Source organism: Cibotium barometz, chromosome 52, assembly GCF_041138505.1.
Source record: "Cibotium barometz isolate CiBa-2024 chromosome 52, ASM4113850v1, whole genome shotgun sequence".
NCBI lineage: Eukaryota > Viridiplantae > Streptophyta > Polypodiopsida > Cyatheales > Cibotiaceae > Cibotium > Cibotium barometz.
This window is the reverse complement of record NC_141097.1, coordinates 30076610-30148698: the sequence shown is the minus strand read 5'-3', so window position 1 is coordinate 30148698 and position 72089 is coordinate 30076610. Positions and strand designations below refer to the sequence as shown.

Below are 72089 nucleotides of genomic sequence, written 5' to 3'. Positions count from 1 at the left end.
AGGCTGAATTGGTTTTGTCAAGTCTGGTGTATGCTTGCAGGAAATTCAGGTCATATCTCCTGATGAAACCATTTGTGGTGCTGACAAATTATACTTTACTCCCTCAGCTGGTGAATGGAACTTCACTCTCAAAAGGTATGATGCGATGGTTAGTAGAGCTTCAAGAGTATGATTTCTCATTTTTGATTGAAGATACTTGCAAGGCAACTCTGGCAGATCTTCTAACATACAAAGATGGCCCGATACTGGTGAAGGAAGTGGATTCAAAGATAGAAAAAGCGGAACAGATTATCATTCCTGGAGCTCATGTTTTGTTCTTTGATGGTTCGTATAAAAGGAGTATACATCAGGCCACCGGAGGATATATAATTCAGGATTCAGAAGGTGTGCTGATTCTAAAGAATGGAATACATCTGGAAGCTGAAAGTAACAATGAGGCTGAATATACAGCATTGTTTCAAGGGTTGCAGGCTGCTCTAAAGCAGAAAATTCAAAAGTTAATCATAAAGGGAGATTCTCTATTAGTGGTAAAGCAGGTCTTGGGTAGCTAGCGAGCAAAGAATCCGAGATTAAAAGAATGTCTGGCTAATGTTAGAAGGCTGCTACATCAATTTACAGCATGGAGTATTCAACATGTGCGGCGGGAGGAAAATCATATGGCACATGAGTTGGCTCAGGAGGCAATTAATCAGGATCCAGTAATTGCAAAAATCGAAGAGCCATTATACAGAGGGAGGGAATACCTGTCCAGAGTGGTGGATTATTTACTTTCAGGTCGCTTGCCTGAGGAGCTCAAAAAAGGCCAAAAGTATCATTTTATCAGGAAAAGTAAGCATTATGTCATGATTGGGGATGAATTATACATGCAGGGAGCTGATCAGGTATTGAGGAGAATTCCCTGGAGAGAAGAGATTTATTATATTCTATCTTCAAATCATGAGGGAGCATGTGGGGGTCATTATGCATTTAAGATCACCTTGCAGAAGATATTACTGGAGGGTTATGTATGGCCTTCCATCCAGAAGGATATTCAACACTGGTGCAGGTCTTGCCATGAGTGCCAGAGAATGGGGAAGAGGATCTTAAAAATGGAGCCGAGAAATATCATGCTGGTATATGACATTTTTGAAAGATGGGGAGGGGATGCAGTTGGACCATTTCCCAGGACAGCTAGAGGAAAGTGTTATGTGCTTACTGCAGTGGATTACCTATCAAAATGGGCAGAAGTGAAGGCAGTGAAGAAAGTGGATAGTAAAGAGGTGGCTGATTTTGTGTATGAACATATATGCTGCAGGTTTGGAATTCCTCTGGAGATACTATCAGATAATGGACCTGAATTTAGAGGAGAGATAGTTGACCATTTATGCAGAAGATTGAATATCAACCACAAGTACTCCACTCCTTATCACCCTCAATGCAATGGCTTGAATGAAAGATTCAATGGTAAATTTAAGCTGATGATAACCAAAATGACAGAAGGCCATATCAAGAATTGGGATATAGAGATGAATCGTGTATTATGGGCATACAGGGTTGCTGTAAAATCTGGTACACAATTCTCACCCTTTCATTTAGTTTATGGGAAAGAAGCACTCATGCCTATTGATGTGGAAATTCCAGCTTTGAAGTTTTTGATTGAAGAAGGGCATGAGCCTATTAATTGTTACAGAGAAAGATTACTGGCTTTGCAAATAGTTCAGCTGGACAGAGAGCTAGCATTTGATCATTATGCGGTTATGCAATTGAAAAGACAAGAGAGAGAGAATGAGAAGGTGGAGCAAAAAGAAATTGAAGAGGGTGATCTGGTTCTCAGGTATAATAGCAAGCTGGATAGCACTTTTCATACTGCATTCCAGACAAAGTGGGAGGGTCCGTATAAAGTTGAGAAAAAATTTGATAATGGGAGTTATCAGCTTACTGATTTGGATGGAAAGAAGCATAAAAGGAGAGTGAATGGTTTACGACTGAAGAAATATTTTGCTCGATTGATGTTAGCCGTGAAAGAAGAAGATCAGGAAGCTTGTGATGCATGTCAGGAGGATGTGGAAGGTACAAAGGAAGATCTGAATATTTCATGCCTCTTTGTACAGCTGCTGGACATGAATGTCTCAGCAGAAGTGTGGGGTTGCTAAATATGTGTGGAAAAAAATAAGAGTTGAAATGTGTACATACATGTACATGGTGTGTGTGAAGTTTTGCTTTTGAGAGCGTTGCCAGGTGTACAGAGTAGATGGTATTGATGTGAGCATGTACAGGCTTGTCCGGTGAGAGGTCCACTGAGGATGATATCAGCTGCTCGATGGCTTTGATTGTGGGCACGTCAAAGAAATGAACGGGCATTCGAAGCTGCATTAAAGTGTGTATGGAAGGGAGGGCAATTAATAGGTGAAGGGGTCTTTGTTGCCTTTAAATTGGTGGGTGTGAAAGGAAATATGATGGCCATCCTTGAAAATTTAAATAAATAAAAAATGTATTCACCACGTGGCTAGCCTACTGAAGTCCACGTGGAGAAGCGTCTTGCAGCCATCTCTCTTGCCAGCATCACATCGAGAAAGCTGGCGAAGAGAGAAAGAGGAAGGGAATTACCGCAAGAGGGGGGATGCTTCTGGAGAGTAGGATGAAGGAAAGAGTAGGGGTCTCTTGGGTGTGTGGGGAGGGAAGCGACAAGGGAAAGGAGGTGAAGAAGGTTTTGAAACTACTGGCGAGGGCAATCGAGGAGAGCAAAGAAAACTGGCAATAGAGAAGCGTGGAGCACCAGCTGTGAAAACTGACGATTTCTGGTGTTAGGTGTTGGAGAGAGGCGCCTGAGGTGTGTAGCCGTCGTGCAGTGAAGCTGGCAAGAGCTAACTGGCACAACGTGGAGCACAACTGTGTGAGGTGCACGTAGCGTAGCTGCTCTGCGGGTACTGAAGACAGGTGAAGACGGCAGCGGCGGCTGGGCTTTGAAGCACGAGCTGGTGACTAACGCAAGTGACTGGAGCAGAGCAGGCAAATCGCCATGAAAAGGGTGGTATGGCCGTCGTGTAGAAGCTGGACGACGTGTAGGCTGCAGGCGAAGTGTAAAGGGGCGCAGGTGTGGTGGGCCTTTGGTGTAGTGTGGTAAAGGCAGCCGAGAGATACAGTGGACAGAGCGAAGACTTGAAGGAAGGGTGCCGCCTGTGGAAAAAACGGGAGTTGGCGAACGCTAAAGCAGTTAGAGATGCTGGCGCAGACAAAAGGTGACTTGGATTAATAACCCTCCCTCTAGTGCTGTTGAGGTGATGTAGGCTGCAGGTACAAGAGGAGAAGGCCCTTAGGTCCTGAGGTAGTGCAGTGTGGTGAGAGATCTGTGGGGAGGCTGCTTTTGGTGGCTGCATCATCTGAAGCTAGCAGACGCGTGGGAGAGTAAAGGCAGCCTTTGAGGTGTTGGCAGCATAGAAGGTGCAGCTGGATGCACAGAAGTTACAGTGCTTGGGCTAAGTGAAGCCAAAAGTGGAGGCCTATACAGAGGTAATGTGTCTGCAAAGGTGAAGCCGGAAGTTGAAGCAGAACGTGCCGAGTGAAGAGGAGAGAAGAACAGTGTGGCTGGTGCTAAGCTGGTGGGACTGGTAGCACTGCAGACAAGTGGCAGAGGAAGTGGTTTTGGACTGGCTGACAGAGAATCAGCACAGAGAGCCAGAGAGAGAGAGGGTGTGTGTGTGTTTTTTGTGGATTTCTACCTCCTCTGGAGACTCAAGCCAGAGTTGTAAATTCTCTTGATCAGCTGTGGCTGATGTTTGGTGATGCCAAAGAATTCTTTGTTTCTTTGTTCATTTGGGTACGAGTTGTAACAGCCAGATCTGAAATATAAGTCTTGTTCATGTTTTTGGGTCTGGTGTTCTGGTGTGTTTGCATGCATGTGTGGAAGTGTGGCATGCTATAAGGGCGTAGACAGCTCTACCGCTTCCGTGCCATCAACGTCGGCTTCACCTACGCCAGCCTCTACTTGTTCTTTGACGCCTTCTGCTCTACTCACCTCAAAGCCTTCCCTTCGACTCTCTCTGTCCGCAGCTTTGCTGCATAGCCCCACTACATTGTAATGCCAGCCCACACGTCAGCGTTGCCAAGGCCCGTCAGCTACACATCGCTACACCAACAGCCGCCATCTCTCTTTTACATTTGCAGCTACACACACCTCTTCGCTACTCTTCACAAGGGAGGCTCCCCAGTCTCTACACGACGGCTCGGCGGTTCCGTCCACTGTCTTCTCTGCCGAATGACCAGGGCTATCCTCAACAAGGCGGCCACACTCTTTTCTAACTCGCCTGCTCGTCACCGCCTTGTCTTCTCGCGTCTTCCCTAGCTGTTACGCTGGCAGCCATGCTAAACAACCATGAGGCCCTTTTATAGGTTGGCCACGTTTATTATATATATATATTTTTTTAATTTCTTCCTAAGGCCAAAAAGATGGCCACCCTTCCTTTCCACACCATGTCCAAGGCACATTGGCCACACCAATATTAATTGCTCCCCATGCCTTCATACCTCTTCAAACGCAGCCCACGATGCCCGCTCATTTTCTTTGACGCACACACATTCAGAGCTGCCAAACAGCTGACATCATCCCCAGCCGACCATATTCCGGACAAGCCTGTACATGCTTACAGCCAAACCATTCTCTCTGTACATTTGCCTGGGCATTCAAGGCAAAGTTTATTCACACACCACGCACACCATATGTACACAGGCACAGGGACTTCTGCTAGCCCTCGGAATGCATAAAGGCATATATACATCATGTACACTGTGGCACTTAATCCCATGCATCTGGATTTGCATTTAATGGCCTCACATGCATGGTTTCACACCATAGACGTGCCACGGCACGACAACGTACCCCTTGACTTTTGATATGCTAATTAATTATTGCAGTATGTGTATTTGAGTAGGTTATCTATCTGCCAATGGTGCATGACATTAAATGGTGGTACGTCATCCCTATATGTTGAACGCACGTGATATTTACATTTTTTTGTGAGTGACCCCCCCGAGTGTTAAATCAAGCCATCAACTTGAAGGAAATGAAGGTAAGTTGTGCAAGCTCCCGATGGTATGGTATGTTTCTTGTTGTTTGACGACTCCTAAAATTTTTATAGGTAATAATCCGTTGTGCCCTCACCTACTCATACGTTTGAATTCATTTAACAATAGAATTTGAGTTCAAGATGAAAAATTTACTAATCTTGTCGCGAGTGTTGTCCATCGCCCTTATAAGCCCATTTTCTTGTGGCACTTCCCTAACTACTCTCTCATCTTCTTCATGGCTTCAAAATCGAGGCATCTTTGGGTCAAATGAACTAAGAAACTTTGTTATATAAACAAGAGATTCTTGTACAAGCCATCCTTTAACCATACTACCCCGTGGATGAGCTCATTAACAAACAAATCCCTTTAGAGTTTTCATGAACCTATCTAGAAAAAACATCCAATGACTATGGATAGTCCCTACATCTGTAACCTCGTCGATGACATGAACTAAGAGGTGCATCTAAATGGTCAATTTTCTTGTTAGTAGAAACTTTTTGACCATGCACATGGCCTCCAACAAAGAAGTTTAGATGAGATGATCTCTCCTTATTTCCTTTGTGGAGATCCAATGCATGAAGGTGCTAACCTTGTAAATGGTGGCTCTGATGTCTTCAATAAGGTATCCCTTTATTACAATTGGAAGAACGAATTGTAGAAATTTGTGCCAAACATGGGACTTTAAGCCATTGATCTCATCATTATTTGTAAATGCACCTTTTAGGCAATGCATACATCCAGTGGGGTGTGAAACTCTAAAATGGTCCTCTTTGCTTATTTTTCCTCCGATTTACTTTAGACCCATGATGTTTAAGGTAACACCATCTTCCCATTAGGTCATCTTTGTCGCCATAAATCTTCCATATGTCCAATGATATTTAGATAATCCCTTTGGCCCTTGCTTTCTTTAGTCTCACTTATGGTTTCCAAAGCACATTAGCTAGATTCATGAATATGTGCATTGGGCCTAGTAAATGATTGATAAGAAGATCACTCTAATTAGCAAATTTGTAGAAAATGGAGAGCATCTTCATCCCTAGGGGGAAAATTTTACATTATCCATGCTTTCTTCCATCACATGTCTTTAAGCTAGGAGGTGGTCAGCCTAGATTTCCCTTTTACAATTCGTGATTTAACAGGGAGATAATGCACATGACCCTCGAAGAATATCTTTTGGAGTGATGTAGAGTAAGAAGCATCCAATTGAGGTCCACATACTGGGCATGCATTGTATCCATGTGATTCTCCCACTCAATAATCACAATAAAATTCAAGAAAAATAGAATTTTGCACAATCTTATTTGAGGTAGTAAGAGAACAATTCTTTATATATCAAGAAATCTTACAATAATATAATATGACGCACTCTTGAAGGAAAGAGTTTGAACTACCTGACCACCACTCTCATGAAAATCTCGCACTCACACTCACACTCTCACTATCAATTTGTTCTTCGATTTTCTGTGTATTCCTCTTGTTCATGACCCCAAAAGCTAAAAGTAGCCCTTTTGGAGCTTTCTCAATCCATGTGCCATATTTTTGGCGATGCCCTTTTTTGGAAAAAGTCTGTTCGGGAAGCTTTCCTCATATGCGATCATCATTCCCATGAGATTACCTCTTTTTTTTACACTGGGAAAACATCCCTTTTCTGTGGTGCGTCATTCGTGCCTCGATGATCCCATGAGGATGCTCAATAGCTCATCTTGAATATTCCATCCTCCTCTTCGAATTTGGATATCTTCGTTTGAGGTTAAATCTTTATTCTTGACCTCCATTTAGGACCTCCAATGTCTTGACACGAAAATCTAGGCACATTTTTAGCACAAAACCACTTAAAACCTGCTTTGGAGTCACCAAATGGATATGAAATAATGTGAGTCACAAAGGATTCACTTAAAAAAAATTCTGTGTACAAAATAGAAAAACTCTCTCATACAAAACTTCACCTAATTCCACATTTAACCTAGTCAAAAATCACTCACAAAAATGACCCTAGAAATGACGAAAACCGAAAAAATTCTTGCAACACAAAATTTTGTTAAAACATGTTAGGTGTCCTAACAAAACATTCTACACACTTTCTACAACAAAAATTTATGAAAAATATTTATACGAAATTATGAAGTGTCACAATCCAGATATAGTGAATCCTAAAAAACATTTTAAATCAACACAAAAGGAGATTAGAGAAATTAAACTTTCTAGCTTTCAAGTTTAATTAATTATCTTTACCAAGGAACTTGTTGAAGTATGTACTAAAGCTTACCAGAGCATTCTCCGTAGCTCTGCCAATCATGTAAAGTCTACATAAGTATTCCTTGTATAATTGTAACTCTTTGCTTATAGCACTTGGACATATAGTGAACTTGAATTCCATCCCAAAGTATTCAAAGCTCCTCTACCAATGGGGCTACGCATACATCCATGTTCTTTGCTTTGTACTTTCCTTGGACTATTAATGATACTAAGAGATGCCCCTTATTTATATATTTGACCTAAAGGATAAAGTGGTATATGTGCAAGGTTATGCAGTTCGTCTTCTTCATGGTTTGTATCTCGACACTTTATTGTGCTATTGTCCTTAACACCATGATCCTTAGGTCCATAGCCCGTTAAATTTGTAAATGCATCCAACATCTCATGTATTGTCGCCACTTCTAACGTGTCCTCTCGTTATTGAGGTGATCGGATGGGTTCTTGAGGAATATTGCCCTATAAATTTTGCTTTGTTCGGTGTCCTATCCTAAACATAGTATCTAGTAGTGTCCTGTTGGGCTAGATTTCCATGTAGTTAACCTAATAATCAACATTACTAGGGTCTTCATGTGAGCAAAAACGTAGATTTTGTAGCACCAAATATATACCATACACATGTACACGATTGTTTCAAATTCTTCGTTTTCGAGTGATGTGAAACTTATGTGTGCACGAGAACTTTCTTCTCTCTTTAAGATAGACAGATGCTTCAATGTAGAAGAGCATCATGTTGTCATCGTTTAGTTGTGCCATGTCTAACAAATTGGCAGTTGTCACCACATCAATGTTTTGTGGCTCCACATCACCATTTTTTTTTAGCACCACATTGTCATTCTTTCGTGTTGCCATGTCACCTAAGGTTTTAGTTATCAATACCCCAATAGTGTCAGCCTGCTGTGGTGCATCATGCTATCAATTTTGGGTCCTACACATGTTGTTTAGGATATTTTTGTTTGAGTCTCTTTTATAACCTAAGAACCGATTTTTTTGTCACCAATTAAAATTAAAACTTACAACGTTGGGCATGTGAGAAAAGGTTCAAAATCAAAAGTTTGAATGAAATTTCTTGGGTGCTGATATGGGCATTAGTATGAGCTTTAGTATGAGCATTGGTAAAAATTATAGAACATGGCTTCGAAATATTTTTTCTTTGTTTGCCTCTATTTGTCAAGATAGAAGGTCAAAGGTAAGCTCCCCCCCTTGCATGTACCTTATTTCTTTGAGGTTTACCATAGTTTTCACCTTGTGTGTGTGTGTGTGTGTGTGTGTGTGTGTGTTAGAGGTTTACCATAGTGTTCACCTTGTGTGTGTGTGTGTGGGTGTGTATGTGTGGGTGTGTGGGTGTGGGTGTGGGTGTGGGTGTGGGTGTGTGGGTGTGTATGTGTCTATTTGTTTTTTGTAGGCTTAGATTTTATTTCTTCTCTCTCAACTAAAGGTAATATGGTCAATGCCTTTTTCCCATGTTCTTCTTTCTACTAACCAGTGATTTAGCTTTGGTTTTTTGCTTCTTTTGTATATATTTTTATGAGGGCAACTTCTCTACACTGGCTCCTTTTCTTTGAGGTATGGACCCTATCTCTAAACTGTTTGTTTTTATTATTTTATTTTTGGATACAAAGTGCCCCAAAATGGGTATGTGGGTAGGAAATGCAGGTACAAATGAAGCCATAGTCAAGCCAAGCCAATATTTTCATCTATGCTTAGCGTAGGCTTGGCTATGCATAGCTATGGCCATGGGTAGGCTTGGCTATGCATAGGCATGCCATTGTGGTTTGCAATGGAAATAACCATGGCATGCCTGTGCATAGCCAAGCATTTACATGACCATGGCTATGAATAGCCATAGCCATAGCCATATCTTTGCTTTAGCGTAGTCTTGGCTATCCATATCCATATAAGCCATAGCTTTTCTTTGGCGTAGGCTTGGCGATGCATAGACATGGTTAGTGGGCTTGGCTATGCATATGCATATACATGGCCATGTATGGGATTGGCTATGCATAGGCATGCCATGGCAGTATTATGCATAGTCAAGCATATGGTTATGTATAGCAATAGCCTACGCTTTCATGTGGCATAGGCTTGGCTATGCATATCCATGGCCAAGTATGGGCTTAGCTATGCATACACATACAAAGTGTTATATGGACCCTACCTCCAAACAATTTGTTATTATTATTTTATTCTTTCATACAAAGTGCCCAAGATGGGGAGGTGGGTAGGAACTACGAGTACAAATGAAGCCATAGCCAAGACAAGCCAAGATTTTTGTCCATGCTTTGTTGCTTGGCCATGCATAGCCATGGCTTGGTATGGGCTTGGCGATGCATATGCATAGCCATGTGGCGAGGTATGGGCTTGGTATGCATAGGCATGCATAGGCATGCCATGGTGTTTTCAAGGCAAATTTAGTTGGCATGCCTATTTATAGCCAGGCATTTACATTGCCAAGGCTATGCACAGCCTATTTATAGCCAGGCATTTACATTGCCAAGCCTATGCTTATGCATAGCCAAGCCTATGCTTATGCATTGCCAAGGCTATGCACAACCAAGCCTATGCTTATGCATAGCCATAGCCATAGCTTTGCTTTGGCGTAGGCTTGGCTATGCATGGCCTTGGCCATGTGTAGACTTGGCTATGCATAAACATACAAAGGGCCATAGCTTTACTTTGGAAGGCTCAGATCTTATTTCCTTCCTTTCCCATGTTCTACGTTCTAACCACACTCATTTAGCTTTGTTTCTTTTGTATGTATTTGCAGGAGGGAAACCTCTCTACACCGATTCCTTTGCTGTCAGGTATGGATCCTATCTCTAAACCATTTGTTAACATTATTTTATTCTTGCATACAAAGTGCCCCAAGATGGGGCAGTGGGTAGAAAATGTAGGTACAAATGAAGCCATGGCTAAGATAATCCAATATTTTTGTCTATGCTTTGCTTTAGCTTATGCTTGGCTATGGTAGGAAATGTATGTACAAATGAAGCCATAGCTAAGAGAAGACAAGCTTTTTTTCTATGCTTTGCTTTAGCTCAGGCTTGGCTATGCATAGCCATGGCCATATGTAGTCTTGGCTATGCATAGGAATCCCATGGTAGTTGTAAGGGATATTTCCATGGAATGCCTATGCATAGCCATGGCAGTTGCAAGGACAACCACCATGGCATGCCTATGCATAGCCAAGAATTTACATGGCCATGGCTATGCATAGCCATAGCCATGGCTTTGCTTTGGCATAGACTTGGCTATGCATAACCATGGTCATGTGTAGTCTTGGCAATGCATAGGAATGTCGAGGTTGTCCTTGCAAACCGCCATGGCATGCCTATGCATAACCAAGCACTTACATGGCCATGGATATGCAAAGTCAAACCTACACCAAAGGGCCATTGCTTGGCTATACATAGGTTTTGTCATGCATATGTGTATGCCAATATTAACTTCTAGTTTCTGTGTAGTGAGACACTCCGGTTACAATACACACCCAGATATACTCTTGTCCAAGATTATCCAGAGTTTTGGATACATGCCCAGACCACAACCCTTCTTGTTGCTTGTCTACATGTAGACGTTAACAGTGGTGGTGGAAGTGTTTTTGGTGGTTGTGGTGGCATGGATGGATCACTCCCACGTGTGCACCCACCCATCTCCTCCACATCTAGTACACCACACACACCTCAGAGTCCTTACAATCCTCACATACCAACAAGCAAGAAAGTATATCATTTGCGTAATGGCATCATTGGATGATGGAGGGGAGGAGATGAAAGGGTGTATCCATCAACTCTTAAAGATTCAATTTGACCATGAAGTGATGAAGAATTGGGATACCTTGCATGAAGATAAAAAAAACTTCTTTATCTCATAGATTAAGAGTGAGTATAGTCCTATAGGAGTGGTAGTCCCTAATCATTGGATCAATAGTGTCATGGTAAAAACCATGGCATCATGGAGATCCTAGGTAAGGGATGCCTCAAAGGAGGGGAGGAAAAAACCGACCTAGCTAGATGATGAAGAATGAAGACCATATTAGGGAGTTTGAAAAAATCCCATTAATTTTGGAATTTTCTTTTCAATCTACTTTTTGGTGTATCTTGAGGATACTAATTCCAAACTTGTCAAAGAATGTGGATTTAAAAACTACTTTTCAAGATCTTTCCAATGATATGTCACATGAGGAGGTTTTGACAAAATCTTAAAAAGGGTTTACCATTCCCCCCATTAAGATTTTCTCTTGAAGTCCCTAATATGGTCTTAATGGCAAATAATCCAAGAAGATTAGAGAGACATGCCTAAAAAATATAGCTAGTAGAAGCACTACAACACATTCAGAGCAAAGTAGCATTTTTTAAAAGCATTTCTATAACGTAGGAGATTTGCAACAAGGAGATTGCATAGAAGCTGCCCAAGAGAGTTGCAAATGGAGTTTTGCAACATGGAATAGTCAAATATCACTCACAAAAATGACTACCTAGAAATGACAAAAACCAAAAAAATTCTTGCAACACAAAATTTTGTTACTCGGGGGGGGGGGTCACTATATGTAAATCCTCTATATCACGTGCGTTCAAGGCCTATTTAAAAAGTCCCTTATCTGTGAATTTTTTAGTGAATATAATGTATCCTTTTCTATTCAAATCTGTAATTTTTTTTAAAAATACAATAAATAAATCCCCTCTGTAAATATATTTCTATAAGTTTTAAATATTTAAAATGTCCTTCTGTTGAACCCACGTGATACTTACATATTTATATGAGTGACCCCCTCGAGTTTTGTTAAAACATGTTAGGTGTCCTAACAAAACATTCTACACACTTTCTACAACAAAAATTTATGAAAAATATTTATACGAAATTATGAAGTGTCACAATCCAGATATAGTGAATCCTAAAAAACATTTTAAATCAACACAAAAGGAGATTAGAGAAATTAAACTTTCTAGCTCACAAGTTTAATTAATTATCTTTACCAAGGAACTTGTTGAAGCATGTACTAAAGCTTACCAGAGCATTCTCCGTAGCTCTGCCAATCATGTAAAGTCTACATAAGTATTCCTTGTATAATTATAACTCTTTGCTTATAGCACTTGGACATATAGTGAACTTGAATTCCATCCCAAAGTATTCAAAGCTCCTCTACCAATGGGGCTACGCATACATCCATGTTCTTTGCTTTGTACTTTCCTTGGACTATTAATGATACTAAGAGATGCCCCTTATTTATTGCCAAACATGGTGGAAGGTTATAATTCACAAGGGAGAGAGGCCATGTGCCTCACGATGAAATTAGTAAACCAAATGGATCCACACCATCCATTGCTAGTCCAAGATAAATGTTACGAGGCTCATCTCTGAAAATAGGCCATTTCTCTTCAATGTGTCTCCATGCAAGAGGATCGGCGGACATGCATGACATTGTCTATGGATCTATTAGACCAATTCCATGTCATTAAACTTGCTATAGATTTGCACCTGAACATGCTATTTTTCCTTGGTATGATAGGTAAGTGTCTCAAAACTTTTGTAGGAACCTTTTGCTCCTGAACATCTTGCATGTATCTAAGCGCCCCACAACTTGGACATTCTTAAAAATGTGTCTATTCATGTTGGTAAAGGATATAATCATTGGGACAAGCATGGATACAATCGTAGTCCATGCCCATTTCACTTAACAATCGATTAGCCCCCGCACGAGAGCCTAGCATCTCATTTCCCTCCGGTAAGATTTTACCCTTTAATAACTTGCCAAGATGAAACATGTATTCTTAATCAACACCATGTACATTATAAAGACTAAAAAATTACATCATATGCATGTCATACACACCTACATATGTCTGAGATGCTTGAATAAAACCACCCAAATATCGATTGCAAGTTCAACATAAACAGGCATGTGTGTAATTTGGATATTTGACCTAAAGGATAAAGTGGTATATGTGCAAGGTTATGCAGTTCGTCTTCTTCATGGTTTGTATCTCGACACTTTATTGTGCTATTGTCCTTAACACCATGATCCTTAGGTCCATAGCCCGTTAAATTTGTAAATGCATCCAACATCTCATGTATTGTAGCCACTTTTAACGTGTCCTCTCATTATTGAGGTGATCGGATGGGTTCTTGAGGAATATTGCCCTATAAATTTTGCTTTGTTCGGTGTCCTATCCTAAACATAGTATCTAGTAGTGTCCTGTTGGGCTAGATTTCCATGTAGTTAACCTAATAATCAACATTACTAGGGTCTTCATGTGAGCAAAAACGTAGATTTTGTAGCACCAAATATATACCATACACATGTACACAATTGTTTCAAATTCTTCGTTTTCAAGTGATGTGAAACTTATGTGTGCACGGGAACTTTCTTCTCTCTTTAAGATAGACAGATGCTTCAATGTAGCAGAGCATCATGTTGTCATCGTTTAGTTGTGCCATGTCTAACAAATTGGCAGTTGTCACCACATCAATGTTTTGTGGCTCCACATCACCATTTTTTTTTTGCACCACATTGTCATTCTTTCGTGTTGCCATGTCACCTAAGGTTTTAGTTATCAATACCCCGATAGTGTCGGCTAGCTGTGGTGCATCATGCTATCAATTTTGGGTCCTACACATGTTGTTTAGGATATTATTGTTTGAGTCTCTTTTATAACCTAAGAACCGATTTTTTTGTCACCAATTAAAATTAAAACTTACAACGTTGGACATGTGAGAAAAGGCTAAAAATCAAGAGTTTGAATGAAATTTCTTGGGTGTTGATATGGGCATTAGTATGAGCTTTAGTATGAGCATTGGTAGAAATTATAGAACATGGCTTCAAACTATTTTTTCTTTGTTTGCCTCTATTTGTCAAGATAGAAGGTCAAAGGTAAGCTCCCCCCCTTGCATGTACCTCATTTCTTTGAGGTTTACCATAGCTTTCACCTTGTGTGTGTGTGTGTGTGTGTGTGTGTGTGTGTGTGTGCGTGTGTGTGTGTGTGTGTGTTTGTGTATGTGTGTGTTAGAGGTTTACCATAGTATTCACCTTGTGTGTGTGTGTGTGGGTGTGGGTGTGGGTGTGGGTGTGTGGGTGTGTATGTGTCTATTTGTTTTTTGTGGGTGTGGGTGTGTGGATGTGTGTGTGTGTGTGGGTGTGGGTGTGTGGGTGTGTATGTGTCTATTTGTTTTTTTTAGGCTTAGATCTTATTTCTTCTCTCTCAACTAAAGGTAATATGGTCAATGCCTTTTTCCCATGTTCTTCTTTCTACTAACCAGTGATTTAGCTTTGGTTTTTTGCTTCTTTTGTATATATTTTTATGAGGGCAACTTCTCTACACTGGCTCCTTTTCTTTGAGGTATGGACCCTATCTCTAAACTGTTTGTTATTATTATTTTATTTTTGGATACAAAGTGCCCCAAAATGAGTATGTGGGTAGGAAATGCAGGTACAAATGAAGCCATAGCCAAGCCAAGCCAATATTTTCATCTACGTGACGGTGGCTGTGAGCCTTGACGTGACGGTGGCTCTGAGGGAGTACGTGATGGTGGCTGTGAGCCCTGACGTGACGTTGCCTGGGAGGGTGTGCGTGAGTGTGTCTGGGACGGGGTATGTCTCCTCAGTGGGCATGGAAGAGGAGAAGCTACATGCCGTCTCGTCAGACTCGCAGGCATAGACGACAGCGGAGTGACCTGGATACTCGGGGGGTATAGATACCAGGCAATCCAGGAGGGGGATGGGCATACATGTACTCTATAAGCTCAACTGGAGCAGGATAACGCCCAAAATGATTTAGCATCTCCATCATCCAAGTGCCGTACACAAATGGATCGGATGAAGAACCTGGATCCATAAAGAATCTACAAAAATAAAAGTATATACATGATTGCATCAAAGCACAAATGCAAGCTAGCACAGATGATTTTGTGAAACCAAGCCATATGCAGATGGGATCATCTCTCTGAAAAGAACCTGGATCACAAGCATGGGTGAAACACAGTCGCGTGTATACACCCGTCCAAAAACGCGTGTATATGCGCGTGAACTTCTGTGCAGATAGGATACACGCAGACATACACGTGTTCCTACACGCGGCCTGCGAATGTTTTTTTTGAAAGCGAACGACCTTCGACAAATCGTCCTTATAAAAAGCCCACTGTCGCCCACTGTCACAATCGTTCACCAGATGGCAACCAGAGAAGGAGAAGGACGGAGACAAACGCATAAAGGAAAGAGACAATAGCATAAACAAATGGAAGGAAAGAGACAGGACAAAGGACAAACTGACTCACCTCTGAAAAAGTGAGTCTTCTTTTTGGCTGGTTTCCTTCACCTGTGTGTGCTCCTTGTCTACTCCTTGCACTTAGGTTTAGTGCTCTGTTGGAAGAGGCGGCGACGAAGGTGAGCAAATCTTTAGTTTGAAAATGTTTATTTGGAGAAGGCGGGTTATTTTTAAGTATGGATAGGTCGTCGCGTGTAACTGTGCGTGTAACCATGCGTGTATTTTCACGTTTATAATAAGTCAGCCGCGTTTATAAGAGTGATTTTTAGGATGTAGCCGCATTTATACACGCAATTTTCAGGATATAGCTGCGTTTATACACGCGATTTTTAGGATTTAGCCATGTTTATACACGCCATTTTTAGGATGTAGTCGCGTTTATACACGTGATTTTCAGGATGTAGCCGCATTTATACACGCGATTTTTATACTTTCATTAAAAACTGATTATGATTTTGTGTTTACTCTTTTGTACATAGGATGTCATCAACCTCCTCAAGCAGTTCTGGTGGTGAGGATGAGACAATGTGTCATTGTAATCACGATGTGTGGTTAGGACAAAGGATCAAGTGTATGTATAATCGATGTCAAGGATGCATTGTACGAGCGCGTCGAATTACCTTGAATCACATCTCCATGTATGGAGAATGGAATCAAACAGGTTTAGAGGTGAGTAGATGTAAATTGATAGTATTCAAATGACTCATGGTATCCAAATTAAATTAATGGAATTGTAATATATATACTCTAATTGAAGCAGGATGCAGTACTACACCCTAACATGGTGCCCTATGCACGGCGAGAGCATGCAAAGCATCAACGAGATGATGCTGGAGCTTCAGGATCTATTGTCAAAGATGAGTGGGAAAGGGATGAAAATAGCCCTGCACCCCACGAAGTTGTGGAAAAGGAAGTGTTTGATGATATGGTGTGGTATCTTTTTAGGGATAAAGGTATGGAAGACGATGATATGGAACAAGAGCATCTTTACAAGGCTTCATCGACACCGGTTTTTGAAGGGTGCACATTCTCTATTTTACGTGCTTCACTTGAACTACTCAATGGAGCTGTTGGGATGCATTGCTTTTGAAAATAAATAATACAGATGTTTGGTATAGCCAAAAAAAAAAAGCAACGCGGAAGGCATGCATCATGCAAACAAGTGGTCTAGTAATAGAGGTCGAGATCAAAGGAGAGGACCCATCGGGCAGGGGCGACCCGCACGATCTCGACGAGGCGATTGGTGACGAGGCCGCGTGCAAGGAGGAAGTCGCCGGTGCCGCCAACGACGGTGAGTATGCGCACTTTCTGGGCCTCGTCGATCTGGCCCATGATGGTGAGGGTGCCCTTGTAGGTGCCGTCGTTGATGGTGGCCGTGAAGGTGTGGAAGAGCACGTAGCCTTTCTGGCTGTCCAGCACGTAGAAGCCCTGCGCCACCCCGGCCGACGCCGAGGTGTTGGAGGCGCCCAGCGTGAGGGGGGCCTCGAAGGTGGCCACCACGCCGAAGTTGAAGGGGTTGGAGAAGGTGCCCGGAGGGAGCGGACCATACACCGAGGTGAAGTAGGTGTTATTCACGATCGGGTTGTACACGGTGTTGTGGAGGTAGAATCTGTAGCGGGACGGCCCGGCCTTGATGTTCTTCTTGTGGCAAGAAGCTGGCGTGGCATTGAGGCTGATCAGCGCCAGTAACAGGCATGCTGCAAGGAGCAAGCGGCTGGGCATATTGCTGGTAGCTGCAGGGGGCATTTCAATACAGCGGAGGAGCGGTGATCACACAAAAGTACCTCGCTTGATCAAGCTGCAGGGAAATTATTAGGTGGGATATCTAAGACTCAGTTGGTGCTAACGTCCGGATGGGAGGAGCAGATGAGAACCTGACCTAATGAATGACCTGGTAACAAGCAGACCTAAGGCGGGATGATAGATCTGATGGAGCGGAGTAAGCTCCTATTTGTAATACACTAGTAAACGTCCCATCTTGCGGATTTTATGGGGTCAACGCCCCATTTTGTAGATATCGGCGCAGTTAACGGGCCGTGGGGGAGACTCTTGTTAAATAATAGACAAATGTGTTTGACAATTCGCTTGCAAAGGTCCTAAAGACTTGTTGCAATATCCCAATTAGGAGCAGGTCGCAAGGTCCAGTGGAGTGACTCACCACCACACATAGAGAGTAAGGCATGGTAAAACCTACAGAAGTACAAATCAAAACAACCGTTAGTGTGACACATAGAGACCCCATGCCTTCTCCAAGATTTTGCACATAGTTTTACGTCTTCGACAATACACATTCTATTTCGAGGAGCTCAACGAACAAAACATGACCTTCTCTTTTGGTATCCCCCAGAAAGTTAGGCAATTATGTTATATATGTAACATAGAGCAACCCACCTTACTAACCATGAGAGCAAACCAAAATTTCTAGTATACTTTCTCTCCTTCCAAATGGATTTAGAAAACCCCTTGTATTGAACCCACATGCTACGCTTACATATTTATGGGAGTGAGCCCCCCAAGAAACTGCCAAGGTCTATGTTTAAAGACCCCCAATATTGATAAAGCTCCAATGAGTCTTGAAAAACAATATAAAATGTGGAATTGTATGGTACTTGTTAAAAAAGAATTATGAGTTATACACAAAACAATGTCTGTAGAGATGGTTTGTGACACCACTCTTTGCACAATATAATATATAAGAACATGTGTGCGCACATAAATACAAAGTCCACTTAAAAAAGGGGACCAAGCACTAATAAAATATATGGCGCAAAGAGATAGAGAGATAAAGTGTGTCTTTTCATCCTGCCTCCTGCTAAATGAAGAAGGGGTGGGTGAGAGTGAGTGAGAGAGAGAGAGAGAGAGAGAGAGAGAGGAGCAGGTGCCTTATCGCCTCACTAAGGGCAACATCGCCCTTAGTGTGGTGGAGACCATCACTAAGGGAGACATAGCCCTTAGTGTGGGTGTCCACCCCACTTTGGGTGACATCTCTCTTAGTGAGGGGGCCCTTCCCTCACTTAAGGCCACCGCCCACCACCCATGTCTCTCTCTCACGCACCCCCCCTCTGTGTGTGTGTGTGTCTCTCTCTCTCTCATAGAAATCCGCTCTCTTTATCTCTTATTGTTTTTTCCTCTCTTTTAAAAAAGGGGATGAGAGGGCCCAATGTAGAGAGAAAAGAAACAATTAAGAGAGAGAGAGAGAGAGAGAGAGAGAGAGAGAGAGAGAGAGAGAGATAATTAAAAGCAAGAGAGAGAATGGAATTGATTGTGAAATCTCACTATTAGAACTCATTATGCTTAGATCTCATAGAAATGATTATGAAATCTCGCTATTAGAATTGATTATGCTTCGATCTCATAGAAATGATTAGAGATTAATCAAGGTTACGAAAAAGGGATATATTTGATAATACGAGCTTGTAAGAAGAGCTCTATTTTTTCCCTGTCTAAGGTTGTGCGCTCTATCCTTGACAGCTGGGCATAGCGCTTCTCAAACTCTCTTAGCAACTCTGTGGCAGAAATTCCAATTTTGGGTTTTGTAACCCACTCCAAGAAAGTTCGCTTGGTCACCCGCTCGGAATCCTCCATGAAATAATCATCCTTCAAAAAGCAAGCTTGAACTCCTCCCAGTTTCTGCCACCATGTGCTGCCTGTAATCCTCTTATGCGCTCTCTTATTTCGGGAACACATACCAGCTCAAAGCTTCGAACCATATCCTCCTCAGTCACCCTGTTTAGCTCCATTTCGTTTGTGTAATTGCGCAGGTACTTTGTGATGTCTTTACCATCAAATTGATCCACCTTTTTCACAATTGACTGCAGTGCTTTAGTCGTGGAAATTTGCCCCCTCTCAGCCGCTTGCTACTGTTGCATATACATAGTAAACATCTGAAACATTTGCATAACCCCGGGGTCAAAATGAACCCCCTGTCCCTCAAGATTCTCAGCCATAGCTTGCACTGTGTATTTCACCACTAACTCTCACCCCACCAGTTTCACGTCGGGTTCACCAAAGCTGTCGTGACGTGGGTGGTATCGCTGGAGAAGTGCGAGACTTCTGGCTGTGAGAGTATTGTTTTAATTTATTTATTTATTTTTTTGATGACAAAATAACACCATACACCTGAAAAAATGACACAAAGTCGCTATTCTGACAAGGTTAGCATATTACTTTTCTTCACAAGTATGTTGGGTTCTATGGAGTGGTAGAATATTGAGAAAAATAAGTGTTCCCTCTCTTAAATTAACACACTTCAAAAACCTTAAGATAGGCCCACCTTAATTTGATTGTTGCACCTTCATCTGCTAGCTTAGAAAAGCCCCAAAAGAAATTTAGATAGCAACTTCACCTCGTCTTTCAACTCTCTTTATATAAGTCTTCTAAAGATCACCAAGAAATCCAAAGAAAATCGGGTAGGCCGCCAACTTGTTACTTCCAAAAACACTGAATTTGTGCTGTATGAAGAAAACCCACTTGAGTGTAAGGTCCACAAGCATCTGGTCGAGCTCTGTTTCCTTGCGTTCACAGTGGCGTAATCACTCTTTCTCAAAACCTCCTCTCTCAATATCTAATGCAGACTTCTTTGACCCTCTACCTTCCTATCCTCTCCCACAACTTCTCCTGGATGTTTCACCACGACCTCAAGTACATGTTTCCCTTGTTTCCCCTCCTCTCTCAGTGCTATCTCAACAAAAGAAGGCAATCAAGATTTCTTGATGAGAGGGATTCAAAGACTACAATGAGAGAATAATAACCACCGCCCTAAAGACTCAGGCTAGCTAAACAAGAATACTCAAACACAGATGGTCACCGCGCAGCACGGCAGCATCTCCTTCTCTCAACGTTGGCTCTGTCCTCAGCCCTTCACGTTTGACGCCAGCAGCTTCTCTATTGCCTGTGCTCTCACCTGAGAAGCCCCCGTATGGCTGTAGCTGCGCCAGTCATTTTGCCTTTGCTCGCTAACCCTCCCACACATGCGTGCGCTCCACGCTCCCTAGCGCCTCTGCTCTACGAGGCATCTGCTAACCACCCCATCACCCTCACCAGCTCTCTTGTGCACTCATCACTTCTGTAAAGGCTGCGCCTAAACTGTCAATGCCAGAGCCCGTCGCGCCCTCTGCTCACACCTTCTCTGTCGCCAGCACGTCGGCTTCACCTACGCCAGCCTCTACTTGTTCTTTGACGCCTTCTGCTCTACTCACCTCAAAGCCTTCCCTTCGACTCTCTCTGTCCGCACCTTTGCTGCATAGCCCCACTACACTGTAATGCCAGCCCACACGTCAGCGTTGCCAAGGCCCGTCAGCTACACATCGCTACACCAACAGCCGCCATCTCTCTTTTACATTTGCAGCTACACACACCTCTTCGCTACTCTTCACAAGGGAGGCTCCCCAGTCTCTACACGACGGCTCGGCGGTTCCGTCCACTGTCTTCTCTGCCGAATGACCAGGGCTACCCTCAACAAGGCGGCCACACTCTTTTCTAACTCGCCTGCTCGTCACTGCCTTGTCTTCTCGCGTCTTCCCTAGCTGTTACGCTGGCAGCCATGCTAAACAACCATGAGGCCCTTTTATAGGTTGGCCACGTTTATTATATATATATATATTTTTTAATTTCTTCCTAAGGCCAAAAAGATGGCCACCCTTCCTTTCCACACCATGTCCAAGGCACATTGGCCACACCAATATTAATTGCTCCCCATGCCTTCATACCTCTTCAAACGCAGCCCACGATGCCCGCTCATTTTCTTTGACGCCCACACATTCAGAGCTGCCAAACAGCTGACATCATCCCCAGCCAACCATATTTCGGACAAGCCTGTACATGCTTATAGCCAAACCATTCTCTCTGTACATTTGCCTGGGCATTCAAGGCAAAGTTTATTCACACACCACGCACACCATATGTACACACGCACAGGGACTTCTGCTAGCCCTCGGAATGCATAAAGGCATATATACATCATGTACACTGTGGCACTTAATCCCATGCATCTGGATTTGCATTTAATGGCCTCACATGCATGGTTTCACACCATAGACGTGCCACGGCACGACAACGTACCCCTTGACTTTTGATATGCTAATTAATTATTGCAGTATGTGTATTTGAGTAGGTTATCTATCTGCCAATGGTGCATGACATTAAATGGTGGTACGTCATCCCTATTGCACCACGTTCCAAAGTGATGTATGATACATTCACTGATATGGAGCATATGGAGGATGTAACAAGCCACAATGAAGATGATGTCGAACATGCCAATGAAGATGTTGTGATCGATGATCAAGAAATAAGAGATGATCATGCTAATGAGGATGAGCGTGCCATTTCTCATGATCATGAGAATGACCCTACCATTGAGGATGATGGTGATGTTGATGAGGATGATCAAGACATCGATATATCGATGGCGGAGAAACATAAATCTAAGAATGGTTCATTGTTTTTTTCTCTTTTTAATATTTCATTTTTGAAAAGCACATCTTCTCCTCCATAGGTCCTTTCATCATTCTCTCCCTCATCCTCTCCCTTTTGTAAGTAGGTAAGGGTCTCCTATGTGTTAGAGTTAGGGATTTTTTGAGTTTTACAAGTTTACATTTTATTTTATTGTTTTAGTTTTGTAGGTTCCTCTTCTCCCTTTTCTCTCATTAAAGCCCTTTCAACCCCATAAACACCAATTCTCTCTCCCTTGTAAGCATGTAAGGGTTTCCTATATGTTAGGATTAGGGTTTTTATGAGTTGGTAGGCCTTTTTGGGATTTTGAGTTTGTTTTTCTTTTACGTTTTGTTGGTTTTTCGTCTTAGGTTTGGCATTACACCGCAAGCATTTTAGCAGTTTATAATATATCCACGAATAAGATACAATATATTTTGTATCATCTTTTTCTTATCACGACTTTGGTTTTTTTGCACCCCTAGTGCTTGGGAGTTTTTATTTTGAGCTTGAGATCATGCATACTCTCATACCTATGTTCTTTGGTTTTAGCATGTATAAGATAATGTTTTCTTGTTTATTTTGGTTCTGTATTTCTAGGTTGGCTTTGTTGAAACTTTAAAGGAAGCAATCAAGCTCTCCAAGGGTGAGCCTTTCTTATAACACACCCTCAGGTGCTATGGGAGCATTTATTCTATTCATTTATGGACTATTGGTTCTAGACTCTATGCATGGGATTGTGCATCGACTCTATTATATAGTCAATGTTGCATAAGAGTCTATGTAAAAAACCATGCATAATCTAAAACACACCATATTTTCTTATAATGCACCCTTGGGAGCTATGGGAGCATTAATTTTATTTTATTTTTACTATTTGTTCTAGACTCTATGCATGTTCTTATATAAGCATGAACTCTATTACGTAGTCTATGTAAAAAAGTCTATGCATAGTCTTATGCACAATAGTCTATGTAAAAAACTCTATGCATATGCATAGTCTTATGCATAAGACTCTATGTATAGAGTCTTATGCATTTATTCTACATAGAATTATGCATATGACTCTATGCATGGAGTCTATTGCATAGTGTTATCCACAAAGTCTATACATAATCTTATGTATAAAGTGTATGCATGTAAGAATCTTATGTATAGAGCTTATGGCATAGTCTTAGGCATATATTCTATACATTAGAGTCTTATGCATAGGTTTTTCCATCATGGTTTCTATGCACGTAGAGAGTATTATGCATAAGAGTCTATACAATAGTATTATATATAGAGTATATTGTATAGTTTTATGCATAGAGTCTATGTATAGTCTAATGCATAAGACTCTATGCACATCATAGATAGTCTTATAATGCATAGGTCTTTCTGTCATGGTCTCTATGCATGTAAATAGTATTATAGATAGAGTCTGTTATATATTCTTATACATAAGACTCTACATAAGCATATAGGTTTTTCCCTCATAGTCTCTATGTGTGCCACACTAAGAAAAGGCCACTATGAGTAAGAAAAAACACTTATAAGAGTATTTTGCGTAGTATTATGTATAATACTATGTAAAGAGTGTTATCCATAGATCCTATGCATAGTCTTATGCGTAATGTGCAACGCATAGTCGTCGTATGCATAGTTCTATGCATCAGAGTCCTATGCATAGTCTTATGCATATGAGTATTTTGCATAGTTTCATGCATAAGAGTCTATGCATAACCCTTATACATATAGATCTATACTTTGACTTCTATGATCGTTTTCCTTTTTATATCCATGATTTCTAAAATGAAGCCTTGTATGCATGTATTGCTAATATATAATCTTATGTCTTTTCGCCCTAGATTTTTTATAATCTTCCTTGAGCTCTCTTTAGAAGATACCTCCACCAGCATGCTCTTTGCTATTGCACCCTAGATTTCTTAGAAAAACTTTGTTTCAAAATATGTTTTTGCATTAGATTCTTTTGCAATAGAGTATGCAAAAGAATCTTATGCGTTGAGTGTTTTGCAATACTGTAATCTTATGTATAAGACTAGGGAGAGAGTCTTTAGCATAAGACTATACATAGACTTATGCATAAGATTCTATGTATAAGACTCTCTGCATAGTCTATGCATAAGACACTATGCATAGTCTTATGCATAAGACTCTATGCGTAAGAGTCTATGCATAGGAATCTATGCATAGTCTTGTGCATAAGACTCTTTGCATAGTGTTATGCATCAACATCTTTAGCATAAGACTCTATTGCATGGTATTATGCATAAGACTTTGAATAAATCTATGCATATGATACTATTCTTCGACTCTATGATTATAATCCTTTTTATATCCATGATTTCAAAAATGTAGTCATCTATCCATGTATTGCTTATGTATTTTCTTATGTATTATGATTTTCTAAGATTTTATGATCTTCTTTGAGTTCTCTTCATTTTTGGTAAGAGACTTCCACCAACATGCTCTTGATTGCTATTGCACACTATTGTGCTTGGGAAAACTTTGTATCAATATTTTTTTTTCGAAATCTATGGACTTGCCACTTAGGCCATGGTGTAGTAATCCATGGGCTTACACACACAGGATTAGATCTAGGAATTCTTTTAGATGTTCTCTCTTCAGCGACGACGAGTAGGCTAGATCTTGGCAGACATAGCTGATTGTCCCACAATATAGACAGCTAGGTCAGTGACATAGGCAGTGCATGTTGCAAGTCTTAGTAGAGTGGCAACAACTAGCATAGTGAAAATACTAGTGGTACTAGTGGTGGTGGTGGCAGTGCTGGTGGTAGTGGTGTTGATGAAGGGAGAAAGAGAGAGATGCACGATACAGCTCCCAAAGTGTGTGGAAAGCACACTGAGGCTAGGTATATATAGGTGGACCTAAACAAAACCCTTTTAGGTACGTGGGTTTAAGGAAAAGAGAAATTACAAGGAACAAAGAGCTCTCTTTAGTAGATCAGAGAAATTTAGGAGAATCTATACTATGAGGATGAGAAACTAAACTTAATTTTTCCTTAGTGAGCTTATTTTTGTTTTCTTTGACTGGATATAAAAGTAGAGCAAGCATAGGGAATATTTTAAAGAGGAAGTTTCTCTTGTGAAATGGAATTCATAATTGATTTGAAACACTGGTTGCGATTTGTGAAGCTTAACATTACTTTTTGTTAAGCAAGCAATGTATATTGAAGATAGTGAGGGATAAGTTCCATATCACTTTCAAGAATGCTTAGAAGGATGATCTCACCTTAAAAGTGGATTACCAATGTTTTCCTATCTATCTTCTCCTCATAGTTAAGGAAGATTCTACTCTCTTATCTCATTTTATGTCCTTTAAATCATAGGATACTATATGTGCAAATGGACTAAATTTTCCTATGAAGGAATGAGATAATAAATAAAGACTCACCTTACTTTTTTCTCAATGATTTTATTTCTTTGAGTAGGAAAAAAATAGTGTGTGTATAGCGAAATCAAATTAATTACAAAGTTTATCTTCCTTGCATGGAGTTTCGTAATTGATTTGAAATGTTATAACGGTTAAGAGGCCTTGCAAGCTTGGTTGCGATCTCGGGGGATGCACTACTAAGAAACCTTATGTATCACATGCATTCAAGGGGTATTTAAAAAACCTCATTACCTGTGAGTTTTCATGACTAAAATGACCCCTTTCTCTTTATGGACTTACAGGTTTTTTTTCTTCCAAAATCGATTAGAAAAACCCTTTTTATAAATATTTTTCTATAAATTTATCTTAAATTTTTGAATTAAAAAAACCCCTTCATTTGAAGGCATGTGGTATACTTATATATTTTTAGGTGAACCCCTCGAGGTTGCGATTTGCCAAGTAGAACGTTACTTTTTGTTAAGCTGCTATCTCATGATGTTGGATCCACACTTACTAGAACTCGAGAGAGCACTCCATTTTAGCTATAGTGAGATGTTGGAACTTTCTCTAAATGTACACTTATCTACCTCTTTTTTGATGAAGAACTATATATATTTTTCATGAAAATGTACAAACTTCTAAGAATTAGTGACACATATCCTCTTTCATAAGAATATAGTATATAACTCTTGTTTGAGATCATATTGATATTTCTCCACATTAGCCAAGGTAAGGAGACTCACATTTTGTTCTCTTGCATCATAGATGATGAAATATTAGCTAGTGTGTGTTGGGATTAATGATAAGGAATGACCAAAGGAGTTCTTTCGACAATAGAACCAAAAAACTACTAAAGTGGCTTAAAGATATGAGAGGCTAGTAAGGAGGTTGTAAGTTCAATAAGGGAGTCATATAATACGATGACCTCACACAAGGGACAAGTAGGATAGAATTCAAAGCGTAGTTTTGTTTTATTGAACACATGCATGCGTCCATTTGGCTTCATTGCTTATGTGCTCTACTATCGTTCAAAAATAAATACGTCACCGAGCATTCCCATTCTCCTTTTCATCTTCTTAGTTTTGTTTTATACAAGTTTAACTAGTCTTGAACACATGCATGCCTACAAATATTTGGCTTCCGTGTTTGTGTACTCTACTCTTCCTTCAAGAAAAAGTAGGCCTACAGTCTACTGAGCAGGCCTACAGTCTACTGAGCATTTTATTGGATGACAATTTGTAAGTTTAGTGATGTATTTATTTCGTGCTGTGATTTGTAAAAATTGGAGCTGTTGGGATGCATTGCTTTTGAAAATAAATAATACAGATGTTTGGTATAGCCAAAAAAAAAAGCAACGCGGAAGGCATGCATCATGCAAACAAGTGGTCTAGTAATAGAGGTCGAGATCAAAGGAGAGGACCCATCGGGCAGGGGCGACCCGCACGATCTCGACGAGGCGATTGGTGACGAGGCCGCGTGCAAGGAGGAAGTCGCCGGTGCCGCCAACGACGGTGAGTATGCGCACTTTCTGGGCCTCGTCGATCTGGCCCATGATGGTGAGGGTGCCCTTGTAGGTGCCGTCGTCGATGGTGGCCGTGAAGGTGTGGAAGAGCACGTAGCCTTTCTGGCTGTCCAGCACGTAGAAGCCCTGCGCCACCCCGGCCGACGCCGAGGTGTTGGAGGCGCCCAGCGTGAGGGGGGCCTCGAAGGTGGCCACCACGCCGAAGTTGAAGGGGTTGGAGAAGGTGCCCGGAGGGAGCGGACCATACACCGAGGTGAAGTAGGTGTTATTCACGATCGGGTTGTACACGGTGTTGTGGAGGTAGAATCTGTAGCGGGACGGCCCGGCCTTGATGTTCTTCTTGTGGCAAGAAGCTGGCGTGGCATTGAGGCTGATCAGCGCCTGTAACAGGCATGCTGCAAGGAGCAAGCGGCTGGGCATATTGCTGGTAGCTGCAGGGGGCATTTCAATACAGCGGAGGAGCGGTGATCACACAAAAGTACCTCGCTTGATCAAGCTGCAGGGAAATTATTAGGTGGGATATCTAAGACTCAGTTGGTGCTAACGTCCGGATGGGAGGAGCAGATGAGAACCTGACCTAATGAATGACCTGGTAACAAGCAGACCTAAGGCGGGATGATAGATCTGATGGAGCGGAGTAAGCTCCTATTTGTAATACACTAGTAAACGTCCCATCTTGCGGATTTTATGGGGTCAACGCCCCATTTTGTAGATATCGGCGCAGTTAACGGGCCGTGGGGGAGACTCTTGTTAAATAATAGACAAATGTGTTTGACAATTCGCTTGCAAAGGTCCTAAAGACTTGTTGCAATATCCCAATTAGGAGCAGGTCGCAAGGTCCAGTGGAGTGACTCACCACCACACATAGAGAGTAAGGCATGGTAAAACCTACAGAAGTACAAATCAAAACAACCGTTAGTGTGACACATAGAGACCCCATGCCTTCTCCAAGATTTTGCACATAGTTTTACGTCTTCGACAATACACATTCTATTTCGAGGAGCTCAACGAACAAAACATGACCTTCTCTTTTGGTATCCCCCAGAAAGTTAGGCAATTATGTTATATATGTAACATAGAGCAACCCACCTTACTAACCATGAGAGCAAACCAAAATTTCTAGTATACTTTCTCTCCTTCCAAATGGATTTAGAAAACCCCTTGTATTGAACCCACATGCTACGCTTACATATTTATGGGAGTGAGCCCCCCAAGAAACTGCCAAGGTCTATGTTTAAAGACCCCCAATATTGATAAAGCTCCAATGAGTCTTGAAAAACAATATAAAATGTGGAATTGTATGGTACTTGTTAAAAAAGAATTATGAGTTATACACAAAACAATGTCTGTAGAGATGGTTTGTGACACCACTCTTTGCACAATATAATATATAAGAACATGTGTGCGCACATAAATACAAAGTCCACTTTAAAAAGGGGACCAAGCACTAATAAAACATATGGCGCAAAGAGATAGAGAGATAAAGTGTGTCTTTTCATCCTGCCTCCTGCTAAATGAAGAAGGGGTGGGTGAGAGTGAGTGAGAGAGAGAGAGAGAGAGAGAGAGAGAGAGAGAGGAGCAGGTGCCTTATCGCCTCACTAAGGGCAACATCGCCCTTAGTGTGGTGGACACCATCACTAAGGGAGACATAGCCCTTAGTGTGGGTGTCCACCCCACTATGGGTGACATCTCTCTTAGTGAGGGGGCCCTTCCCTCACTTAAGGCCACCGCCCACCACCCATGTCTCTCTCTCACGCACCCCCCCTCTGTGTGTGTGTGTGTCTCTCTCTCTCTCATAGATATCCGCTCTCTTTATCTCTTATTGTTTTTTCCTCTCTTTTAAAAAAGGGGATGAGAGTGCCCAATGTAGAGAGAAAAGAAACAATTAAGAGAGAGAGAGAGAGAGAGAGAGAGAGAGAGATAATTAAAAGCAAGAGAGAGAATTGAATTGATTGTGAAATCTCACTATTAGAACTGATTATGCTTAGATCTCATAGAAATGATTATGAAATCTCACTATTAGAATTGATTATGCTTCGATCTCATAGAAATGATTAGTAGATTAATCAAGGTTACGAAAAAGGGATATATTTGATAATACGAGAAGAAAAAAGTATTACAAAAAATAAGATGTTATTATATAAAATTTCTATATATTAAATAGAATAGCTAGTTATTCAAAATAATGATTTTAAGCATAACAATGTGATCATTACGTATAAATTATATGTATTCATGAAAATTAAAGATAGTTAGAAAAGTATATATTAATGAGAGTTAGTTATGCAAGATTTATTATAAATATAATTCTTGAAAATAGATTTTAGATATAATACATTAATGACACTATTTATAATGATTGAAGAATGTTTTTTTGTTTGTCAAAAATAATATTTTTTTAATGAATATATCTTAAAATTAAGTCTAATATGCTTAGATTTAGTGCTTAAAATTCGAATTCGTTTTCATTAGTTTGTTGTGTATTTGTGAATTGATTTTGTGAGCTATAGTGCTTGACAAATAGAGATCTTTTTCCTTCTTACCTTCTTTTGGCCTATTTTTTTCTTCATTGACATGGAGAACACAACTTCACATTTTTATAGGAGGTTTGGAGAACGATCCTATTGTTAGAACTATGCAGGGACGTTTTTATATTACTAAACCTGATGATATTGAATTGATTATGGAATCTCACTATTAGAATTGATTATGCTTAGATCTCATAGAAATGTTTATTAGATTAATCAAGGTTATGAAAAAATGAATATATTTGATAATACGGAAAGAAAAAAGTATTACAAAAAAGGAGATGTTATTATATAAAATTTAAATATTAAATAGAATAGATAGTTATTCAAAATAATGATTTAATCATAGCAACGTGATCATTATGTAAAAATTATTTGTATTCATGAAAATTAAAATTAGTTACAAAAGTAATTAATAATGAGATTTACTTATGCAAGTAATTATTATTAAATATAATTCTTGAAAATGGATTTTAGATTTCATACATTAATGACACTATTTATAATGATTGCAGAATGTTTTTTATTTGCTAAAAATAATATTTTATAAAACAAATAAATATATTTAAAATTTAATTCTAATATGTTTAGATTTAGTGTTTAAAATTCAAATTCATTTTCGTTAGTTTGTTGTGTGTTTGTGAGTTGATTTTGTGAGCTATCATTGACATGGAGAACACAACTTTTCACATTTTTGTAGAAGGTTTGGGGAATAATCCTATTGTTAGAGCTGGGCAAGGACGTTTTTATATTACTAAACCTAATAATTTTGGATGGAATGCGATTTACCCTCATTCTGGATTGAAGGTTTTTGCAATAAAACCACAAGATGATGATGTAGATCATCTTATATCTATCCAGGAAGCTAGACCAACTGGAGAGGAACCATGTTATATATTTGATACAGGTATAATAACTGAATACCTGGTTGTTCCAATAATAGGAGAGTCAAGCAACACTACTACAAGCACACCAACTGAATAGCTGATTATATATTTGATAACGATATAACATCTGAATACCTGGTTGTTCCAATAATAGGAGAGTCAAGCAACACTACAGCAAGCACACCAACTGAATATCTGGTTATATATTTGATAAAGATATAACAACTGCATACCTAGTTGTTCCAATAATAGGAGAGTCAAGCAACACTATATCAAGCGCACCAAAGTAAGTCATTACTGATCTTACAATGGAAGATTCTCCCATAGGTAGACCACTTCAAAAGAGTGTGGTTAAATACTTATTGTTTGAGGAATCTCATGCAGGTGTTCTTCGCTTGTAGAATGTTATTAGGAAGCACACATATTCGCAAAACTAGTCTTTTGTTGTGAAAAGTGGTTGGAGTGTACAACTTTGATTATTATCAGTTAATCTTTTGTTATAGGATGTGGACGACACTCCTTTGTCGCACATTCCAACCACCAATCTAGTAGAAACAAAACATGCAAGTTGGTTAGCAAGAGAGGGCTTCAAGCGAACCATCTCTTTATATGATGCTGCTATTTCATATCTCGCTGATTTCCTCTTGCAATCCACAAAGAAGCATGAATTCATGCAAGTTAATATCACATCAAAAACTCTTAGTTATAAATCTTGAGGAAGATAACTCATCACATCGTCCAGAGTATGCCACCACAGAGAACCAACCACGCAAAAAGCACGGTAGGAGATTAACCTTCCCACCCACTATTTGGTCAATGTCTTACTCTTCTGTAGGATCAAGATTATCTATTTGCTCCCCTTCGTTGGATGTACTTGGATCTCTATCAATACTTGAAGACCTTTATTCCACATGCTCTTGAATCTATCCCTCAGGCCTAGTATCCATAGCTACTACAGTAATCGCAATTGGCTCTTGGATTCAACATCAAACTCTATCATTTAGGTCTTCAGTTTTGACAATATCAACTCTATCATTATGTTTTCCTTCAAAAAAATATTTTCTACGAGAAGAAACTTAGACTACAAATAAACATCTTGGATCCTTCAGATTTGCTTTAAAGATGACTCGCTTCACAATGCTCTGGTAGCATAAAGGTGTCTTTCTTTGGTGGTCAATCCATGTTCCACGAGCTACTGAAGCTTACTACACATCTCCGTCTATAAAAAAATTTACTTGCATTTGGGGAGGGAAATCCTAGAATGATTATCTTAGTAATCTCCCCGGTTTAACAACCTACAATCTCACAAACAAATGATTGATTGTTGGCATCAATCCAATTATTATTTTTTTTTTTACTAGAATTGGGAAACTGCTGCAATCATGATTGACGTGGATAGGAATATACTCGAGACTGGGATTTTCGAGATGTACCACTCAGTCACCCCTACCGAAGTTGTCTCTCTCATCCAGTAAAAGAAAAAGGAGATAGAGAAAGATTTTATTTGAGTAGTTTTATGCTTTACTCGTACCCGCTTTCTATATACCCTTCCCTCTATCTTACAAGTCTCTTGCGTATATTGGTGTTCCTGACCATCCACTCTTGCTTAATCTTGAAAATGTGACTATTCCTTGTTCCCGCATCAAGCCTCGATGTAGACCTGGGGTAAAGCGGTGTCTACCGCTCGGATATACTTTTACGCCCGTACATGGGGAATGGGACTCGACCCAATAACTGCGAAATGTTGTTCGATCTCACCCAAATGACTATTTAGTTTATCGATCAATGAAGATTTCTCTCTCTCTTCTTTTTTTAAAAAAGTATCTACTCCGATTCCTACTTGTCGAATCACACGTAGGGATATGGACAAGATGCATAAAGCCAAGGGTATTTCGTAACTGATAGATTGTACGATTACCTGTTGGACTTTCAAAAATTTATAAATTAGTTTAACCGATTTGGAGCTATTAGAGCCGGATCTACCCTTGGAGGTACATGGGGTCGAAGCAATAACAATATTCTTACGAATATGAGAATTACTGCGCCCATTACCAATACTCCTCAATATTGGGCAAAGTAAGAATCTGGGATCAGCTTCTAGTCTATGATATGAGCGATGAACATTCAATTCATGAATATCTTGAATCAATATTGTACAGGGAGACACCTCTCTCGCTATTGCAAAAATGAGATTTAATCGGTGCACGCTCTCTTTCGGGATGAAATTTCCATGTACATTATTGAAATATGATCGATTGTATAGCAACTTCCTTAGTGGTAGCCTCATCAATGGAAAGTAGGAATTGGATGCTACATCCCTAATAACGGAAGATCATCTACTTTCTATGGGACCTACTACTGAAATTCCTTTAGATGGTAATAATCGTGATTAGAGTGAGATAGGTATGTCATGACATGGCATATTCAGAATGCCTCTTCGTCTCAAATTTTCTTTTGCTATATATTACTTCCACTCAAAAATGTCAGCTGTGTGACCATAGTGTACCATATTTATGATACTACAAGCACACCAACAATTAGTTTTCAAGGTGATGCATGATAAATACACGTTCCTATTTTTTTAATGAGATAGTAATCAAGGAGATGGATCACTTACGTGCCAATCGTAGCCTTTTGTAGGCTCCTCTCACTCCTCATTAGTGATCACTTCACCATTATTTCATGCTAGTGTTATTGTTAAATCTCGGGGGGTCACTATATGTAGAATACCCCTATTGCGTGCGTTCAAGGCCTATATTTTAAATCCCTTATCTGTGAATTTTTTAATCCATATAATATCCCCTTTTCTTTATGAATCTGTAAAATTTTTTGAAAAAATTTTAAATCATACCCTTATGTAAATATATTTATGTAAGTTTCATAAATTTAAAATATGCTTCTGTTGAACGCACGTGATATTTACATTTTTTTGTGAGTGACCCCCCCGAGTGTTAAATCAAGCCATCAACTTGAAGGAAAGGAAGGTAAGTTGTGCAAGCTCCCGATGGTATGGTATGTTTCTTGTTGTTTGACGACTCCTAAAATTTTTATAGGTAATAATCCGTTGTGCCCTCACCTACTCATACGTTTGAATTCATTTAACAATAGAATTTGAGTTCAAGATGAAAAATTTACTAATCTTGTCGCGAGTGTTGTCCATCGCCCTTATAAGCCCATTTTCTTGTGGCACTTCCCTAACTACTCTCTCATCTTCTTCATGGCTTCAAAATCGAGGCATCTTTGGGTCAAATGAACTGAGAAACTTTGTTATATAAACAAGAGATTCTTGTACAAGCCATCCTTTAACCATACTACCCCGTGGATGAGCTCATTAACAAACAAATCCCTTTAGAGTTTTCATGAACCTATCTAGAAAAAACATCCAATGACTATGGATAGTCCCTACATCTGTAACCTCGTCGATGACATGAACTAAGAGGTGCATCTAAATGGTCAATTTTCTTGTTAGTAGAAAGTTTAGATGAGATGATCTCTCCTTATTTCCTTTGTGGAGATCCAATGCATGAAGGTGCTAACCTTGTAAATGGTGGCTCTGATGTCTTCAATAAGGTATCCCTTTATTACAATTGGAAGAACGAATTGTAGAAATTTGTGCCAAACATGGGACTTTAAGCCATTGAGCTCATCATTATTTGTAAATGCACCTTTTAGGCAATGCATACATCCAGTGGGGTGTGAAACTCTAAAATGGTCCTCTTTGCTTGTTTTTCCTCCGATTTACTTTAGACCCATGATGTTTTAGGTAACACCATCTTCCCATTAGGTCATCTTTGTGGCCATAAATCTTCCATATGTCCAATGATATTTAGATAATCCCTTTGGCCCTTGCTTTCTTTAGTCTCACTTATGGTTTCCAAAGCACATTAGCTAGATTCATGAATATGTGCATTGGGCCTAGTAAATGATTGATAAGAAGATCACTCTAATTAGCAAATTTGTAGAAAATGGAGAGCATCTTCATCCCTAGGGGGAAAACTTTACATTATCCATGCTTTCTTCCATCACATGTCTTTAAGCTAGGAGGTGGTCAGCCTAGATTTCCCTTTTACAATTCGTGATTTAACAGGGAGATAATGCACATGACCCTCGAAGAATATCTTTTGGAGTGATGTAGAGTAAGAAGCATCCAATTGAGGTCCACATACTGGGCATACATTGTATCCATGTGATGCTCCCACTCAATAATCACAATAAAATTCAAGAAAAATAGAATTTTGCACAATCTTATTTGAGGTAGTAAGAGAACAATTCTTTATATATCAAGAAATCTTACAATAATATAATATGACGCACTCTTGAAGGAAAGAGTTTGAACTACCTGACCACCACTCTCATGAAAATCTCGCACTCACACTCACACTCTCACTATCAATTTGTTCTTCGATTTTCTGTGTATTCCTCTTGTTCATGACCCCAAAAGCTAAAAGTAGCCCTTTTGGAGCTTTCTCAATCCATGTGCCATATTTTTGGCGATGCCCTTTTTTGGAAAAAGTCTGTTCGGGAAGCTTTCCTCATATGCGATCATCATTCCCATGAGATTACCTCTTTTTTTTACACTGGGAAAACATCCCTTTTCTGTGGTGCGTCATTCGTGCCTCGATGATCCCATGAGAAAATTCTGTGTAAAAAATAGAAAAACTCTCATACAAAACTTCACCTAATTCCACATTTAACCTAGTCAAAAATCACACACAAAAATGACCCTAGAAATGACAAAAACCGAAAAAATTCTTGCAACACAAAATTTTGTTAAAACATGTTAGGTGTCCTAACAAAACATTCTACACACTTTCTACAACAAAAATTTATGAAAAATATTTATACGAAATTATGAAGTGTCACAATCCAGATATAGTGAATCCTAAAAAACATTTTAAATCAACACAAAAGGAGATTAGAGAAATTAAACTTTCTAGCTCACAAGTTTAATTAATTATCTTTACCAAGGAACTTGTTGAAGTATGTACTAAAGCTTACCAGAGCATTCTCCGTAGCTCTGCCAATCATGTAAAGTCTACATAAGTATTCCTTGTATAATTGTAACTCTTTGCTTATAGCACTTGGACATATAGTGAACTTGAATTCCATCCCAAAGTATTCAAAGCTCCTCTACCAATGGGGCTACGCATACATCCATGTTCTTTGCTTTGTACTTTCCTTGGACTATTAATGATACTAAGAGATGCCCCTTATTTATTGCCAAACATGGTGGAAGGTTATAATTCACAAGGGAGAGAGGCCATGTGCCTCACGATGAAATTAGTAAACCAAATGGATCCACACCATCCATTGCTAGTCCAAGATAAATGTTACGAGGCTCTTCTCTGAAAATAGGCCTCAATGTGTCTCCATGCAAGAGAATCGGCGGACATGCATGACATTGTCTATGGATCTATTAGACCAATTCCATGTCATTAAACTTGCTATAGATTTGCACCTGAACATGCTATTTTTCCTTGGTATGATAGGTAAGTGTCTCAAAACTTTTGCAGGAACCTTTTGCTCCTGAACATCTTGCCTGTATCTAAGCGCCCCACAACTTGGACATTCTTAACAATGTGTGTATTCATGTTGGTAAAGGATATAATCATTGGGACAAGCATGGATACAATCGTAGTCCATGCCCATTTCACTTAACAATCGATTAGCCCCCGCACGAGAGCCTAGCATCTCATTTCCCTCCGGTAAGATTTTACCCTTTAATAACTTGCCAAGATGAAACATGTATTCTTAATCAACACCATGTACATTATAAAGACTAAAAAATTACATCATATGCATGTCATACACACCTAAATATTTCTGAGATGCTTGAATAAAACCACCCAAATATCGAGTCAACATAAACAGGCATATGTGTAATTTGGATATTTGACCTAAAGGATAAAGTGGTATATGTGCAAGGTTATGCAGTTCGTCTTCTTCATGGTTTGTATCTCGACACTTTATTGTGCTATTGTCCTTAACACCATGATCCTTAGGTCCATAGCCCGTTAAATTTGTAAATGCATCCAACATCTCATGTATTGTAGCCACTTCTAACGTGTCCTCTCGTTATTGAGGTGATCGGATGGGTTCTTGAGGAATATTGCCCTATAAATTTTGCTTTGTTCGGTGTCCTATCCTAAACATAGTATCTAGTAGTGTCCTGTTGGGCTAGATTTCCATGTAGTTAACCTAATAATCAACATTACTAGGGTCTTCATGTGAGCAAAAACGTAGATTTTGTAGCACCAAATATATACCATACACATGTACACGATTGTTTCAAATTCTTCGTTTTCGAGTGATGTGAAACTTATGTGTGCACAAGAACTTTCTTCTCTCTTTAAGATAGACAGATGCTTCAATGTAGAAGAGCATCATGTTGTCATTGTTTAGTTGTGCCATGTCTAACAAATTGGCAGTTGTCACCACATCAATGTTTTGTGGCTCCACATCACCATTTTTTTTTAGCACCACATTGTCATTCTTTCGTGTTGCCATGTCACCTAAGGTTTTAGTTATCAATACCTCGATAGTGTCAGCCTCCTGTGGTGCATCATGCTATCAATTTTGGGTCCTACACATGTTGTTTAGGATATTTTTGTTTGAGTCTCTTTTATAACCTAAGAACCGATTTTTTTGTCACCAATTAAAATTAAAACTTACAACGTTGGGCATGTGAGAAAAGGTTCAAAATCAAAAGTTTGAATGAAATTTCTTGGGTGCTGATATGGGCATTAGTATGAGCTTTAGTATGAGCATTGGTAAAAATTATAGAACATGGCTTCGAAATATTTTTTCTTTGTTTGCCTCTATTTGTCAAGATAGAAGGTCAAAGGTAAGCTCCCCCCCTTGCATGTACCTTATTTCTTTGAGGTTTACCATAGTTTTCACCTTGTGTGTGTGTGTGTGTGTGTGTGTGTTAGAGGTTTACCATAGTGTTCACCTTGTGTGTGTGTGTGTGGGTGTGTATGTGTGGGTGTGTGGGTGTGGGTGTGGGTGTGGGTGTGGGTGTGGGTGTGTGGGTGTGTATGTGTCTATTTGTTTTTTGTAGGCTTAGATCTTATTTCTTCTCTCTCAACTAAAGGTAATATGGTCAATGCCTTTTTCCCATGTTCTTCTTTCTACTAACCAGTGATTTAGCTTTGGTTTTTTGCTTCTTTTGTATATATTTTTATGAGGGCAACTTCTCTACACTGGCTCCTTTTCTTTGAGGTATGGACCCTATCTCTAAACTGTTTGTTATTATTATTTTATTTTTGGATACAAAGTGCCCCAAAATGGGTATGTGGGTAGGAAATGCAGGTACAAATGAAGCCATAGCCAAGCCAAGCCAATATTTTCATCTATGCTTAGCGTAGGCTTGGCTATGCATAGCTATGGCCATGGGTAGGCTTGGCTATGCATAGGCATGCCATTGTGGTTTGCAATGGAAATAACCATGGCATGCCTGTGCATAGCCAAGCATTTACATGACCATGGCTATGAATAGCCATAGCCATAGCCATATCTTTGCTTTAGCGTAGTCTTGGCTATCCATATCCATATAAGCCATAGCTTTTCTTTGGCGTAGGCTTGGCGATGCATAGACATGGTTAGTGGGCTTGGCTATGCATATGCATATACATGGCCATGTATGGGATTGGCTATGCATAGGCATGCCATGGCAGTATTATGCATAGTCAAGCATATGGTTATGTATAGCAATAGCCTACGCTTTCATGTGGCATAGGCTTGGCTATGCATATCCATGGCCAAGTATGGGCTTAGCTATGCATACACATACAAAGTGTTATATGGACCCTACCTCCAAACAATTTGTTATTATTATTTTATTCTTTCATACAAAGTGCCCAAGATGGGGAGGTGGGTAGGAACTACGAGTACAAATGAAGCCATAGCCAAGACAAGCCAAGATTTTTGTCCATGCTTTGTTGCTTGGCCATGCATAGCCATGGCTTGGTATGGGCTTGGCGATGCATATGCATAGCCATGTGGCGAGGTATGGGCTTGGTATGCATAGGCATGCATAGGCATGCCATGGTGTTTTCAAGGCAAATTTAGTTGGCATGCCTATTTATAGCCAGGCATTTACATTGCCAAGGCTATGCACAGCCAAGCCTATGCTTATGCATAGCCAAGCCTATGCTTATGCATTGCCAAGGCTATGCACAACCAAGCCTATGCTTATGCATAGCCATAGCCATAGCTTTGCTTTGGCGTAGGCTTGGCTATGCATGGCCTTGGCCATGTGTAGACTTGGCTATGCATAAACATACAAAGGGCCATAGCTTTACTTTGGAAGGCTCAGATCTTATTTCCTTCCTTTCCCATGTTCTACGTTCTAACCACACTGATTTAGCTTTGTTTCTTTTGTATGTATTTGCAGGAGGGAAACCTCTCTACACCGATTCCTTTGCTGTCAGGTATGGATCCTATCTCTAAACCATTTGTTAACATTATTTTATTCTTGCATACAAAGTGCCCCAAGATGGGGCAGTGGGTAGAAAATGTAGGTACAAATGAAGCCATGGCTAAGATAATCCAATATTTTTGTCTATGCTTTGCTTTAGCTTATGCTTGGCTATGGTAGGAAATGTATGTACAAATGAAGCCATAGCTAAGAGAAGACAAGCTTTTTTTCTATTCTTTGCTTTAGCTCAGGCTTGGCTATGCATAGCCATGGCCATATGTAGTCTTGGCTATGCATAGGAATGCCATGGTAGTTGTAAGGGATATTTCCATGGAATGCCTATGCATAGCCATGGCAGTTGCAAGGACAACCACCATGGCATGCCTATGCATAGCCAAGAATTTACATGGCCATGGCTATGCATAGCCATAGCCATGGCTTTGCTTTGGCATAGACTTGGCTATGCATAACCATGGTCATGTGTAGTCTTGGCAATGCATAGGAATGTCGAGGTTGTCCTTGCAAGCCGCCATGGCATGCCTATGCATAACCAAGCACTTACATGGCCATGGATATGCAAAGTCAAACCTACACCAAAAGGGCCATTGCTTGGCTATACATAGGTTTTGTCATGCATATGTGTATGCCAATATTAACTTCTAGTTTCTGTGTAGTGAGACACTCCGGTTACAACACACACCCAGATATACTCTTGTCCAAGATTATCCAGAGTTTTGGATACATGCCCAGACCACAACCCTTCTTGTTGCTTGTCTACATGTAGACGTTAACAGTGGTGGTGGAAGTGTTTTTGGTGGTTGTGGTGGCATGGATGGATCACTCCCACGTGTGCACCCACCCATCTCCTCCACATCCTAGTACACCACACACACCTCAGAGTCCTTACAATCCTCACATACCAACAAGCAAGAAAGTATATCATTTGCGTAATGGCATCATTGGATGATGGAGGGGAGGAGATGAAAGGGTGTATCCATCAACTGTTAAAGATTCAATTTGACCATGAAGTGATGAAGAATTGGGATACCTTGCATGAAGATAAAAAAAACTTCATTATCTCATAGATTAAGAGTGAGTATAGTCCTATAGGAGTGGTAGTCCCTAATCATTGGATCAATAGTGTCATGGTAAAAACCATGGCATCATGGAGATCCTAGGTAAGGGATGCCTCAAAGGAGGGGAGGAAAAAACCGACCTAGCTAGATGATGAAGAATGAAGACCATATTAGGGAGTTTGAAAAAATCCCATTAATTTTGGAATTTTCTTTTCAATCTACTTTTTGGTGTATCTTGAGGATACTAATTCCAAACTTGTCAAAGAATGTGGATTTAAAAACTACTTTTCAAGATCTTTCCAATGATATGTCACATGAGGAGGTTTTGACAAAATCTTAAAAAGGGTTTACCATTCCCCCCATTAGGATTTTCTCTTGAAGTCCCTAATATGGTCTTAATGGCAAATAATCCAAGAAGATTAGAGAGACATGCCTAAAAAATATAGCTAGTAGAAGCACTACAACACATTCAGAGCAAAGTAGCATTTTTTAAAAGCATTTCTATAACGTTTTTGGAATAAAAATGTTGGGGGTTACAGTGTTTCTCCACTATAAAAAATGTTACTCGTTAGTAAAAAACGTTGCTCAAGAGCCAAAAAACATTGAGAAAATGTTGTTGAGCAGCGTTCTTAGCAGAAAAACAATGCTACTTTATTGTAAAAATATCCCACTTCTTTTGCCACTATCTCTTTTTTATCTTTTGAGTGAACTAAACTTGGTACTCTGAGTTTTTTTTGTAGGTTTATGTCTAATCTATCAATTCTACCTCTCCTACTCCATCATCCTCCTATCCTATCCTCCTCAAGCTCAAGAAGGAATGTCTTCTCTTTTGCTTCATCTCCTATGCAAACAAACTTTCCATGAAAGCTTTCTTGTGAGTATTTCCCTTATCTTTTCTCTCTTTTAAGTTTTTCTTTTCTTCTTTTTCCCTTCTCATTGAAGGCTAACCCTAACCCTAGATTCTACATAGAAACCCTAATTAAGAGCTCTCCATTGAAGCGGCACAAGATAAGAGATCTTGATTTTTCTTAATTTGGTTTGATTTTGTAAGTTTTCAACACATACAAGCCTCACAAGGAAAGAGATCTCTTTCTTGTATGTTTCTTGTCTTATGCTTTTACATGTTTATAGGGTTTGTAATATTTAGGGCTTTTAAGATTAGGATTTGTTATTATACTTTTTTTTCCTTAATTTGGTTTGATTTGATAGGTGTACAACACATTCAAGCCTCACAAGGTAAGAGATCTCTTTCTTGTATGTTTCTTCCCTTATGTTTTTACATGTTTAGAGGGTTTGAAAGTTTTAAGGCTTTCAATATTAAGGTTTGTTATTAATACTTTTTTTCTTAATTTGGTTTGATTTGGTAGGTTTTAAACACATACAAGCCTCACAAGGTAAGAGATCTCTTTCTTGTATGTTTCTTCACTTATGCTTTTAAATGTTTATAGGGTTTGTAAGTTTTATGGGTTTTAAGATTAAGGTTTGTTATTTTTTCCATGCTTTATGGATAGCCTTTTCAGAGCTATGCTTCTATCAAGAGGTGGCCATATGCCTTAGCCTCATGCATGAGGCTTATGCATAAGCTTTATGCACGAGGCTTATGAATAAGCCACATGCATGAGACTTGTGCACAATGTCTCCTGCATAAGGCTCATATATAAAGCTTATGCATGAGGCTTATGCATTAGCCATAAGCCTCTATGCATAGTCTTTATAGAGCTATGCATCTTTTAAGAGTTGGCCATATGCATTAGCCATATGCATAAGCCTCATGCATGACGCGGTCTATACATCAACATGGCAGGTAGCTTCCATGCTCGGTGTTACCTAGGCATGTCGACGATAGCTTCCAATACATGCTGGTAGCTTCCAATGCATGTCGAGCTCTACCTAGGCATGCCTAAGAGTATGCATAAGAGTTTTAAGTATTTATGGATATATGGAAAAAATCTTGTGGCACGATGTTACACGTGAAGGAGTAGATATCTCAACAATCTTTATTAGTATATATTAGCCTCAAAATATATATTATATGTTAAGAAAATAAGGTTACCTTCAATAACAACATAAAATCAGTATTCACTTTGTATGTCTATAGCTTGAAGCAGTGGACCGCCCCCTATGCAAGATGAATATCATTTTGCATAGCAATGGAGTTTGGAAGCTCTCTTTTGAAAGAGTGCAAGCTGAAGGATCGATTGTTATTACTGACGGATATTCTTGGCAAGCATGGTAAATAAGTATATTCCTAAAACAATAACCTCTATGTTTTTGCAAAAGTGATTTTCATTTGTGTTAGTTTTATTGTATTTTAGGACCATGTTACTAGAAATGGAGTTACTACAAATGGTGGTCTAAATGTGCAAGCAAGAAGTAATGGAAATGCGAGAGAAGAGGATGGAGCTATAAGGGACAAGCATAAGATGTAGACCCCCTCAATGTAGCCCCTAACTCCATAGATTTTCATTATGTTTTATTTTGTACATGACCTTTTTGGACTCATACACATGTAATTTCCCGAAAGTATTGTAACAAAATTATGACATTTTGCCAACCATAAATTGTAATTGTTCTTTTTTTTGTATTTGTAAAGTTTTACATTACATGTGTCCATAATGATGATTAGGACATGAACTTGTGTTAGTTTTATTATATTTGTATTTGAAAAATAAGCAAGGGTAGATAGGAAAGTCTTGTGATGATGACTCTGAGTCTGCACTAGCTTTTATTTTCACGTAGTTTTATCACTACTCAGCAGTGAAATTTTGTGGCTCAGTAGAGATCCCATTGAAGGAAAAAAAAGTAGCTTTTTTAGCAGCAAAATAGGCCTGATATCTCTGTACCCTTCTATTTTCATTGCTACACCCTCATTTTATTGTAGTGAAGGTAGCTACATGGTCTTCAGATGGAGAGTGTGGGCTTGTCACATCTTAGCAGCTATGAGACCTTCCTCGAGTGCATTGTAAGTTTTTAACCCATTTTTTAGTACTCTCTTACATTTTACTTTTTATGTTATGTTTTTTTTATATAAATTTGACTTTTTGTAGACTTGTTATGTAGGAGAGCATAGTAGGCCATGCCCCATCTCTAGGCGAGGAGAAGTATGGTTACAAAGTATTGCACGTAAATGATCCTCTAGCAACTAGATTCAAAGGGTAGGCCATCAATTGTGGAGTGGCAAATGAGTGCAGATATGCCCGATCTTAGTGTTGATTCGGCTTGACAATTGGATTGCCCCTATATGTGGGATTGGATGACTACTTTGATTACTTTTAGGATTTTCCTTTTGGCATATGGGCTTGCATTTTTGGAATATATATGGAGTTGTATACCTGAATGTGAATATGAAAATTTGTAACTATCAATGACGTACATAATATAAAACTTTAGTTTTTTGTCAAATTTGACTAGAGTTGGTTGAGACTCTAGCCAGTATGCAAAATGGTGTAGCCAACTACAATATGCTAGCTAGCTCAACATTTTGCCAAAAAAAACCTACACAAAGCATCGGTATGGTCACTGGTATGTGTGCCAGTACTGGTATTATATCGATACATATACCGATGCTCAAAACGTTTATAAATTGACACAGATACTGACGTGCATACTGGTGCTGGGGGCATTTATAATGCCATAAATGGGTGCTAGTAACCCATCATTTTCTTGTACTAAGATAGTGAAAAGAAAAACCATACGTGAAAGCGGGAGAAGAAGAGGGAGAGTAGGATTATAGATGCAAGTACCACTAGTTGGTTCCCATGCAACTCAACTTGATTGTTGTTGTGATAAAACTTGATGTCAGAGCCACCCATTGGTCTATTAAAGGATTTGAAAATAAAGATCCTTGGAACCACCTTCCGCCATACCTTTGTAGTGGATGAACTTTAGATGTTAGCCAGTTTCATATGACTTCATCCTTGGGAGACCATTCATGAGGGAAACTAAAATGATCTATGATTGGGATACTGACCATATATACATTCAAAGGAAAGATCAGACAATAAAGATCAACCTACACACGTGGAAGGTACATCCCATGAGAGGCACACCCTTCACAGAGGACTCAATAACAACTACCAGATCCACTACAGTCCACTTGTGTCAAACATGCCATAAAACAATAGATTGTACGATTACCTGTTGGACTTTCAAAAATTTATAAATTAGTTTAACCAGTTTGGAGCTATTAGAGCTGGATCTACCCTTGGAGGTACATGGGGTCGAAGCAATAACAATATTCTTACGAATATGAGAATTACTACACCCATTACCAATACTCCTCAATATTGGGCAAAGTAAGAATCTGGGATCAGCTTCTAGTCTATGATATGAGTGATGAACATTCAATTCATGAATATCTTGAATCAATATTGTACAGGGAGACACCTCTCTCGCTATTGCAAAAATGAGATTTAATCGGTGCACACTCTCTTCCGGGATGAAATTTCCATGTACATTATTGAAATATGATCGATTGTATAGCAACTTCCTTAGTGGTGGCCTCATCAATGGAAAGTAGGAATTGGATGCTACATCCCTAATAACGGAAGATCATCTACTTTCTATGGGACCTACTACCAAAATTCCTTTAGATGGTAATAATCCTGATTAGAGTGAGATAGGTATGTCATGACATGGCATATTCAGAATGCCTCTTCGTCTCAATTTTTCTTTTGCTACATATTCGTTCCACTCAAAAATGTCAGCTGTGTGACCATAGTGTACCATATTTATGATACTACAAGCACACCAACAATTAGTTTTCAAGGTGATGCATGATAAATACACTTTCCTATTTTTTTAATGAGATAGTAATCAAGGAGATGGATCACTTACATGTCAATCATAGCCTTTTGCAGGCTCCTCTCACTCCTCATTAGTGATCACTTCACCATTATTTCATGCTAGTGTTATTGTTAAATCAAGCCATCAACTTGAAGGAAAGGAAGGTAGTTGTGCACGCTCTCGATGGTATGGTATGTTTCTTGTTGTTTGACGACTCCTAAAATTTTTATAGGTAATAATCCATTGTGCCCTCACCTACTCATACGTTTGAATTCATTTAACAATAGAATTTGAGTTCAAGATGAAAAATTTACTGATCTTGTCTCGAGTGTTGTCCATCTCCCTTATAAGCCCATTTTCTTGTGGCACTTCCCTAACTACTCTCTCATCTTCTTCATGGCTTCAAAATCGAGGCATCTTTGGGTCAAATGAACTAAGAAACTTTGTTATATAAACAAGAGATTCTTGTACAAGCCATCCTTTAACCATACTACCCCGTGGATGAGCTCATTAACAAACAAATCCCTTTAGAGTTTTCATGAACCTATCTAGAAAAAACATCCAATGACTATGGATAGTCCCTACATCTGTAACCTCATTGATGACATGAACTAAGAGGTGCATCTAAACGGTCAATTCTCTTGTTAGTAGAAACTTTTTGACCATGCACATGGCCTCCAACAAAGAAGTTTAGATGGGATGACTCCAAGGTATCTCTCCTTATTTCCTTTGTGGAGATCCAATGCATGAAGGTGCTAACCTTGTAAATGGCGGCTCTAATGTCTTCAGTAAGGTATCCCTTTATTACAATTGGAAGAACGAATTGTAGAAATTTGTGCCAAACATGGGACTTTAAGCCATTGAGCTCATCATTATTTGTAAATGCACCTTTTAGGCAATGCATACATCCCCAGTGGGGTGTGAAACTCTCAAATGGTCCTCTTTGCTTGTTTTTCCTCCAATTTACCCATGATGTTTTAGGTAACACCATCTTCCCATTAGGTCATCTTTGTGGCCATAAATCTTCCATATGTCCAATGATATTTAGATAATCCCTTTGGCCCTTGCTTTCTTTAGTCTCACTTATGGTTTCCAAAGCACATTAGCTAGATTCATGAATATGTGCATTGGGCCTAGTAAATGATTGATTAGAAGATCACTCTAATTAGCAAATTTGTAGAAAATGGAGAGCATCTTCATCCCTAGGGTGAAAATTTTACATTATCCATGCTTTCTTCCATCACATGTCTTTAAGCTAGGAGGTGGTCAGCCTAGATTTCCCTTTTACAATTCGTGATTTAACAGGGAGATAATGCACATGACCCTCGAAGAATATCTTTTGGAGTGATGTAGAGTAAGGAGCATCCAATTGAGGTCCACATACTAGGCATGCATTGTATCCATGTGACGCTCCCACTCAATTATCACAATAAAATTCAAGAAAAATAGAATTTTGCACAATCTTATTTGAGGTAGTAAGAGAACAATTCTTTATATATCAAGAAATCTTACAATAATATAATATGACGCACTCTTGAAGGAAAGAGTTTGAACTACCTGACCACCACTCTCATGAAAATCTCACACTCACTCACACTCTCACTATCAATTTGTTTTTCGATTGTCTGTGTATTCCTCTTGTTCATGACCCCAAAAGCTAAAAGTAGCCCTTTTGGAGCTTTCTCAATCCACGTGCCATATTTTTGGCGATGGCCTTTTTTGGAAAAAGTGTGTTCGGGAAGCTTTTCTCATATGCGATCATCATTCCCATGAGATTACCTCTTTTTTTTTACACTAGGAAAACATCCCTTTTCTGTGGTGCGTCATTCGTGCCTCGATGATCCGATGAGGATGCTCAATAGCTCATCTTGAATATTCCATCCTCCTCTTCGAATTTGGATCTCTTCGTCCGAGGTTAAATCTTTATTGTTGACCTCCATTTAGGACTTGCAATGTCTTGACACAAAAATCTAGGCACATTTTTAGCACAAAACCACTTTGGAGTCACCAAATGGATATGAAATAATGTGAATCACAAAGGATTCACTTAAGAAAAATTCTGTGTACAAAATAGAAAAACTCTCTCATACAAAACTTCACCTAATTCCACATTTAACCTAGTCAAAAATCACTCACAAAAATGACTACCTAGAAATGACGAAAACCAAAAAAATTCTTGCAACACAAAATTTTGTTACTCGGGGGGGGTCACTATATGTAAATCTTCTATATCACGTGCGTTCAAGGCCTATTTAAAAAGTCCCTTATCTGTGAATTTTTTAGTGAATATAATGTATCCTTTTCTATTCAAATCTGTAATTTTTTTTAAAAATACAATAAATAAATCCCCTCTGTAAATATATTTCTATAAGTTTTAAATATTTAAAATGTCCTTCTGTTGAACCCACGTGATACTTACATATTTATATGAGTGACCCCCCCGAGTTTTGTTAAAACATGTTAGGTGTCCTAACAAAACATTCTACACACTTTCTACAACAAAAATTTATGAAAAATATTTATACGAAATTATGAAGTGTCACAATCCAGATATAGTGAATCCTAAAAAACATTTTAAATCAACACAAAAGGAGATTAGAGAAATTAAACTTTCTAGCTCACAAGTTTAATTAATTATCTTTACCAAGGAACTTGTTGAAGCATGTACTAAAGCTTACCAGAGCATTCTCCGTAGCTCTGCCAATCATGTAAAGTCTACATAAGTATTCCTTGTATAATTATAACTCTTTGCTTATAGCACTTGGACATATAGTGAACTTGAATTCCATCCCAAAGTATTCAAAGCTCCTCTACCAATGGGGCTACGCATACATCCATGTTCTTTGCTTTGTACTTTCCTTGGACTATTAATGATACTAAGAGATGCCCCTTATTTATTGCCAAACATGGTGGAAGGTTATAATTCACAAGGGAGAGAGGCCATGTGCCTCACGATGAAATTAGTAAACCAAATGGATCCACACCATCCATTGCTAGTCCAAGATAAATGTTACGAGGCTCTTCTCTGAAAGTAGGCCATTTCTCTTCAATGTGTCTCCATGCAAGAGGATCGGCGGACATGCATGACATTGTCTATGGATCTATTAGACCAATTCCATGTCATTAAACTTGCTATAGATTTGCACCTGAACATGCTATTTTTCCTTGGTATGATAGGTAAGTGTCTCAAAACTTTTGTAGGAACCTTTTGCTCCTGAACATCTTGCCTGTATCTAAGCGCCCCACAACTTGGACATTATTAACAATGTGTGTATTCATGTTGGTAAAGGATATAATCATTGGGACAAGCATGGATACAATCGTAGTCCATGCCCATTTCACTTAACAATCGATTAGCCCCCGCACGAGAGCCTAGCATCTCATTTCCCTCCGGTAAGATTTTACCCTTTAATAACTTGCCAAGATGAAACATGTATTCTTAATCAACACCATGTACATTATAAAGACTAAAAAATTACATCATATGCATGTCATACACACCTACATATTTCTGAGATGCTTGAATAAAACCACCCAAATATCGATTGCAAGTTCCACATAAACAGGCATGTGTGTAATTTGGATATTTGACCCAAAGGATAAAGTGGTATATGTGCAAGGTTATGCAGTTCATCTTCTTCATGGTTTGTATCTCGACACTTTATTGTGCTATTGTCCTTAACACCATGATCCTTAGGTCCATAGCCCGTTAAATTTGTAAATGCATCCAACATCTCATGTATTGTAGCCACTTTTAACGTGTCCTCTCGTTATTGAGGTGATCGGATGGGTTCTTGAGGAATATTGCCCTATAAATTTTGCTTTGTTCGGTGTCCTATCCTAAACATAGTATCTAGTAGTGTCCTGTTGGGCTAGATTTCCATGTAGTTAACCTAATAATCAACATTACTAGGGTCTTCATGTGAGCAAAAACGTAGATTTTGTAGCACCAAATATATACCATACACATGTACACAATTGTTTCAAATTCTTCGTTTTCAAGTGATGTGAAACTTATGTGTGCACGGGAACTTTCTTCTCTCTTTAAGATAGACAGATGCTTCAATGTAGCAGAGCATCATGTTGTCATCATTTAGTTGTGCCATGTCTAACAAATTGGCAGTTGTCACCACATCAATGTTTTGTGGCTCCACATCACCATTTTTTTTTTGCACCACATTGTCATTCTTTCGTGTTGCCATGTCACCTAAGGTTTTAGTTATCAATACCCCGATAGTGTCGGCTAGCTGTGGTGCATCATGCTATCAATTTTGGGTCCTACACATGTTGTTTAGGATATTTTTGTTTGAGTCTCTTTTATAACCTAAGAACCGATTTTTTTGTCACCAATTAAAATTAAAACTTACTACGTTGGGCATGTGAGAAAAGGCTAAAAATCAAGAGTTTGAATGAAATTTCTTGGGTGTTGATATGGGCATTAGTATGAGCTTTAGTATGAGCATTGGTAGAAATTATAGTACATGGCTTCAAACTATTTTTTCTTTGTTTGCCTCTATTTGTCAAGATAGAAGGTCAAAGGTAAGCTCCCCCCCTTACATGTACCTCATTTCTTTGAGGTTTACCATAGTTTTCACCTTGTGTGTATGTGTGTGTGTGTGTGCGTGTGTGTGTGCGTGTGTGTGTGTGTGTGTGTGTTTGTGTATGTGTGTGTTAGAGGTTTACCATAGTATTCACCTTGTGTGTGTCTGTGGGTGTGTATGTGTGGGTGTGTGTGTGGGTGTGGGTGTGGGTGTGTGGGTGTGTATGTGTCTATTTGTTTTTTGTGGGTATGGGTGTGTGGATGTGTGTGTGTGTGGGTGTGGGTGTGGGTGTGTGGGTGTGTATGTGTCTATTTGTTTTTTTTAGGCTTAGATCTTATTTCTTCTCTCTCAACTAAAGGTAATATGGTCAATGCCTTTTTCCCATGTTTTTCTTTCTACTAACCAGTGATTTAGCTTTGGTTTTTTTCTTCTTTTGTATATATTTTTATGAGGGCAACTTCTCTACACTGGCTCCTTTTCTTTGAGGTATGGACCCTATCTCTAAACTGTTTGTTATTATTATTTTATTTTTGGATACAAAGTGCCCCAAAATGGGTATGTGGGTAGGAAATGCAGGTACAAATGAAGCCATAGCCAAGCCAAGCCAATATTTTCATCTACGTGACGGTGGCTGTGAGCCCTGACGTGACGGTGGCTCTGAGGGAGTACGTGATGGTGGCTGTGAGCCCTGACGTGATGTTGCCTGGGAGAGTGTGCGTGAGTGTGTCTGGGACGGGGTATGTCTCCTCAGTGGGCATGGAAGAGGAGAAGCTACATGCCGTCTCGTCAGACTCGCAGGCATAGACGACAGCGGAGTGACCTGGATACTCGGGGGGTATAGATACCAGGCAATCCAGGAGGGGGATGGGCATACATGTACTCTATAAGCTCAACTGGAGCAGGATAACGCCCAAAATGATTTAGCATCTCCATCATCCAAGTGCCGTACACAAATGGATCGGATGAAGAACCTGGATCCATAAAGAATCTACAAAAATAAAAGTATATACATGATTGCATCAAAGCACAAATGCAAGCTAGCACAGATGATTTTGTGAAAGCAAGCCATATGCAGATGGGATCATCTCTCTAAAAAGAACTTGGATCACAAGCATGGGTGAAACACAGTCGCGTGTATACACCCGTCCAAAAACGCGTGTATATGCGCGTGAACTTCTGTGTAGATAGGATACACGCAGACATACACGCGTTCCTACACGCGGCCTGCGAACGCATAAAGGAAAGAGACAATAGCATAAACAAATGGAAGGAAAGAGACAGGACAAAGGACAAACTGACTCACCTCTGAAAAAGTGAGTCTTCTTTTTGGCTGGTTTCCTTCACCTGTGTGTGCTCATTGTCTACTCCTTGCACTTAGGTTTAGTGCTCTGTTGGAAGAGGCGGCGACGAAGGTGAGCAAATCTTTAGTTTGAAAATGTTTATTTGGAGAAGGCGGGTTATTTTTAGGTATGGACAGGTCGTCGCGTGTAACCGTGCGTGTAACCATGCGTGTATTTTCACGTTTATAATAAGTCAGCCGCGTTTATACACGTGATTTTTAGGATGTAGCCGCATTTATACATGCAATTTTCAGGATATAGCTGCGTTTATACACGCGATTTTTAGGATTTAGCCATGTTTATACACGCCATTTTTAGGATGTAGTCGCGTTTATACATGTGATTTTCAGGATGTAGCCGCATTTATACACGCGATTTTTATACTTTCATTAAAAACTGATTATGATTTTGTGTTTACTCTTTTGTACATAGGATGTCATCAACCTCCTCAAGCAGTTCTGATGGTGAGGATGAGACAATGTGTCATTGTAATCACGATGTGTGGTTAGGACAAAGGATCAAGTGTATGTATAATCGATGTCAAGGATGCATTGTACGAGCGCGTCGAATTACCTTGAATCACATCTCCATGTATGGAGAATGGAATCAAACAGGTTTAGAGGTGAGTAGATGTAAATTGATAGTATTCAAATGACTCATGGTATCCAAATTAAATTAATGGAATTGTAATATATATACTCTAATTGAAGCAGGATGCAGTACTACACCCTAACATGGTGCCCTATGCACGGCGAGAGCATGCAAAGCGTCAATGAGATGATGCTGGAGCTTCAGGATCTATTGTCAAAGATGAGTGGGAAAGGGATGAAAATAGCCCTGCACCCCACGAAGTTGTGGAAGAGGAAGTGTTTGATGATATGGTGTGGTATCTTTTTAGGGATAAAGGTATGGACGACGATGATATGGAACAAGAGCATCTTTACAAGGCTTCATCGACACCGGTTTTTGAAGGGTGCACATTCTCTATTTTACGTGCTTCACTTGAACTACTCAATATACAAACAGTTTATGAATGGAGCAATGCAAGTCTTGATGCATTATTGAAGTAAGCATTCTAACTTGCAAATTTGAATTAGTGGTTTAGGGTTTAGGGTTTAGGACTAATTGATGATATTGGATGCAGGCTATTATCAAACATGCTTCCAAAGGGAAATAGACTACCCACCTCAAGAGACATAGCGAGGCGCTATGTGACATCTCTTGGAAGATTGGATTATGATCGCATACATGCATGCGTCAATGATTGCATTCTCTTTCGTGGGACACATAAGGAGGCTCGACATTGTCCCACTTGTGGTGAATCAAGGTATAGAACAGATGTGAAGAGTTTTGATGTACCTCGTAAAGTCTTGCGACACTTTCCTATAATTCCTCGCATCAAACACATGTTCAAGTGCAAATCCATAGCAGAGCTCATGTCATGGCATTCCTCACATCGATCGGATGATGGCATGTGGAGAATTACCGCAGACACTCCTACTTGGAAGCATATTGAAGATGAGTGGCCCAGCTTTAAAACAGAGCCCAGAAACTTGAGACTTGGCCTAGGTATGGATGGAGTGAATCCATTTGGTTTCAAAAGCACCGCATACAACGTGTGGCCAGTTGTGTTGGTGAATTACAACCTTCCACCATCAATGGCGATCAAGAAGGGACATCTTATGTTATCCCTTCTAATTCCAGGGAAACATAAAGTCAAGCATATGGATGTTTATCTCGAACCATTGATTGATGAGTTGGAGGAACTATGGAGAGGTGTTGCGGTGGTGGACATTAGTATGCCTCCCTCCTCTCGACACTTCGACTTTTGAAAAAATGTATTTATAAGATGGGCGAGCTTGTGAGGTATGTAAAACCCATGTCAAATCACCCTTCATTATACCTTGCAAAATGAACGTGCATGAGGTATAACGTACTATTCATTTATTTTTCAGATATGTTAGTTCCAAAGCAATTGATCCAGCCACGTTGGATGATGCGCGTGTTATGGCAGTGGAGGTGGTTTGTTTCCGCGAACCATTCTCACAAGTCAACTACATCTCATTGTGCATTTAAGGGACGAAATTGCTTTATGTGGCACCGTGCATGCACGTTGGATGTTCTTCCTAGAGCGCTTCATGAAGACCTTAAAAGACTTTGTGAGGCAAAGTGCAAGGCCCGAAGGAAGCATGGCCAAGGGTTTGGTTGATACAAGAGTCTCTTGTATATATTTCAGAATTTCTTGGTCAGGTGGACAGCTCTTTTGCCACGACTATGGAGCAATGAAGAGGACTTGAGGAAGGAAAAGGACAGAGTAAAGTAATTGACAGAACATTGATTGATGATCTCAACTTCACTTGCATCCTTAATAGTGATGTGATGAGCAGATGGGTTACAAGATATGAGGATGCAAAGACAAAACGGCAACCAGAAAGAGCTCTCTTTCGGAGGCAACATGGCTCTCGTAAGGCGCACCCTAAGCATCTAGCAACACTTCTGAATGATATCCATCTTGATTTGTTGCATGAGGAAATGGAGAGAGCAGAGAGCGACGAGGGGCTGCATATCACGGCGGAAGAATGGGAGCATTAGGACCTCAATGGAAGGCTTCTTGGGCCCTTTTATTTGGCAGTTTAAGGAGTCAAACCTTTTCTCTTAAGAAGAAACGTTTTCTAATTAGAAGCTTCAAAATGGCTACTTTATTCGAATTTGAATTTTGGGGAGAAAATGGAATTTAAAATCTGGACAAAACCATATCATGTAACATATCTATGGAAAGCTCTTGATGCGTAGATCACGGATGTATAATCTCCGCTCAAATCGGAGCTTGTATGTAGAAGTTATGGAGGTCCGAAAATTGTAAAATTGCCTCCCCCCTTTTTGGGGGAAAAAGTGCACCCTTTGACCACTCTTACACCTCTCTTACAAACCCAACATTTCAGTCCACATGGCAACCCCCCATTTGGCTATTCCTTAATCACCTTGATTAGGCTTGGGCAAATTAAAGGGCCCAAGAAGACCCCATTCACTTCCTAATGTATGCACGAGGATGCATGTTAAAGGTACATAGAACTAATGTTTTGCATTAGTTGTAAGTGATTTGCTTTTAATATTTATTCACATTGCTTACAAAAATATTGCTTCTATTTTGGTCCAGTGCACTATGTTCAATGCTATATGGTGTGAAGGCAAGCATTTTCGAACACAAAGAATTGATGAAAAGAGGAATACACAAGATTGCGGTGTCATTAGTAGCTTTGAGGGAGCTAATGGAAAAATGGATGATTATTGTGGCACAATCCAAAACATATTTAGGCTTGACTTTCGTCGCTTCTTTGTGTATGTTTTGGATGTCAAATGGCAAATGAACGTGGTGGAAAAAGGGCCTAATGCAACAATAAAATGCCATGCAAGTGGCTATGTAACTATTGACTCTACAAAGTTTTGGCAAACAAAGAAAGATAGGCTCGTATTGCCACAACAATGTGAGCAGGTATGCATTTTTTTACTAATGTGTTTCATGTACATATATATCTAAGCTCGCGTTGTCGTGACGTGGGCGGTATCGCTGGGGAAGTGCGAGACTTCTGGCTATGAGAGTATTTTTTATTTTTATTTTTATTTTTTTTGATGACAAAATAACACCATACACCTGAAAAAAATGACACAAAGTCGCTATTCTGACAAGGTTAGCATATTACTTTTCTTCACAAGTTTGTTGGGTTCTATGGAGTGGTAGAATATTAAGAAAAATAAGTGTTCCCTCTCTTAAATTAACACACTTCAAAAACCTTAAGATAGGCCCACCTTAATTTGATTGTTGCACCTTCATCTGCTAGCTTAGAAAAGCCCCAAAAGAAATTTAGATAGCAGCTTCACCTCGTCTTTCAACTCTCTTTATATAAGTCTTCTAAATATCACCAAGAAATCCAAAGAAAATCGGGTAGGCCGCCAACTTGTTACTTCCAAAAACACTGAATTTGTGCTGTATGAAGAAAAACCACTTGAGTGTAAGGTCCACAAGCATCTGGTCGAGCTCTGTTTCCTGCGTTCACAGTGGCGTAATCACTCTTTCTCAAAACCTCCTCTCTCAATATCTAATGCAGACTTCTTTGACCCTCTACCTTCCTATCCTCTCCCACAACTTCTCCTGGATGTTTCACCACGACCTCAAGTACATGTTTCCCTTGTTTCCCCTCCTCTCTCAGTGCTATCTTAGCAAAAGAAGGCAATCAAGATTTCTTGATGAGAGGGATTCAAAGACTATGATGAGAGAATAATAACCACCGCCCTAAAGACAGGCTAGCTAAACAAGAATACTCAAACACAGATGGTCACCGCGCAGCACGGCAACATCTCCTTCTCTCAACGTCGGCTCTGTCCTCAGCCCTTCACGTTTGATGCCAGGAGCTTCTCTATTGCCTATGCTCTCACCTGAGAAGCCCCCGTATGGCTGTAGCTACGCCAGTCATTTTGCCTTCGCTCGCTAACCCTCCCACACATGCGTGTGCTCCACGCTCCCTAGCGCCTCTACTCTACAAGGCGTCTGCTAACCACCCCATCACCCTCACCAGCTCTCTTGTGCACTCATCACTTCTGCAAAGGCTGCGCCTAAACTGTCAACGCCAGAGCCAGTTGCGCTCTTTGCTCACACCTTCTCTATCGCCAGCACCCGTCACCAGCACGTCGGCTTCACCTACGCCAGCTTCTACTTGTTCTTTGACGCCTTCTGCGCTACTCACCTCAAAGCCTTCCCTTCGACTCTCTCTGTCCGCAGAGCTGGGCTGCATAGCCCCACCACACTGTAACGCCAGCCCACACGTCAGCGTTGCCAAGGCCTGTCAGCTGCACATCGCTACACCAACAGCCGCCATCTCTCTTTTACATTTGTAGCTGCACACACCTCTTCGCTGCTCTTCACAAGGGAGGCTCCCCAGTCTCTACACGATGGCCCCGCGGTTCCGTCCACTGTCTTCTCTGCCGAATGACCAGGGCTATCCTCAACAAGGCGGCCACACTCTTTTTTAACCCGCCAGCTCGTCAGCGCCTTGTCTTCTCGTGTCTTCCCTAGCTGTTACGCTGGCAGCCATGCTAAACAACCATGTGGCCCTTTTATAGGTTGGCCACGTTTATTATATATATATATATATATATTTTTTTAATTTCTTCCTAAGGCCAAAAAGATGGCCACCCTTCCTTTCCACACCATGTCCAAGGCACATTGGCCACACCAATATTAATTGCTCCCCATGCCTTCATACCTCTTCAAACACAGCCCACGATGCCCGCTCATTTTCTTTGACGCACACACATTCAGAGCTGCCAAACAGCTGACATCATCCCTAGCCGACCATATTCCGGACAAGCCTGTACATGCTTACAGCCAAACCATTCTCTCTGTACATTTGCCTGGGCATTCAGGGCAAAGTTTATTCACACACCATGCACACCATATGTACACAGGCACAAGGACTTCTGCTAGCCCTCGGAATGCGTAAAGGCATATATACATCATGTACACTGTGGCACTTAATCCCATGCATTTGGATTTACATTTAATGGCCTCACATGCATGGTTTCACACCATAGACGTGCCACGGCACGACATCCACCCCCTCTAAACCTGCACATCCTCCGGTATGTGGCAAGTCATCATCAAGATCCACATATATCTGAATGTCATCTTCATCTTCTACATTACCAGGAAGATCATCCTCTTCCTCTTCAACCATATCCATGCTATCACTATCAAGCCTCTCATCTTGAGTCTCCTGCGAATCAAAAGAATCACTGTCATGCCTTCTTTTAAACATCTTGATCCTTTTGCCTGCTCTACAAGATTCTTTATCTATGTTCCATCAAGCTCACACAGGGTATACGTGGCATTTCCATGCACATGCTTGACAATGTAAGGGCCAAACCATCTTTTTGCAAACTTCCTTTGCACAGTAAACTGGTTGTCAAGACTGCTATCATACATTAGGACCCAATCACCTTCTTCAATGGGTTTTGGCCGGAGTCTGTGTCTTCTATCAAATCTTTCTTTATTTTTCAACCTTGCATCTTTCAAACAAGCTTTAGCAAGCTCTACATCTTCAGGCCTTCTCTTCAACTGCCTCATTCGCAATGCAAGGAGGTCTTCCCTGTTCAATTCTTCCACCCAAGGTAATACATTCCAAGTTGGGACTACTTTTTCAACTGGCATTACCAGCTTCTGACCATACATTAATTCTGCAGGCATGTATCCTGTCTCACTGAGCTATGAGTTGTACGGTCAGCCCATAAAGCATATGGTAGTAGCCTTGGCCACTCCCGCATTCTTCCTCTGCATGCCTTAGCCAAAGCTTTAATGATTGGAGGATGTCCTCGCTCGCTTTTACCATTGCCCTCAGGGTTGTAAGCACATGTTCGGGCCAATTTGATGCCAATTCTGGAAAAGAATTCCCTTGCTTCTTCAGCATCTAGCTCACCCCTGTCAGCTGTTATTTTCCCAACACAACCATATCGGCAAATCACATCTTCCAAGAGAAATTTGCATACTGTTTCCGTGCTCTTTGTTCTAAGAGCACGCCCTTCCACCTAATTTGTCAGGTCTTCTCTTGCAAGTACTACGTACCGCATCTGCCAGATTCCTAAGGGCATTGTAACTAGATCCACTACCCATTTGTAATGCATGGCAGGTGGGTAGGTTGGTTGCAAGCCATCACGATGTCGCACATTCGAGTACATTTCACATACCATGCATGTTTCCACATATTGGGATACATCCTTGTACATTCCTTTCCACCAATATCTTTCCTTTATTTTGGTAAAGGTGGCCCACACACTTCGATGTCCAGCCCAGAGACTCTCATGGAATTCTTTTATGAGCTTTCCTTGAGTCTCTTTATCACATATAACTCTCTATGGCATAGCATTCCTCTGCTTAGGATGCTTCCACAGGTATCCATTCTTTAGAAAATACCCATATGCCTTTTTGCGGATCCTCTTGAATTCTAAGTCAGACCAATTTTCCTGCCTTGTCAAGGTACTCAAGTATTGGCTAATAAGTAACCAATCTCCTTCATACATTTCCTCAGTAAAAGACTCAAGTGCATTTGATAAGCAAGCATGGTCCCCTTTTGCATGTGCAGTAGTATAGAACTTTGTGCCTACATCATCAATGTCACTAATCATCCCTTCTTCATCTTCATACCTGGCTCTTGATAGCATATCTGCAACTGGGTTATCCTTCCCTGCAATATGCTCAAACTCGGGATTTAGTGACTTGATATAGGCAATCCACCTGAGCATAGCGATATCTGGAGTGGTGCAGCTTGCAATCATCCCAAGGAGTGGCAAGCAGTCAGTTTCCACAAGCATAGATGGCCCAATGAGATATTCTTTTTCACATTTTAAGGCAGTGACTACTCCCCATAACTCCCTCTTGATCTGTGGATAATTCCGTTGGCAAATGCTTAGTACCTTTGCTCCAAACCTGATTACATACCTGTGATCATCCTCATCATCTTGCCCTACTGCCCATCCTATCCCAGTAGGACTAGTATCAACTGTTACAATCACCTGCCACACTCATAATCTACCTTCCTTAGAGTAGGTGATGATTGGAGCAGACATTTCAGCTTCCGCATAGCTTTAATATGTGCAGCACTCCATAAAAATCTCTGATTTTTCCTCAAAAGTTGGTAGAGAGGATCTGCTACATGTGCATAATGTGGGATCCATATAACATAAAAGACACATGCACCAAGAAATCTCCTCACCTCTGTAACATTAATGCATATCTCTTTCATTCTTTGTATCGCATCTATCTTGGCTGGACAAGGTCTGCGCCCATTAGTACTACAAAGATGCCCCACGATTAGTACTTCACCAATCCCAAACACTGATTTCAATCCAGACAAAGTAAGATTCACCTCTTCAAGCCTGGATAGAATTTTATCACAATCTTTTATATGATTTGCCACAAACTTGCGGCACCCTTTCGAATCCAAATCCCCATCTTTATCTTTTTCATCATAGCCTTTTATGGGCACATCATCCAGAAAAGGCATAGTTATTTGTGGTATGAAGTCTCGTAAGACTTTATTCATTCCATTCATCATATGTGCCACTGAGTTGGTGGCTCCCTGTGGTAAGGTGCACCCTTACCAAACCCAAAGGAGTTTTCATTGTGGTCATGTCCCTGCTTTGTATATCCAGCTGGAACTGATCATATCCCGAATACAGATCACCCATAGAGTATATAGCTTTCCCTGCAAATGCTTCTGCAAACTCGTCCACAATCAGACCTGCTCCCACATTCCTGATTGTGACCTTGTTTACAGGTTGCATATCTTGAATGAAGCGCAATGCTCCATTGTTCTTTGGCACGGTAAACCATCTGTTGGAGTATGGAGCGCATGATGGCTCCAAAATTCCCATCCTGATCTTTTCTTTTAGTAATTCCATCAGCTTTGGCAAGAGAGCTTTTGGTACTGGAATCGGTCGCAGGTTCCAGGGCACATGTGGAACAGTGAAGATCACCATTGGCACTATTACGCTTGGATCAACACAGTCTATCTCATGCGGCTGAAAAGCAAAGGCCTTCCCATGTTTTACAAGCATCTCCTCAAAGCATTCCTTTTCAACTGGTAACAGGAAATCCTTGTCACCGATCTTCAGCTCTTTTAGGGTTTCCTGTGTAAACTTATGCCCAATTTTCTTCGAATCTCTGAGATTCGGTTGCATAGAGGCTTCATCTATCTTCTCCTTGCTTTCTGGTGGCAGGGACAAGGCAACTGGTTTCACCTTCTTTGCAACCATTTTATACTTTGTATCAACACGAGCATCCATCTCACAATACAAGTTTTTACATTCCATTTCCTCAAATTCCCGGATTATATCATACATCCGCATAGATGACACTTTTACCATCTCATTCCAACCCTGTAAGCATGCACTTTCCATGGCAAAAAGCTCACCCATAGTATCCACAAATGACACCTCGTCAAGCACACCTGAAATAAACTCATTTTTCTCCAAAAGACCACACTGCTCAAGACTTTTTTGTACATTTTGTACATATCGACGCATACCACGCTTCAAATCCTTGCTTTTTACAAAAACTATTGACCCATAGCTAGAGAATCTCTGAAAGTTTGCTGAAAAGTTATTTACATTGATTGAGTCCTGTGAGAACTCATTGCCCCTTGTACCATTGCAATCCCGCTTTACAATGGCACCTGGCCAAAATCCCTCATCTCCCTGTAGTTCATAAATTATTTGTTTATCTTTAGGAGTGACTGTTCTCGAAGAGACTCACGGTTCCTTTCATGGTTAATGCAAGCTGTCAAGAACTGAATAGCTTTCTTGCCATCTTTGCTCCTTATTCTTGCATATGCTGAGCCATCATCCAAGACTTTTGTCTCCATCCTCACAGCTGTAATATAGGGTTGCCCAAGGATGAGGGGATACGATGACATCTCTTGGACAAATAAGTTCTGATCATCTTTCACATCCCCTATAGTTATCCTTACATTTGGACAGGATGCATAGAGCTCTCCACATGAGTTATTAGCCGCCTTAATCATCCACCCATGATCTACATGCATTGGCCACTTACATTTGTTGTAGAGGTTTTTAGCCATAAGATTTATTTCAGACCCATGGTCGATTAGAGCGACATGCGGCTCTTCCAAGTCTCCTATCTTGACAAGGGTTTCTGTGGTGGCCCTTGACCAATGGTTCCTGGAGCAATGACTTTTTGCAAGAACTTCTTTTTCATCACCCTCATCCACAAAGCGCACTTGTCGTGCCCCTCCAGTAGAGTGACTGCATTCCACCACATTATCTCTCTCTTCCTTTTGCTGTACCTATACTCCATGAGTCTTGGAAGTGTTTGTCTCCCCCTGTGATGGAATAGATTCAATTATGGACTGCCTTTTCCTTCATATAATATCAATTATCTCATCATGGAATTCTTTCTTTGCAATCCCCAAGACTTCCCCTAATGTAAATTCCACCCTACTGTTTAGAATCCTTTCTTCTAGCACCTTTTTGAGATCCGTTGTTGCGGCTTCAATATCAGATTGGAGCTTGTAGAGCGGGTTTTTCCCTTTACCCTTCTCCTTCTCATGCTTCATCTTTGCTGGTGCTTCTTCCATTGATACTTCCTGTGGAGGCTGGTTATGTGGTGGAGGCACATGTGATGGCCCAGGGTCCTTCTTTCCACTACCACGAGTGACCCTTTTTGATGCCTCTCCTTCCTCATTTTCCCTCTTACGCTTTTCCTCAACCTGTGCCTCATTATTCTAGCATTTTGCAATATAGGCATCAACAGATAGAGAATCCACAGGTTCTTCCCAGCCAGTCTCAAGACGTATAGTCTCCTGCGTCATGCAAAGCCTGCTTAGACTCCTTCTTTGATGCAATTAGCTCCATTGTTGATGGCCAAAATTCTTCATTCTCATAGTCTTCATCCTTCTCAGATTCCTGCTTTGAATGACCGGCCTTTAACCCATAGGTTGCTGCCTCAACCATAGAGATGGCATGGCTAGCAGCCATATCCTCAACCAGCTTTTTCATCCCTCCTTTCCCAAAGTTTGTGCTTAACGGAAGACCAGTCTCTCTGTAAGGTGGATTTTTCCATCTTTGAAAAATACAAGTTGGTTTCTGAGAGCTTCCTTGTAACTGGCACAGTCTTTCTTCGCATGTTCTGGGTCATCACACCATATACATCTGAATGTAAACCCTTCTTTGCTTTGAGGCCTTTGCATAGAAGCCTGCCCTAATGGTAGCCCTTTTTCCTCAATCCTGGACATCTTCAGTTTTAGGTCTCGCATGCCCTTAATAAGCTCATCCATCGGCCCTTCTACCTTTGGGATTGCAGCAGCAGGTTTTGGTAGATTCTCAAGGGTAACAGTTATAGGAGTTGCCGAGCTCATCACCATTTTATCCCTCCTTCGCTGCCGCTTTGCTTGCATGGTGACCACATCCTCAACATCATTCCAATCATTCTTTAGCCCCCCTGCTCTGTATCCTTATCCTCAAGGAGAATTTCCAGTTTTTCTTGGAGATCTTTCCCAGCTGCTTGTAAGAAGAGCTCTATTTTTTCCCTGTCTAAGGTTGTGCGCTCTATCCTTGACAGCTGGGCATAGCGCTTCTCAAACTCTCTTAGCAACTCTGTGGGCAGAAATTCCAATTTTGGGTTTTGTAACCCACTCCAAGAAAGTTCGCTTGGTCACCCACTCGGAATCCTCCATGAAATAATCATCCTTCAAAAAGAAAGCTTGAACTCCTCCCAGTTTCTGCCACCATGTGCTGCCTGTAATCCTCTTATGCGCTCTCTGATTTCGAGAACACATACCAGCTCAAAGCTTCAAACCATATCCTCCTCAGTCACCCTGTTTAGCTCCATTTCCTTTGTGTAATTGCGCAGGTACTTTGTGATGTCTTTACCATCAAATTGATCCACCTTTTTTACAATTGACTGCAGTGCTTTAGTCGTGGAAATTTGCCCCCTCTCAGCCGCTTGCTACTACTATTGCATATACATAGTAAACATCTGAAACATTTGCATAACCCCAGGGTCAAAATGAACCCCCTGTCCCTCAAGATTTTCAGCCATAGCTTGCACTGTGTATTTCACCACTAACTCTCACCCCAGCAGTTTCACGTCGGGTTCACCAAAGCTGTCGTGACGTGGGTGGTATCGCTGGAGAAGTGCGAGACTTCTGGCTGTGAGAGTAATTTTTTTAATTAATTTATTTTTTTTTTGATGACAAAATAACACCATACACCTGAAAAAAATGACACAAAGTCGCTATTCTAACAAGGTTAGCATATTACTTTTCTTCACAAGTATGTTGGGATCTATGGAGTGGTAGAATATTGAGAAAAATAAGTGTTCCCTCTCTTAAATTAACACACTTCAAAAACCTTAAGATAGGCCCACCTTAATTTGATTGTTGCACCTTCATCTGCTGTGCTAGCTTAGAAAAGCCCCAAAAGAATTTTAGATAGCAGCTTCACCTCCTCTTTCAACTCTCTTTATATAAGTCTTCTAAAGATCACCAAGAAATCCAAAGAAAATCGGGTAGGCCGCCAACTTGTTACTTCCAAAAACACTGAATTTGTGCTGTATGAAGAAAACCCACTTGAGTGTAAGGTCCACAAGCATCTGGTCGAGCTCTGTTTCCTTGCGTTCACAGTGGCGTAATCACTCTTTCTCAAAACCTCCTCTCTCAATATCTAATGCAGACTTCTTTGACCCTCTACCTTCCTATCCTCTCCCACAACTTCTCCTGGATGTTTCACCACGACCTCAAGTACATGTTTCCCTTGTTTCCCCTCCTCTCTCAGTGCTATCTCAACAAAAGAAGGCAATCAAGATTTCTTGATGAGAGGGATTCAAAGACGACGATGAGAGAATAATAACCACCGCCCTAAAGACTCAGGCTAGCTAAACAAGAATACTCAAACACAAATGGTCACCGCACAGCACGACAGCATCTCCTTCTCTCAACGTCGGCTCTGTCCTTAGCCCTTCACGTTTGACGCCAGCAGCTGCTCTATTGCCTGCGCTCTCACCTGAGAAGCCCCCGTATGGCTGTAGCTGTGCCAGTCATTTTGCCTTTGCTCGCTAACCCTCCCACACATGCGTGTGCTCCACGCTCCCTAGCGCCTCTGCTCTACGAGGCGTCTGCTAACCACCCCATCACCCTCACCAGCTCTCTTGTGCACTCATCACTTCTGCAAAGGCTGCGCCTAAACTGTCAACGCCAGAGCCTGTTGCGCCCTCTGCTCACACCTTCTTTGTCGCCAGCACGTCGGCTTCACCTACGCCAGCCTCTACTTGTTCTTTGACGCCTTCTGCACTACTCACCTCAAAGCCTTCCCTTCGACTCTCTCTGTCCGCACAGCAGGGCTGCATAGCCCCACCACACTGTAACGCCAGCCCACACGTCAGCGTTGCCAAGGCCCGTTAGCTACACATCGCTACACCAACAGCCGCCATCTCTCTTTTACATTTGTAGCTGCACACACCTCTTCGCTGTTCTTCACAAGGGAGGCTCCCCAGTCTCTACACGACGGCTCGGCGGTTCCGTCCACTGTCTTCTCTGCCGAATGACCAGGGCTACCGTCAACAAGGCGGCCACACTCTTTTTTAACCCGCCTGCTGGTCACTGCCTTGTCTTCTTGCGTCTTCCCTAGCTGTTACGCTGGCAGCCATGCTAAACAACCATGAGGCCCTTTTATAGGTTGGCCACGTTTATTATATATATATATATATATATTTTTTAATTTCTTCCTAAGGCCAAAAAGATGGCCACCCTTCCTTTCCACACCATGTCCAAGGCACATTGGCCACACCAATATTACTTGCTCCCCATGCCTTCATACCTCTTCAAACGTAGCCCACGATGCCCGCCAGGGATTTCACTGACGTAAATGAAAACATGTGAACTTGTTAATAACATATGTTAATAACACAAAAAATCTTGTGATCACATGTTATATTCACAAAGCTTTCACAAGGGCCTAAAAAAATTATCTTTGTCGGGCATAAAAAATCTTCTTAGGTGGCCACTGACCTGCCATTATGTGAAGATGGTAACATGAGAACACGTGAATAGCTTATTCCCACGTGTAGCCAAGCTTTTAAGGGGTTCCCAAATGGCAAGTGACCTGTTATTTTGTGAACGGTAACATGAGAACATGTGAATAACTTGTTCACATGTGTTATTATCACAAAAAATCTTGTGATCACGTGAATATTAAATCCATGATGCCCGCTCATTTTCTTTGACGCACACACATTCAGAGCTGCCAAACAGCTGACATCATCCCCAGCCGACCATATTCCGGACAAGCCTATACATGCTTACAGCCAAACCATTCTCTCTGTACATTTACCTGGGCATTCAGGGCAAAGTTTATTCACACACCACGCACACCATATGTACACAGGCACAGGGACTTCTGCTAGCCCTCGGAATGCGTAAAGGCATATATACATCATGTACACTGTGGCACTTAATCCCATGCATCTGGATTTGCATTTAATGGCCTCACATGCATGGTTTCACACCATAGACGTGCCACGGCACGACAACGTACCCCTTGACTTTTGATATGCTAATTAATTATTGAAGTATGTGTATTTGAGTAGGTTATCTATCTGCCAATGGTGCATGACATTAAATGGTGGTACGTCATCCCTATTGCACCACGTTCCAAAGTGATGTATGATACATTCACTGATATGGAGCATATGGAGGATGTAACACGCAACAATGAAGATGATGTCGAACATGCCAATGAAGATGTTGTGATCGATGATCAAGAAATAAGAGATGATCATGCTAATGAGGATGAGCGTGCCATTTCTCATGATCATGAGAATGACCCTACCATTGAGGATGATGGTGATGTTGATGAGGATGATCAAGACATCGATATATCGATGGCGGAGAAACATAAATCTAAGAATGGTTCTTTGTTTTTTTCTCTTTTTAATATTTCATTTTTGAAAAGCACATCTTCTCCTCCATAGGTCCTTTCATCATTCTCTCCCTCATCCTCTCCCTTTTGTAAGTAGGTAAGGGTCTCCTATGTGTTAGAGTTAGGGATTTTTTGAGTTTTACAAGTTTACATTTTATTTTATTGTTTTAGTTTTGTAGGTTCCTCTTCTCCCTTTTCTCTCATTAAAGCCCTTTCAACCATAAACACCAATTCTCTCTCCCTTGTAAGCATGTAAGGGTTTCCTATATGTTAGGATTAGGGTTTTTATGAGTTGGTAGGCCTTTTTGGGATTTTGAGTTTGTTTTTCTTTTACGTTTTGTTGGTTTTTCGTCTTAGGTTTGGCATTACACCGCAAGCATTTTAGCAGTTTATAATATATCCACGAATAAGATACAATATATTTTGTATCATCTTTTTCTTATCACGACTTCGGTTTTTTTGCACCCCTAGTGCTTGGGAGTTTTTATTTTGAGCTTGAGATCATGCATACTCTCATACCTATGTTCTTTGGTTTTAGCATGTATAAGATAATGTTTTCTTGTTTATTTTGGTTCTGTATTTCTAGGTTGTCTTTGTTGAAACTTTAAAGGAAGCAATCAAGCTCTCCAAGGGTGAGCCTTTCTTATAACACACCCTCAGGTGCTATGGGAGCATTTATTCTATTCATTTATGGACTATTGGTTCTAGACTCTATGCATGGGATTGTGCATCGACTCTATTATATAGTCAATGCTGCATAAGAGTCTATGTAAAAAACCATGCATAATCTAAAACACACCATATTTTCTTATAATGCACCCTTGGGAGCTATGGGAGCATTAATTTTATTTTATTTTTACTATTTGTTCTAGACTCTATGCATGTTCTTATATAAGCATGAACTCTATTACGTAGTCTATGTAAAAAAGTCTATGCATAGTCTTATGCACAATAGTCTATGTAAAAAACTCTATGCATATGCATAGTCTTATGCATAAGACTCTATGTATAGAGTCTTATGCATTTATTCTACATAGAATTATGCATATGACTCTATGCATAGAGTCTATTGCATAGTGTTATCCACAAAGTCTATACATAATCTTATGTATAAAGTGTATGCATGTAAGAATCTTATGTATAGAGCTTATGGCATAGTCTTAGGCATATATTCTATACATTAGAATCTTATGTATAGAGCTTATGGCATAGTCTTAGGCATATATTCTATACATTAGAGTCTTATGCATGGGTGCACCCTTACCAAACCCAAAGGAGTTTTCATTGTGGTCATGTCCCTGCTTTGTATATCCAGCTGGAACTGATCATATCCCGAATACAGATCACCCATAGAGTATATAGCTTTCCCTGCAAATGCTTCTGCAAACTCGTCCACATTCAGACCTGCTCCCACATTCCTGATTGTGACCTTGTTTACAGGTTGCATATCTTGAATGAAGCGCAATGCTCCATTTTTCTTTGGCACGGTAAACCATCTGTTAGAGTATGGAGCGCATGATGGCTCCAAAATTCCCATCCTGATCTTTTCTTTTAGTAATTCCATCAGCTTTGGCAAGAGAGCTTTTGGTACTGGAATCAGTCGTCGCAGGTTCCAGGGCACATGTGGAACAGTGAAGATCACCATTGGCGCTATTACGCTTGGATCAACACAGTCTATCTCATGCGGCTGAAAAGCAAAGGCCTTCCCATGTTTTACAAGCATCTCCTCAAAGCATTCCTTTTCAACTGGTAACAGGAAATCCTTGTCACCGATCTTCAGCTCTTTTAGGGTTTCCTGTGTAAACTTATGCCCAATTTTCTTTGAATCTCTGAGATTCGGTTGCATAGAGGCTTCATCTATCTTCTCCTTGCTTTCTGGTGGCAGGGGCAAGGCAACTGGTTTCACCTTCTTTGCAACCGTTTTATACTTTGTATCAACACGAGCATCCATCTCACAATACATGTTTTTACATTCCATTTCCTCAAATTCCCGGATTATATCATACATCCCCATAGATGACACTTTTACCATCTCATTCCAACCCTGTAAGCATGCGCTTTCCATGGCAAAAAGCTCACCCATAGTATCCACAAATGACACCTCGTCAAGCACACCTGAAATAAACTCATTTTTCTCCAAAAGACCACACTGCTCAAGACTTTTTTGTACATTTTGTACATATCGACGCATACCACGCTTCAAATCCTTGCTTTTTACAAAAACTATTGACCCATAGCTAGAGAATCTCTGAAAGTTTGCTGAAAAGTTATTTACATTGATTGAGTCCTGTAAGAGCTCATTGCCCCTTGTACCATTGCAATCCGGCTTTACAATGGCACCTGGCCAAAATCCCTCATCTCCCTGTAGTTCATAAATTCTTTGTTTATCTTTAGGAGTGACTGTTCTCGAAGAGACTCGCGGTTCCTTTCATGGTTAATGCAAGCTGTCAAGAACTGAATAGCTTTCTTGCCATCTTTGCTCCTTATTCTTGCATATACTGAGCCATCATCCAAGACTTTTGTCTCCATCCTCTCACAGCTGTAATATAGGGTTGCCCAAGGATGAGGGGATACGATGACATCTCCTGGACAAAGAAGTTCTGATCATCTTTCACATCCCCTATAGTTATCCTTACATTTGGACAGGCTACATAGAGCTCTCCACATGAGTTATTAGCCACCTTAATCATCCACCCGTGATCTACATCCATTGGCCACTTACATTTGTTGTAGAGGTTTTTAGCCATAAGATTTATTTCAGACCCATGGTCGATTAGAGCGACATGCGGCTCTTCCAAGTCTCCTATCTTGACAAGGGTTTCTGTGGTGGCCCTTGACCAATGGTTCCTGGAGCAATGACTTTTTGCAAGAACTTCTTTTTCATCACCCTCATCCACAAAGCGCACTTGTCGTGCCCCTCCAGTAGAGTGACTGCATTACACCACATTATCTCTCTCTTCCTTTTGCTGTACCTATACTCCATGAGTCTTGGAAGTGTTTGTCTCCCCCTGTGATGGAATAGATTCAATTATGGACTGCCTTTTCCTTCGTATAATATCAATTATCTCATCATGGAATTCTTTCTTTGCAATCCCCAAGACTTCCCCTAATGTAAATTCCACCCTACTGTTTAGAATCCTTTCTTCTAGCACCTTTTTGAGATCCGTTGCGGCTTCAATATCAGATTGGAGCTTGTAGAGCGGGCTTTTCCCTTTACCCTTCTCCTTCTCATGCTTCATCTTTGCTGGTGCTTCTTCCATTGATACTTCCTGTGGAGGCTGGTTATGTGGCGGAGGCACATGTGATGGCCCAGGGTCCTTCTTTCCACTACCACGTACCCTTTTTGATGCCTCTCCTTCCTCATTTTCCCTCTTACGCTTTTCCTCAACCTGTGCCTCATTATTCTAGCATTTTGCAATATAGGCATGAACAGATAGAGAATCCACAGGTTCTTCCCAGCCAATCTCAAGACGTATAGTCTCCTGCGTCATGCAAAGCCTGCTTAGACACCTTCTTTGACGCAATTAGCTCCATTGTTGATGGCCAAAAATCTTCATTCTCATAGTCTTCATCCTTCTCAGATTCCTGCTTTGAATGATCGGCCTTTAACCCATAGGTTGCTGCCTCAACCATAGAGATGGCATGGCTAGCAGCCATATCCTCAACCAGCTTTTTCATCCCTCCTTTCCCAAAGTTTGTGCTTAACGGAAGACCAGTCTCTCTGTAAGGTGGATTTTTCCATCTTTGAAAAATACAAGTTGGTTTCTAAGAGCTTCCTTGTAACTGGCACAGTCTTTCTTCGCATGTTCTGGGTCATCACACCATATACATCTGAATGTAAACCCTTCTTTGCTTTGAGGCCTTTGCATAGAAGCCTGCCCTAATGGTAGCCCTTTTTCCTCAATCCTGGACATCTTCAGTTTTAGGTCTCGCATGCCCTTAATAAGCTCATCCATCGGCCCTTCTACCTTTGGGATTGCAGCAGCAGGTTTTGGTAGATTCTCAAGGGTAACAGTTATAGGAGTTGCCGAGCTCATCACCATTTTATCCCTCCTTCGCTGCCGCTTTGCTTGCATGGTGACCACATCCTCGACATCATTCCAATCATTCTTTAGCCCCCCTGCTCTGTATCCTTATCCTCAAGGAGAATTTCCAGTTTTTCTTGGAGATCTTTCCCAGCTGCTTGTAAGAAGAGCTCTATTTTTTCCCTGTCTAAGGTTGTCGCTCTATCCTTGACAGCTGGGCATAGCGCTTCTCAAACTCTCTTAGCAACTCTGTGGCAGAAATTCCAATTTTGGGTTTTGTAACCCACTCCAAGAAAGTTCGCTTGGTCACCCGCTCGGAATCCTCCATGAAATAATCATCCTTCAAAAAGCAAGCTTGAACTCCTCCCAGTTTCTGCCACCATGTGCTGCCTGTAATCCTCTTATGCGCTCTCTGATTTTGGGAACACATACCAGCTCAAAGCTTCGAACCATATCCTCCTCGGTCACCCTGTTTAGCTCCATTTCCTTTGTGTAATTGCGCAGGTACTTTGTGATGTCTTTACCATCAAATTGATCCACCTTTTTCACAATTGACTGCAGTGCTTTAGTCGTGGAAATTTGACCCCTCTCAGCCGCTTGCTACTACTATTGCATATACATAGTAAACATCTGAAACATTTGCATAACCCCGGGGTCAAAATGAACCCCCTGTCCCTCAAGATTTTCAGCCATAGCTTGCACTGTGTATTTCACCACTAACTCTCACCCCAGCAGTTTCACGTCGGGTTCACCAAAGCTGTCGTGACGTGGGTGGTATCGCTGGAGAAGTGCGAGACTTCTGGCTGTGAGAGTATTGTTTTAATTTATTTATTTATTTTTTTGATGACAAAATAACACCATACACCTGAAAAAATGACACAAAGTCGCTATTCTGACAAGGTTAGCATATTACTTTTCTTCACAAGTATGTTGGGATCTATGGAGTGGTAGAATATTGAGAAAAATAAGTGTTCCCTCTCTTAAATTAACACACTTCAAAAACCTTAAGATAGGCCCACCTTAATTTGATTGTTGCACCTTCATCTGCTAGCTTAGAAAAGCCCCAAAAGAAATTTAGATAGCAACTTCACCTCGTCTTTCAACTCTCTTTATATAAGTCTTCTAAAGATCACCAAGAAATCCAAAGAAAATCGGGTAGGCCGCCAACTTGTTACTTCCAAAAACACTGAATTTGTGCTGTATGAAGAAAACCCACTTGAGTGTAAGGTCCACAAGCATCTGGTCGAGCTCTGTTTCCTTGCGTTCACAGTGGCGTAATCACTCTTTCTCAAAACCTCCTCTCTCAATATCTAATGCAGACTTCTTTGACCCTCTACCTTCCTATCCTCTCCCACAACTTCTCCTGGATGTTTCACCACGACCTCAAGTACATGTTTCCCTTGTTTCCCCTCCTCTCTCAGTGCTATCTCAACAAAAGAAGGCAATCAAGATTTCTTGATGAGAGGGATTCAAAGACGACGATGAGAGAATAATAACCACCGCCCTAAAGACTCAGGCTAGCTAAACAAGAATACTCAAACACAAATGGTCACTGCGCAGCACGACAGCATCTCCTTCTCTCAACGTCGGCTCTGTCCTCAGCCCTTCACGTTTGACGCCAGCAGCTTCTCTATTGCCTGCGCTCTCACCTGAGAAGCCCCCGTATGGCTGTAGCTGTGCCAGTCATTTTGCCTTTGCTCGCTAACCCTCCCACACATGCGTGCGCTCCACGCTCCCTAGCGCCTCTGCTCTACGAGGCGTCTGCTAACCACCCCATCACCCTCACCAGCTCTCTTGTGCACTCATCACTTCTGCAAAGGCTGCGCCTAAACTGTCAACGCCAGAGCCTGTTGCGCCCTCTGCTCACACCTTCTTTGTCACCAGCACGTCGGCTTCACCTACGCCAGCCTCTACTTGTTCTTTGACGCCTTCTGCACTACTCACCTCAAAGCCTTCCCTTCGACTCTCTCTGTCCGCAGCAGGGCTGCATAGCCCCACCACACTGTAACGCCAGCCCACACGTCAGCGTTGCCAAGGCCCGTTAGCTACACATCGCTACACCAACAGCCGCCATCTCTCTTTTACATTTGCACCTACACACACCTCTTCGCTACTCTTCACAAGGGAGGCTCCCCAGTCTCTACACGACGGCTCGGCGGTTCCGTCCACTGTCTTCTCTGCCGAATGACCAGGGCTACCGTCAACAAGGCAGCCACACTCTTTTTTAACCCGCCTGCTGGTCACTGCCTTGTCTTCTCGCGTCTTCCCTAGCTGTTACGCTGGCAGCCATGCTAAACAACCATGAGGCCCTTTTATAGGTTGGCCACGTTTATTATATATATATATATTTTTAATTTCTTCCTAAGGCCAAAAAGATGGCCACCCTTCCTTTCCACACCATGTCCAAGGCACATTGGCCACACCAATATTAATTGCTCCCCATGCCTTCATACCTCTTCAAACGTAGCCCACGATGCCCGCCAGGGATTTCACTGACGTAAATGAAAACATGTGAACATGTTAATAACATATGTTAATAACACAAAAAATCTTGTGATCACATGTTATATTCACAAAGCTTTCACAAGGGCCTAAAAAAATTATCTTTGTCGGGCATAAAAAATCTTCTTAGGTGGCCACTGACCTGCTATTATGTGAAGATGGTAACATGAGAACACGTGAATAGCTTATTCCCACGTGTAGCCAAGCTTTTAAGGGGTTCCCAAATGGCAAGTGACCTGTTATTTTGTGAACGGTAACATGAGAACATGTGAATAACTTGTTCACATGTGTTATTATCACAAAAAATCTTGTCATCACGTGAATATTAAATCCCTGATGCCCGCTCATTTTCTTTGACGCACACACATTCAGAGCTGCCAAACAGCTGACATCATCCCCAGCCGACCATATTCCGGACAAGCCTATACATGCTTACAGCCAAACCATTCTCTCTGTACATTTACCTGGGCATTCAGGGCAAAGTTTATTCACACACCACACACACCATATGTACACAGGCACAGGGACTTCTGCTAGCCCTCGGAATGCGTAAAGGCATATATACATCATGTACACTGTGGCACTTAATCCCATG

The 72089-nt window shown here is 40.7% G+C and overlaps 2 protein-coding genes across 2 annotated transcripts; both read right to left on the bottom strand.

Annotated features, from left to right (window-relative positions):
• Nucleotides 1-16565: 16565 nt before the first annotated feature.
• Nucleotides 16566-17573, bottom strand: LOC147609032 (disease resistance response protein 206-like). Its single transcript, XM_086788535.1, has one exon. The coding sequence runs from the start codon at nucleotides 17301-17303 to the stop codon at nucleotides 16725-16727; it is 579 nt and encodes a 192-aa protein (XP_086644661.1). The 5' UTR covers nucleotides 17304-17573; the 3' UTR covers nucleotides 16566-16724.
• A 9047-nt stretch (nucleotides 17574-26620) lies between these two features.
• LOC147609031 (disease resistance response protein 206-like) lies at nucleotides 26621-27536 on the bottom strand. The gene has a single exon (XM_086788504.1). The coding sequence runs from the start codon at nucleotides 27349-27351 to the stop codon at nucleotides 26773-26775; it is 579 nt and encodes a 192-aa protein (XP_086644630.1). The 5' UTR covers nucleotides 27352-27536; the 3' UTR covers nucleotides 26621-26772.
• Nucleotides 27537-72089: the final 44553 nt, after the last annotated feature.

What these genes read in the sequence shown, in the direction of transcription:
- LOC147609032 (XM_086788535.1), bottom strand. Translation starts at nt 17,303, where the DNA reads ATGCCCCCTGCAGCTACCAGCAATATGCCCAGCCGCTTGCTCCTTGCA.
- LOC147609031 (XM_086788504.1), bottom strand. Translation starts at nt 27,351, where the DNA reads ATGCCCCCTGCAGCTACCAGCAATATGCCCAGCCGCTTGCTCCTTGCA.